Source organism: Schistocerca nitens, chromosome 2, assembly GCF_023898315.1.
Source record: "Schistocerca nitens isolate TAMUIC-IGC-003100 chromosome 2, iqSchNite1.1, whole genome shotgun sequence".
In the NCBI taxonomy this organism is placed as follows: Eukaryota; Metazoa; Arthropoda; class Insecta; order Orthoptera; family Acrididae; genus Schistocerca; species Schistocerca nitens.
In genome coordinates, this window is record NC_064615.1 from 868,014,558 (window position 1) to 868,086,646 (window position 72,089).

At 43.5% G+C, this 72,089-nt stretch overlaps 1 protein-coding gene across 1 annotated transcript; it reads left to right on the top strand.

The window, feature by feature from the left end:
- The first annotated feature begins 1,237 nt into the window (after positions 1 to 1,237).
- LOC126235399 (uncharacterized) lies at positions 1,238 to 31,555 on the top strand. Its single transcript, XM_049944121.1, has 2 exons — positions 1,238 to 1,524; positions 31,303 to 31,555. The coding sequence occupies exons 1-2, from the start codon at positions 1,238 to 1,240 to the stop codon at positions 31,553 to 31,555; spliced, it is 540 nt and encodes a 179-aa protein (XP_049800078.1).
- Positions 31,556 to 72,089: the final 40,534 nt, after the last annotated feature.

Below are 72,089 nucleotides of genomic sequence, written 5' to 3' on the forward strand. Positions count from 1 at the left end.
GTTCTCCTTTTTAACAATATTAATCTTAAATTATTTGTTACGTTAATGAATGTTAGACTCGCTGAATCTTAAAACATGAGCATATAAGTTGCACAATGTAATAAACTTTTCATATTAATTTCCTCGCCTAGTCAGTTCACCTTAAAGCAAGAAATCTTTAGTTATTAATTAAAATTGCGGCCTACACACACGCGAGAGTATTTTTCTTACCTCCATTAACCATTGTATTGTAGTCAGAGTCCTGGCTCTGGCTGTCGGCTACGGTACTGAAAATAAGAATCTTAAAGCTAAGTATTTTCTGCAGCGTCGGGCGGCTGTGGAGAAAAATTAATATTATGCTAATAGCGGGCGAGTTTTTCGCTTCCGATAATTTTTCATAAGTTAATATCGCCACGTAATGGCGTCGTTGGCTGCATCGGCCGCTGCGATTGTTGAACTGTAAATTACTTGAATGCAGGTTAATTCAAGGAAGGCGGACATGAAGTCGGGATCACCTCTTACAAATTAAAAGTGCACAATAATATTAAATCAGTATATTATATGCTTAACTCATACAAATATGCTTACATTTGCCAGCACTCGAAAGATGTCCGTCTATACACACTCATGACAAAAATGGAAGTCGACTAAAAAAATTAACAAAAGAGCGTACCTTGTCTCTTTAGATCATTTTGTCATAAATTATTTCTTTGCATTGCATTTCTTTGCATTTCTCGACAGAGAAATTATTGTTTTACGGCTACATGATGAAAATACATTATTCAATTTTTGAATGTCTCTTCTTTATAAATATTGTTTTTTAAGTCTTTTCGTAATATAGCACTGGGGACGCTATAAATTCTCGGCTGTTTTTGGTCCGCTGGTAACAACGAAAATATACTCAAAACACCCATTTTGTCGGGTTTTCTGGACAATCGTCCATGAACTAATGGTTCCGCCATATGTTCCATCAAGCCAACAGTAGAACCAGTGATAGAAGAAACAACCGATTTGCTCTACTTGCCTAAGCAGGAGGAAGTATGTAATATTCCTATTTTCACAATGTACTACAGGGCAGTGACACAAAGACGATTGATTCTTCTGTTGTGTATACAAATGATCCGTAGGTCAAGGGCTTTCAAGACACGTGACCCTACCTTTTTATCACCAAGGCGTGGCGGTTTTTAACAGCACTACTGTGATTGCAATTTACTGTACACACACCTAAGTGTGTCTAGTCTTAAGTTACAACAGGAATATGTTTCTGCCAGCACTGCTGAAGGGCTCGTTCCTCGGCTTCTGGTACCGAGATCTCAGCCTATCGCATCCCCGGGAGCTAGGAGAGCGAGAGAGAGAGAGCAAGAGAGTGAGAGGAGGGGGTGGGGGGAGGAAAACGAACACGACAAGCGCTAAGGGCGTCGCCAGGGACGGAGACGTCGCCCCCGCAGCCGCCGGATCGATGGCGCCGCCCCCGCCGCCCCCGCCGCCCCCGCCGCCCCCGCCGTGCCGCAGAGCTCCTACCGCCGCCGCCGCCGCCGCCACCCGGCTGGACGCGACGCGACGCCGCGCTGCAGCGCCGGGCTGCTCTTTTGTGCTGCAGCTGGCGTCTCGTTAGCGCGTCTCGCGCCAGCGGGCTGCGTCCCACTTGTCCTGGACACTTACTGGAAAGTCAAAACCTTCGAGAGCCTATGACATGGAAGCGTCGGCTGCGAGAATGTCCTGGAAATTGTATAATGTAAACTTTCACGGTCGGAAATGTCACAGTTAATAAAGTATTCCGGGCTGTTATGCCATGATCGAATGGATTTCACATTTAAACCCAATGTTTAGTCCTCATATGCGGAGGACATTTTCAAAGGGAATCGTAACTTCTTTGAGTGTCTGATTCAGACCCTGGCTCGCTACTGTCTGCAGCAAAATTCCGTTTGTAATTTGCATTCAGTATGGACAGGAAAGTAGACACGGTAGATGTGCCGAGAGTAATGGAAGATGCAGCTGGGAATGACAGGAGTGTACGCGGCCAGATAACAGATGGCGTTAGTGGTAGACAATTGGCGTACATACAATATCACGAACACGTTAACGAACAGATTGAAATGTCGAGATCGTCTCGAACACAGCAAGGAATAAAACAGGAAGTAGAGGATGACTTTGTAGACGATAGTGGGTACGTGAACGAATCCACTGACATGTTTGATTCTCCACAGATAAAGAAAAAGCTTTTGAAGTAGGATCGGAACACACCGATTTCGTAGAACAAGGCAGTGTGAAAATTTTAAGCATGAACGATTTATTTGAACAATTCATCAAACAAATTGCAGGACAGAATGATCAGCTTAAAACTCATGTTGATGAACTCAAAACGCAGAATGATCAGCTACAAAAACAAGTTAGTAGTCAGGTTAGTCAGCTTAAAACACACGTTGACGAGCAGCTTAAAACACAGAGCCATCAGCTCAAAACACAGAATGATCAGCTTAAAACACACGTTGGTCAGCTTAAAGCACAGGTCGAAGAACAAGGAATTAAAATCAGTAAACAAATAGAACAGGTAGAACAAAAAGTGGGTAATTTAAGTTCTGTGGTAAATACTATGAAGTTTGAAATTGAGACTAATAAAAATATGGATACTATGCAGGGGGAAATTGACAACATTAACAGTAGGTTTGTTGTTGAAATTCTCAGCATCCAAGAGGAAGTAGAGCCTCTGGTTGAAACAAAAGTAGACGAAAAAGTTTTCGGTCTTAAAACTGAGATCGTAAACGAATGTCAACACGGAATATCACAGTTGAAAAAGGCAGTTTCAGACACCGAAAGAGATTTAGGCGAAAAAGTTACCGGATGTGTACAAAAGTATGAACAAAATACTTCGAAAATTCAAGGCACAATTTTCGATCTCGAGAGTAAATTTAAAGATAGGCCTGGTGTTGTCTGTAATGGCACGCCACTTACGAAGCTGTTGGAAGGTGAGGAGCGCTTCGATCCCGCCAAGAAACAAAACGGATGGCATCCGTTAGATTTCATCAAAAATTGCGAGAGAATGTTTCCTGAACACTTGTCTGGTCAGGAAAACATAAACGTAGTAATTAGCGCCTTAGCAGGTGACGCTAAGCGCTGGGGAATTAACTTGAATACCGAACAAATGACGTTCGAAGAATTTAAACAAAAGTTTACGGAAGAATATTGGTCCGAACAAAACCAGGATCATTTGTGGCGCGAGTTTATCATGGCCAAACTTCATGATAACGGGGGCAGGAATTCTTTGAAAGATTTCTGCGAATATTGGTACCGGAAGTTGACCCATTTAAGAGGAAGAAGATCCGATTCAGAAATCATATGGGAGCTATTTAAAAAGCTTCCAGAAGATTCAAAGAGATACGTTGGAAGCAATCATCGCAGCTTCCAAGCATTTCTCGAAAGGGTCGAAGACGAAGACCATTGGCGCGAAAGTCGTGCCAATTATCAAAATTTTAGTAACAGGAATAATCGTAATAATGACGAGAGAAACGACGGCGATGGGTTTCGCGTCAACATGATACAGAGAGGAAGAGGCAGAGGAGGAGGGAGTTATCTAGGTCACGGTAGAGGGTACACCGCGCAAAATAATAACGACGCGGGAAACTGATTTCCGCGAACGTTGCGGGCAAAAGGGAAGCGGACAGTACATACTGGCCCCGATTTAAGAAAAAGTTACCGGACTGACAGTAAAATTATGAGACAGGTTAGAGACAGGCGTGGAACAACGCAACGTGTCGTTGCGGAACAAGCGTCAGGTGCGCACACAGATGACTCATCTTCGCTGCGCAGAGTGCTACATGTTAACAGGCGAGTGGAGCATCAGAGGTCAACGGCCGAGCCTAGCAGAACAGCTGTTCAGAGAGAAGCCGCTAGCAATGCGGCAGCGTTAGGTACGAACATTGCCCTAAGAGCTGGTGAATACATTACGAGTGGTAATTCCGTTTCGAAGGAAATACACTCCTGGAAATTGAAATAAGAACACCGTGAATTCATTGTCCCAGGAAGGGGAAACTTTATTGACACATTCCTGGGGTCAGATACATCACATGATCACACTGACAGAACCACAGGCACATAGACACAGGCAACAGAGCATGCACAATGTCGGCACTAGTACAGTGTATATCCACCTTTCGCAGCAATGCAGGCTGCTATTCTCCCATGGAGACGATCGTAGAGATGCTGGATGTAGTCCTGTGGAACGGCTTGCCATGCCATTTCCACCTGGCGCCTCAGTTGGACCAGCATTCGTGCTGGACGTGCAGACCGCGTGAGATGACGCTTCATGCAGTCCCAAACATGCTCAATGGGGGACTGATCCGGAGATCTTGCTGGCCAGGGTAGTTGACTTACACCTTCTAGAGCATGTTGGGTGGCACGGGATACATGCGGACGTGCATTGTCCTGTTGGAACAGCAAGTTCCCTTGCCGGTCTAGGAATGGTAGAACGATGGGTTCGATGACGGTTTGGATGTACCGTGCACTATTCAATGTCCCCTCGACGATCACCAGTGGTGTACGGCCAGTGTAGGAGATCGCTCCCCACACCATGATGCCGGGTGTTGGCCCTGTGTGCCTCGGTCGTATGCAGTCCTGATTGTGGCGCTCACCTGCACGGCGCCAAACACGCATACGACCATCATTGGCACCAAGGCAGAAGCGACTCTCATCGCTGAAGACGACACGTCTCCATTCGTCCCTCCATTCACGCCTGTCGCGACACCACTGGAGGCGGGCTGCACGATGTTGGGGCGTGAGCGGAAGACGGCCTAACGGTGTGCGGGACCGTAGCCCAGCTTCATGGAGACGGTTGCGAATGGTCCTCGCCGATACCCCAGGAGCAACAGTGTCCCTAATTTGCTGGGAAGTGGCGGTGCGGTCCCCTACGGCACTGCGTAGGATCCTACGGTCTTGGCGTGCATCCGTGCGTCGCTGCGGTCCGGTCCCAGGTCGACGGGCACGTGCACCTTCCGCCGACCACTGGCGACAACATCGATGTACTGTGGAGACCTCACGCCCCACGTGTTGAGCAATTCGGCGGTACGTCCACCCGGCCTCCCGCATGCCCACTATACGCCCTCGCTCAAAGTCCGTCAACTGCACATACGGTTCACGTCCACGCTGTCGCGGCATGCTACCAGTGTTAAAGACTGCGATGGAGCTCCGTATGCCACGGCAAACTGGCTGACACTGACGGCGGCGGTGCACAAATGCTGCGCAGCTAGCGCCATTCGACGGCCAACACCGCGGTTCCTGGTGTTTCCGCTGTGCCGTGCGTGTGATCATTGCTTGTACAGCCCTCTCGCAGTGTCCGGAGCAAGTATGGTGGGTCTGACACACCGGTGTCAATGTGTTCTTTTTTCCATTTCCAGGAGTGTAATAGATGAAACTGTGGATACACAGAGAGGTGCGTTTAGCAGTGTTAGCAATGAAGTAAATGGCGAGAATGAATTAGCGGAAGTAAGTAATTGGCGTGTGCAGATCAACGATCTGTACAAGGGCCTCAAGCAATGTGAGTGGGAGGATTTTAAGAAGGAGTATGAGGCAAGGAGGTTAATTAGTGGAAAAGGAAATAGTAGGGACGTCGATAAGGTGACGTGGCCCAAATTTGAAGAACAGAGAGTAAATAGCGCCGCGCAAAGTACGCGTGCTGCCGATAGGACAATGATTAAAGATAGGAAGGAATTGGAGGATGAAATCCTAAGCATTGACGAGGAAGTAACTTCTGTTAACGATCCGTCAACAGTACAAGCTGCTACCGAAAGGCACCGTGGGGAAGGGGCAGGTAATTACCTAAAAGTAAATGAAGTCCACGAGGATTACACTAAATATGAAGTAACAGTGGATGAGAGTAAAGCTGATAATGAGGCCGTTTTGTCAAAAGAAGATATTGAGTTAAAATCAAAGCCTGACGAAAATGCAGAGGAAGAACTTAGTGCCTGTCTCAGAAAAGCTTTTATGTTAGAACCTGAAAGCGATCCAGAATGGTCGGATTCTGACGATAGTTCAGATGACGAATATTTCGGTACTAGTGAAATTATTGGGGATACAGCTAATTGCGATATTGTACCTAATGATGACGAAGTTTCAAAACAAAATCCAGATGTTGAGACTGAACAAAGAAAGAAAGAACCACCTGACGACTCAGGGCATATTTTACAAAGCGTTCAAGTAACTAATGAATTTGAACTCCCGGAACCAAAGAAACCGCCAGATATAGGTGATGTGAATGTTAAAAGCATATCTTGGGACGATGTTATCGTCGATCCGGATTTGCTTAGGGAAGACCACAACAATGAAAAGCATTCGACGGTTAAACAAACTGTAATACCAGTTGAAATTTATAATGTGAAATTGCAAGTACTTCTTGATACTGGATCTCAGATAAGCTCAATCTCCCAGTCGTTTTTCGAACACATTTGTGATGAGCCTGGACTAGTAATTATGTCAGTGACGGGTGTAAAAATTGTTGGTGCTACGGGCAAGACTAGCAAGCCGGTAAAGAATCAGATTTTGGTTGAATTTAGTATAAAAGGACAAAAATTTGAACACGATTTTTTGGTTGTGCCAGACTTCAGTACTGAAATGATTCTGGGAATAGATTGGTTAGATAAAGAAAAGATTATTATTGATTGTAGCCAGGAAGTGATCAAAATTAATAATGCATCTAGGAATTTGGAATTAAAATTTGAGGAAAATGGGAAGGTGTTCGATTCAGAAATTGAATCTTTATTGTTGGAGATCGACCAAGGGAATGATGGTTTGACAAACATGTATGAGGTGTACCATGTCCAGAGGTTAATAGATAAGAGTGACAAGCAGGGGCATAATTTTAAAGAAATTGTGGAAAATTTGAAGGAGATATCTCCTGATCAGAAAACAGAATTGCTTGATATTTTAGAAAGTAATAGCACCGTATTTTCGGACAAACATGGCCTAGTTAAGAACTTCGAATACCAGATTGAGATAATAGAGCATAAACCTTTCTTTGTAAGACCGTTTTCAGTACCCATATCAAAGAGGCAGGCTGTGCAAGTGGAAATAGATAAAATGATAGAATGGGGTGTAATCGAACGGAGTAGCAGCGAATATAATAGTCCTCTTATCATCGTGAATAAAAGGGATGGGGGAGTAAGAGTAGTTATTGAAGCCAGGACTTTGAGCAAAATTGTAGAGAAGGAAATAGACAGACCTGAAAATCTGGACGAAATGCTCCAAAAATTTTATAATGTGAAGTATTTAACCAGTCTGGACATGACCGTCGGATACAGGCAAATCCCATTGAGCAAAAAATCCCGTAAATATACCGCTTTTCTGTTTGCCGGGAAATGCTATCAGTATAAAGTAGTGCCATTTGGGCTTAGCATTTCTGTGGCAGTATTTATTAGGGCACTGGACTTTGTATTAGGGAGAGAATTGAGATCCCGGCTAACTATTTATGTAGATGATTTACTGATTGCTACAGAAGAATAGCAAGAGCATTGTGAATTATTGCAGAAAGTTTCTGTTGCTCTACAAGCAGGGAGCATGACACTCAAGTGGAAGAAATGTGAATTTGTGAAGTCGGAAATAAAGTTTCTGGGGCACATTATTACTACGACCGGTATTGGGAAGGACCCAGAAAAGTTAAGTGCAATAGCAGGTTATCCAGCTCCTAGAAATAGAAAACAGTTGAAAGCCTTTTTAGGTTTATGTGGGTTCTATAGAAAATTCGTCAAGGGGCAAGTTTTTAATAGTCCTCATTTGAATAATCTACTTACGAAAAATAGTGCTTTTGTGTGGACTGAAGGGTGTATGAGAGATTTTGAAAATTTAAAAAGTGAACTTTTGAATGACAATATTTTGCATCACCCCATACTGTCAAAACCTTTCCACATCAGTACTGACAGCAGTGCTTATGGAATTGGTATAGAAGTTTTCCAAGAAATATGTGATGGCAAAGAAATCGAACACAGGACTATCGCGTTTGCAAGTAGAACTCTAACAAAATTCGAGAGAAACTACACTATATCGGAAAAGGAAGCTTTAGCCATTGTATGGGGGTTAAAGAAATTCAGAAATTATCTGTGGGGCCATAAGCTCATCATACATACTGACCACAAAGCTTTAACTTTTCTTAAAGATTGTCGTTTACTTAACGGCAGGCTAACTCGTTGGGCTTTGTACCTGCAACAATTTGATTACGAGATTTGCTATGTTAAGGGTACTGAGAATTATGTGGCAGTTGCTTTATCTCGATTGCCTAATGGTATGAGTGAAGTGCCCGATGAAAATGGTGAAGAGGGTACTTTTCAGATAAGGTATATGAAAGAGGTTTCAGGAAAAAGGAAAATTGAGCAAGTATGTAAAAATATGAGATACCATCAGAATGAGGATCCGACATGGAAATCTGTGAAGGTAAATTTTGACAGTGTGCAGTATCCTCAAATTAAGAAATATTATAAAATCTTTAAAGGCATTTTATATAGGAGGAAAGATTTAGTCACTGAGGAATGGAGAGTATGTTGGCCACACCTGTTTGATACTGATGTCATAGACTATTTTCATTTAGCATTGGGGCATAGTGAGCCAAAGAAATGTTTGGATAAATTGAATAGTGTAGTAGTGATTGCTGGTAGTGTCAGTAAGAAGGTAAAGGAACGAATTAAGTCGTGTGATGTCTGTCAAGGAGCCAAAGTACCGAACAGAAGTAGTAGAGGTCCAATGCAAAGTACATTACCTGAAGACACCCTAGAATTATTATCAGTAGATTTGTATGGTCCCCTCCCAAAAACTTCGGGAAATTGTGCATATATTTTAGTAATTTTGGAAGTATTCTCAAAGTTTGTGAAATTATACCCCTTGAAAAAGGAACAGCAAAAGCTGTATTTAGTAGGATGGTCGAATACTTCAGAACCAACGGGAAACCCAAGGCAGTACTATCTGACAATGGACCCCAGTTTATATCCAAAATTTGGAAAGAAGGAATGGAGCAAAATGGTGTGGAGGTTAAATATATCTCAGCCTACCACCCAGCTAGCAACCCGGTTGAAGGATACATGCGAGAAATCGGGAGATTGTGTAGAACGTATTGCAGTCATAACCATAGAGCCTGGGGTAGATTTATATCGGATTTTGAGAATGTCATGAACACCTTACATCATGAATCTACTGGGTTCCCACCAGAAGAAATTTTGTTAGGCAGCAGAAGTAAATGTTGTACAAGCTTGGGGTTGAATCAAAAGAAAGAATTAGTCAGAAAAAGGGCAAAGCAAAAAGCTGAATCTAGATCTAAAAGACATGATAAAAATCTGAAAGTTTCAAAATTTAAAATTGGGGATTATGTTCTTTTAAAAACCCACGAAAAATCTAGCGAACTGAACCATGAAATTTCCAAATTTAAATATATTTATAATGGACCGTATATAATACAGAACATTCCACACGATAATGCTTACTACCTGATCTACCCAAAATCCAAAAGACCTTTAGGTGTAAGAAATGTTGTGGACCTGAAACTGTATGTTCCTAGGAGTGAGTGACCTAAGTACACTCAGAGAGCAATTTACAGTAAATGTGCTGTATCCTATGCTAAAACTATTTTATTCCAAATGTAACAAATCTTTGTAAATACACTGCTGGAAATTGAAATAAGAACACCGTGAATTCATTGTCCCAGGAAGGGGAAACTTTATTGACACATTCCTGGGGTCAGATACATCACATGATCACACTGACAGAACCACAGGCACATAGACACAGGCAACAGAGCATGCACAATGTCGGCACTAGTACAGTGTATATCCACCATTCGCAGCAATGCAGGCTGCTATTCTCCCATGGAGACGATCGTAGAGATGCTGGATGTAGTCCTGTGGAACGGCTTGCCATGCCATTTCCACCTGGCGCCTCAGTTGGACCAGCGTTCGTGCTGGACGTGCAGACCGCGTGAGACGACGCTTCATCCAGTCCCAAACATGCTCAATGGGGGACAGATCCGGAGATCTTGCTGGCCAGGGTAGTTGACTTACACCTTCTAGAGCACGTTGGGTGGCACGGGATACATGCGGACGTGCATTGTCCTGTTGGAACAGCAAGTTCCCTTGCCGGTCTAGGAATGGTAGAACGATGGGTTCGATGACGGTTTGGATGTACCGTGCACTATTCAGTGTCCCCTCGACGATCACCAGTGGTGTACAGCCAGTGTAGGAGATCGCTCCCCACACCATGATGCCGGGTGTTGGCCCTGTGTGCCTCGGTCGTATGCAGTCCTGATTGTGGCGCTCACCTGCACGGCGCGAAACACGCATACGACCATCATTGGCACCAAGGCAGAAGCGACTCTCATCGCTGAAGACGACACGTCTCCATTCGTCCCTCCATTCACGCCTGTCGCGACACCACTGGAGGCGGGCTGCACGATGTTGGGGCGTGAGCGGAAGACGGCCTAACGGTGTGCGGGACCGTAGCCCAGCTTCATGGAGACGGTTGCGAATGGTCCTCGCCGATACCCCAGGAGCAACAGTGTCCCTAATTTGCTGGGAAGTGGCGGTGCGGTCCCCTACGGCACTGCGTAGGATCCTACGGTCTTGGCGTGCATCCGTGCGTCGCTGCGGTCCGGTCCCAGGTCGACGGGCACGTGCACCTTCCGCCGACCACTGGCGACAACATCGATGTACTGTGGAGACCTCACGCCCCACGTGTTGAGCAATTCGGCGGTACGTCCACCCGGCCTCCCGCATGCCAACTATATGCCCTCGCTCAAAGTCCGTCAACTGCACATACGGTTCACGTCCACGCTGTCGCGGCATGCTACCAGTGTTAAAGACTGCGATGGAGCTCCGTATGCCACGGCAAACTGGCTGACACTGACGGCGGCGGTGCACAAATGCTGCGCAGCTAGCGCCATTCGACGGCCAACACCGCGGTTCCTGGTGTGTCCGCTGTGCCGTGCGTGTGATCATTGCTTGTACAGCCCTCTCGCAGTGTCCGGAGCAAGTATGGTGGGTCTGACACACCGGTGTCAATGTGTTCTTTTTTCCATTTCCAGGAGTGTATATGTATACCAATATCAGTGTGCTAATGTACATATGTGAGTTTCAGATTACCAAATGTACTGTAAATGTAAAGATGTATGGAGAAAAGGGCTGAAAAGAAATAGCAAATGCTGTAAGCCAGATAAAAGATGGGACTGCCGAAAACCAAAGTGAGCAGTATATGAGTCATAATATAAAGGACTGCCAAAAATCAAAGAGGGCAGATAAATAGTTAAAGGAGAATTGTAAGTGTGATGCAGGAGATGTGATAAAAGGGTGCGAAATGGACTGCCATTCAATGCAAGCAGCAACAAATTGTCTTATAGTGTATATAAGTATTTGTATTTGCTTTTGTAGCTAAGTGTTTGTGTTCCAGATTTTGATTTTTTTTCTCTGAGAAATTTAATAATGATAAGTAATTTGCTATTTAAATAATGTTGTGATAGGAGGTTGGACTGTGCCAAAGGCACTTAAGCAAACGATAGGTAAATGTTTTTGATATGTTAAAAACTATAGACCTAAATAATGTGAGTGAAAGGAAGTTTGTGGTATAAAATTTTTGATGGGACATTCACACAAAGATTCAGAACCACTGTATAAATATAAAATTTAGTGTTCCCATCAAATTTGCACTTGGTGAAATTTACTGGAAACAGGGGCATGTGTAACAACAACAACGCTGTACTATTGTACATATAATTTTTTTTCTTCTGATTTTCGATAAATTAGTGTAATCGATATTCTGATTTCATTTCTTTTCTTTTCATGTCATTGTGTTAAGAAAACTGGAAACAAATTTCGATGTGAATATTAATGTTTATGTCAAATGTCAAACAATATTGTAACAGAATTGAAATGTAAGAAACGTTGAATCTGTTGGAAGATGTTAAAGTTGTAATGGTGCGTCTGGTACATACGTAGGCAAGGTATTGGGATATGTAGAATGCAAAACCTCTGGGGAATACCCTGTCTGTAGGGGAGCGGTAAAAGGTGGATGGCAGGCGAGCGTGGGAAAATGCACACGGGCACTGCACGGCATAACGGGCTCAGCAGTAGTAGTCGGAGTTGGGCATTGATCTGAGCCACACGTTCTGGATCGAGGAGGCTCTCCTGGAAGACGTAGTTTCATTGAGCCTCGGATGTGCCATCCCGACGCCAATACAGCATGGCAAAATTCCGTAGGCACTAAATGGAAAAGAATTGCGACGCTAAGAAGAAGCAAAGTGCCGATACATCAAGAGCCATTGCTGTGATTGTATGTGTGCCCTGTGCCTCGCCATCTCGCTGCCTGCCGATCGCCGCATCGATACGAACGGGTTGAAACTTTTAGTACTGTCTTCGTGTCTACCAGTGTTACTTTTGTTCCATACTGTTCAATAACAACTTAAATTTTACCAGAACTGTCTTATCATTTAATTATCCTCACAGCTAACCTAGACAGGGTCCTTTCCACATGTTGTGCAATCCGAGCGTCCCGAGATGAAGATTTAAAGTTTATGTTAATAATAGTTACTTGCAGACCTAGCTATGTTAGAATGATGTTTGAAGAACTGTTTTGTTAATGAATCTATAGGTAAATAACAAAGGTCTGACAAAGTGGGAAGATAATTTTGAAATTGGTTTAGTAATGAAGTTTAATTATTTTGAGGCAGATATAATGGTAATTAAATAAGCAGGAAATAAGCTAAAAAGAGTAGTAACTCATATAGTGGAAATTTTGAGTGCTTAATGATGTCAATAAACTAATTGTTTTAATACAGTGATCAGGCCCCCCCCCCTCTTTCTTATTCATTTAAATTCTGAAGTGTTCTAAACTGATTAGACCAGTAAAGTTAAAGCCAATACAAAAACCAAAATGTATCAGTGTTTTACATTTATCAAAATTGACATTGTCTGTGTGTTTCGAAAGTGCTATTTCTAGGGTAACCTATGCCCGATTTTAATCAGATCAATAGACAGTACGAAGTTTCGTAGTAAACATTATAGCGTAATGTTGTGTATTTATGGTTTATCCATATTGGTACAGAAAGTGAAATTATCAGTTCAGTAGATTTTCTGGTTATAAAATTTACCGTATTATGCAGTGTTACTACGTGTTCTTATGCTCGAACGTACATCAACTTGTACAGGGAAGAAACTCAGTTAATGCCTAATTAGGCTGGCGACCGTATTATTAACAAATTGGTAACATCTTCTGTGTTGTTTCTTGTCCGTCCTGACGTGTAGTTGCATTTCGGACTTGTTTGACGTATCATTGTTATGACTGAGTGGGTGTAAGTCTGATTTGCCTCCATTCAGGTACACGCGGTCAATGTCTATACAAAAATCCTTTTCTCTTAAGGTGAAGCCCGTCAACTTACTATAGTACAGACTTTAAGGAGTATCGTACGCCCGAGCGTAGCGTTTACAACCCATGTCCGAGGGAGGACTCGAACCTCCGCCGGGACCAGCCGCACAGTCCATGACTGCAGGGCCTCAGACAGCTCGGCTAATGCCGCGCGGCCCTGTGAGTTAAAAAGTAAAGTCGTATGGTATTGTCAGTTTGGAGAACCAGAATTCAAGTTTAGTCGTCTAATTCCAAATATTTTTATGGCGTTATCTCACTATGGAACCTTTCCTTCATGAAGTGTGTATGTTGTTGTTGTGAAGTTGTCTTCAGTCCTGAGACTGGTTTGATGCAGCTCTCCATGCCACTCTATCCTGTGCAAGCTTCTTCATCTCCCAGTACTTACTGCAACCTACATCCTTCTGAATCTGCTTAGTGGATTCATCTCTTGGTCTCCCTCTACGATTTTTACGCCTCCACTCTGCCCTCCAATTCTAAATTTGTGATCCCTTGATGCCTTGGAACACGTCCTACCAACCGGTCCCTTCTTCTTGTCAAGTTCTACCACAAATTCCTCTTCTCCCCAATTCTATTCAATACCTCCTCATTAGTTATGTGATGTACCCATCAAATCTTCAGAATTCTTCTGTAGCGCAACATTTCGAAAGCTTCTATTCTCTTCTTGTCCAAACTATTTATCGGCCATGTTTCACTTCCATACATGGCTACACTCCATACAAATACTTTCAGAAACGACTTCCTGACACGTAAATCTATATTCGATGTTAACAAATTTCTCTTCTTCAGAAACGCTTTCCTTACCATTGCCAGTCTACATTTTATATGCTCTCTACTTCGACCATCATCAGTTATTTTGCTCCCTAAATAGCAAAACTCCTTTACTACTTTAAGTGTCTCATTTCCTAATCTAATTCCTTCAGAATCACTCGACTTAATTCGACTACATTCCATTATCCTAGTTTTGCTTTTGTTGATGTTCATCTTATATCCTCCTTTCAAGATACTGTCCATTCCGTTCAACTGCTCTTCCAAGTCCTTTGCTGTCTCTGACAGAATTACAATGTCATCGGCGAACCTCAAAGTTTTTATTTCTTCTCCATGGACTTTAATACCTCCTACGAATTTTTCTTTTGTTTCCTTTACTGCTTGCTCAATATACAGATTGAATAACATCGGGGATAGGCTACAACCCTGCCTCACTCCCTTCCCAACCACTGCTTCCCTTTCATGCCCCTCGACTCTTATAACTGCCATCCTGTATCTGTACAAATTGTAAATAGCCTTTCGCTCCCTGTATTTTACCCCTGCCACCTTTAGAATTTGAAAGAGAGTATTCCAGTCAACATTGTCAAAAGCTTTCTCTGAGTCTACAAATGTTAGAAATGTAGATTTGCCTTTCCTTAATCTATTTTCTAAGATAAGTCGTAGGGTCAGGATTGCCTCGCGTGTTCCAATATTTCTGCGGAATCCAAACTGATCTTCGCCGAGGTCGGCTTCTACCAGTTTTTCCATTCGTCGGTAAAGAATTCGCGTTAGTATTTTGCAGCCGTGACTTATTAAACTGATAGTTCGGTAATTTTCACATCTGTTAACACCTGCTTTCTTTGGGATTGGAATTATTATATTCTTCTTGAAGTCTGAGGGTATTTCGCCTGTCTCATACATCTTGCTCACCAGATGGTAGAGTTTTGTCAGGACTGGTTCTCCCAAGGCCGTCAGTAGTTCCAATGGAATGTTGTCTACTCCCGGAGCCTTGTTTCGACTCAGGTCTTTCAGTGCTCTGTCAAACTCTTCACGCGGTATCGTATCTCCCATTTCATCTTCATCTACATCCTCTTCGCTTTCCATAATATTATCCTCAAGTATATCGCCCTTGTATAGACCCCCTATATACTCCTTCCACCTTTCTGCTTTCCCTTCTTTGCTTAGAACTGGATTTCCATCAACGCTCTTGATATTCATACAAGTGGCTCTCTTTTCTCCAAAGGTCTAATTTTCCTGTAGGCAGTATCTATCTTACCCCTAGTGAGATAAGCCTCTACATCCTTACATTTGTCCTCTAGCCATCCCTGCTTAGCCATTTTGCACTTCCTGTCGATCTCATTTTTGATACGTTTGTATTCCTTATTGCCTGCTTCATTTACTGCATTTTTATATTTTCTCCTTTTATCAATTAAATTCAATATTTCTTCTGTTACCCAAGGATTTCCACCAGCCCTCGTCTTGTTATCTACTTGATCCTCTGCTGCCTTCACTACTTCATCCCTCAGAGCTACCCATTCCTCTTCTACTGTATTTCTTTCCCCCATTCCTGTCAATTGTTGCCTTATGCTCTCCCTGAAACTCTGTACGACTCTGGTTTGTCAGTTTATCCAGGTCCCATCTCTTTAAATTCCCACCTTTTTGCAGTTTCTTCAGTTTTTATCTACAGTTCATAACCAATATATTGTGGTCAGAGTCCACATCTGCCCCTGAAAATGTCTTACAATTTAAAATCTGGTTCCTAAATCTCTGTCTTAACATAATCTATCTGATACCTTCTAGTATCTCCAGGATTCTTCCATGTATACAACCTTCTTTTATGATTCTTGAACCAAGTGTTAGCTATGACTAAGTTACGCTCTGTGCAAAATTCTACCAGACGGCTTCCTCTTTCATATCTCTCCCCCAATCCATATTCACCCACTATGTTTCCTTCTCTCCCTTTTCCTACTCTCGAATTCCAGTCACCCATGACTATTAAATTTTCGTCTCCCTTCACTACCTGAATAATTTCTTTTATCTCATCATACATTTCATCAATTTCTTCATCATCTGCAGAGCTAGTTGGCATATACACTTGTACTACAGTAGTAAGCATGGGCTTCGTGTCTATCTTGGCCACAATAATGCGTTCACTATGCTGTTGGTAGTAGCTTACCCGCACTCCTATTTTTTTATTCATTATGAAACCTACTCCTGCATTACCCCTAATTGATTTTGTATTTATAACCCTGTATTCACCTGACCAAAAGTCTTGTTCCTCCTGCCACCGAACTTCACTAATTCCCACAATATCTAACTTCAACCTATCCTTTTCGCTTTTTAAATTTTCTACGCTCCGTAGAACGCCAGTTTTATTTCTCCTGATAACGACGTCCTCTTGAGTAGTCCCCGCCCGGAGATCCGAATGGGGTACTATTTTACCTCCGGAATATTTTACCCAAGAGGACTCTATCATCATTAAACCAAACAGTAAAGCTGCATGCCCTCGGGAAAAAATACGGCTGTAGTTTCCCCTTGCTTTCAGCCGTTCGCAGTACCAGCACAGCAAGGCCGTTTTGGTTAGTGTTACAAGGCAATATCAGTCAATCATCCAGACTGTTGCCGCTGCAACTATTGAAAAGGCTGCTGCCCCTCTTCAGGAACCACGCGTTTGTCTGGCCTCTCAACAGATACCCCTCCGTTGTGGTTGCACCTACGATACGGCCATCTGTATCGCTGAGGCACGCAAGCCTCCCCACCAACGGAAAGGTCCATGGTTCATGGGGGCAATGTAAGTGTATCTACAGGGTGTTTCAAAAATGACCGGTATATTTGAAATGGCAATAGAAACTAAACGAGCAGCGATAAAAATACACCGTTTGTTGCAATATGCTTGGGACAACAGTACATTTTCAGGCGGACAAACTTTCGAAATTACAGTAGTTACAATTTTCAACAACAGATGGCGCTGCAAGTGATGTGAAAGATATAGAAGACAACGCAGTCTGTGGGTGCACCATTCTGTACGTCGTCTTTCTGCTGTAAGCGTGTGCTGTTCATAACGTGCAAGTGTGCTGTAGACAACATGGTTTATTCCTTAGAACAGAGGATTTTTCTGGTGTTGGAATTCCACCGCCTAGAACACAGTGTTGTTGCAACAAGACGACGTTTTCAACGGAGGTTTAATGTAACCAAAGGACCGAAAAGCGATACAATAAAGGATCTGTTTGAAAAATTTCAACAGACTGGGAACGTGACGGATGAACGTGCTGGAAAGGTAGGGCGACCGCGTACGGCAACCACAGAGGGCAACGCGCAGCTAGTGCAGCAGGTGATCCAACAGCGGCCTCGGGTTTCCGTTCGCCGTGTTGCAGCTGCGGTCCAAATGACGCCAACTTCCACGTATCGTCTCATGCGCCAGAGTTTACACCTCTATCCATACAAAATTCAAACGCGGCAACCCCTCAGCGCCGCTACCATTGCTGCACGAGAGACATTCGCTAACGATATAGTGCACAGGATTGATGACGGCGATATGCATATGGGCAGCATTTGGTTTACTGACGAATCTTATTTTTACCTGGACGGCTTCGTCAATAAACAGAACTGGCGCATATGGGGAACCGAAAAGCCCCATGTTGCAGTCCCATCGTCCCTGCATCCTCAAAAAGTACTGGTCTGGGCCGCCATTTCTTCCAAAGGATTCATTGGCCCATTTTTCAGATCCTAAACGATTACTGCATCACGCTATCTGGACATTCTTCGTGAATTTGTGGCGGTACAAACTGCCTTAGATGACACTGCGAACACCTCGTGGTTTATGCAAGATGGTGCCCGGCCACATCGCACGGCCGACGTCTTTAATTTCCTGAATGAATATTTCGATGATCGTGTGATTGCTTTGGGCTATCCGAAACATACAGGAGGCGGCGTGGATTGGCCTCCCTATTCGCCAGACATGAACCCCTGTGACTTCTTTCTGTGGGGACACTTGAAAGACCAGGTGTACCGCCAGAATCCAGAAACAATTGAACAGCTGAAGCAGTACATCTCATCTGCATGTGAAGCCATTCCGCCAGACACGTTGTCAAAGGTTTCGGGTAATTTCATTCAGAGACTACGCCATATTATTGCTACGCATGGTGGATATGTGGAAAATATCGTACTATAGAGTTTCCCAGACCGCAGCGCCATCTGTTGTTGAAAATTGTACCTACTGTAATTTCGAAAGTTTGTCTGCCTGAAAATGTACTGTTGTCCCAAGCATATTGCAACAAACGGTGTATTTCTATCGCTGCTCGTTTAGTTTTTATTGCCGTTTCAAATATACCGGTCATTTTTGAAACACCCTGTAATAACTGTAAGTGACTGTAATGGGTGTGTGTAGCGATGTGTCACACATTATTTGTTCAAAAATACCCGGTCTCCCCCTGAATAAATCGGAGCTGATCGGCAGACCAGTCAGTACAGGGTGACCCAAAAGTCCCAACACATAGTCCTGAACACCAATACGTCAGTGACGCCGCATGAGAATTCAGCGTCATCATGTACTGTTAGCCATTTTGTGATGCAGAGAGCATCTGCGATGTGGGAACTTCAAAAAGTTGGGGGAGATGGTGATTAGTTATCTAGCGCGTTGTTGGTCGACGAAGCCCATTTCACACAGCTGCAGAACCTGGGGTATCGAAAATCCTAGAACTATCATGGAAACCCCACTGCATAACGATAAAGTCACTGTGCGGTGTGGATTTACCACATCAGTTGCGATCACATCCTTTTTTCTTGGAGGAAATGCGGGGTGTAGTTTTCAGACTGTCAGCTTGATGGATGCGAAGTATTTCGATATGTTACAGAATCGCATCATCCCCAGTCTGGCTGATAGACATCTGCTGGAAGGTACGACTGTTATGCAAGATAGCGCTCCATCCCATATTGCTACACATGTATAAGATCTCTTGCACACATCGTTTGACGAGGATCGCGTGCTGGGTCTTCACTTCTGTCGTCCTCGGCATCTGAGGTGGACACCTCAGTTCGTGTGATTATTAGCCTTGGGTTTACCGGAAGTCACAAATCTATGGCGATAGTCTGACCTCCTGAGGATAAAAAAATGGTTCAAATGGCTCTGAGCACTATGTGACTTAACGTCTGAGGTCATCAGTCCCCTAGAACGTAGAACTACTTAAACCTAACTAACCTAAGGACATCACACACACCCATGCCCGAGGCAGGATTCGAGCCTGCGACCGTAGCGGTCGCGCGGTTCCAGATTGAAGCACCTAGAACCGCTTGGCCGCCCCGGCCGGCTCCTGGCGATACTAAAAGATAATATCAGACGGCAGTTTATCGCCAGACCCCCTAATATGCTATACAGTACTGTTCACAACATTGTCGCTCGACAGCAGGTACTGTTGACGAATGACGGCCGACATTTTGGGAATTTGTTATAAAGTACATCGACTCTGGTAAAAAAAATCAGTTGTTATGCTAATTATTTCTTTTGTATCGTATGAAGCACCATCTGTTGGTCAATTTGTGCATTTTTTTGTTTCGGTTAAACCTCAAGTCGTTCCAGGCATGTGTGTCAGTTTTTACCTCTCTATCTACATTATTTCGTGAAGTATTGAATTTTCAAGTGTTAACGGGCTTTTGGTTCACCCCATATAAAAGGAAACGGCGAGCACTGAGTCGTGAGCAGAGAAGCAGTAACAGCGGACAGGAGCACACAGTGCCTTCGAACACGTCTACTAGTCACTGGATGTGACCTGAGCAACAGATCCATCAGACGTTTCAACCCTTCCGAAGCTGAGTAAATCGACTGTTGGCGATGCGACTGTGAAGTCGAAACGCAAAGAAATAACCACAGCCAAACCAAGACGAGACAGATCTCTCACACATTGACGGACAGGGACCGTCCAGCATTGCGGAAGTTGGAAACGAATCGCATGAATTCAGCGGAAGGAATCAATCGCGAGTTCCACGCTGCTTTCAGCAGTCCAGGTAGCACAATGACTGTGCGTGGGGAGTTAGGGGAAAAATCCACTCACTTCTGTAGTAAATGGTAAGCGACACCCTACAACAAAGGGAAGAAGTGCTAGAGGTGATAGCCTATGCAGATGACCTCCTCCTGTTGGTCGGCGGCCGTAGCCGCGAAAACATTGAACCTAAAATAGAGAGTGCCCTAAACAAGTTACAACTATCGTGCCAAAACACCAAAATGACGGTGTCACCGAGCAAGTCCACCTACTTACTACTGAAGGGACAATTAATCCGTAACCCGACTGTACGAATCGAGCGCACGCCGGTTCTTCGGAGACGTGACGCACAATGCTTGGGCATCATCATTGATGAGAAGTGGAATTTTGGGAAACACATCGAAACCGTAACCCAGAAAGCCCTCCAAACACTGAACAACCTCATACCCATAGGACATAAAAGATTTCATCTTCCACCTCATCTCATAAGACTCTATCATAATAGTATATTAACATCGATAGTGGGTTACGGCTCGGGAGTCTGGGCACACAGGCTCACGAGGGATGTGCCCGCCATGACAGTGAGAAGGGTTCAAAGGAACATGATACTTAGATCGGTAGGGGCTTACAGAACATCACCAGGGGGAGCACTACTAGTCATAATGGGGCTTTGCCCCCTGGACATCAAAATCAGGGAGCAGGCTGCAAAGCTCTGGATTAAGAAGGGAAATGTAACAAAAATAGAGATCTTAGGCATTGGGGCAGGGGACAAGGGTGAGATTCGGCAAAGGGGAGTACAACTATGGCAAGAAGTGTGGGACACGGATGAAACAGGGCGCAGGACATACGAATTGATTCCAAGCATTAGGGAACGGCTAAAAAAGAAATACTTTGAACCCACCAGAGGACTAATCCATTTTCTCACTGGACATGGGCCTTACCCGGCATACTTATGTCGGTTCGGGAAAAGGGCCACACCCGCGTGTGAATGTGGTGAACCGGAGGGCACTCCCGATCACGTGATTTACGAGTGCCCCCTCTTCAATGATGTTGCTTCCACACTACGTGACCTACTACCCGACCATGACACATACCACCTGATAAGACAACAAGACACCTTCCAAACACTGAATAGACTTGCCAACGAGCTATCACAAAAAGTGCTAAGAGAATACATGAGGGAACAAAACTAAATAGCACAGATTACGACAAATACGCGCCCTACTCCCATACCGCCTGCGGGTGAATAGGCCGACCCTATAGTCTGGAATCCGCCACGTACGGAATTAGGGGGAGTGGGGAATAAAAACAACCAGGATTTGACAATGCACTGGAGTTGACTTAGGTTAGAACTAGTTAGTAGAAATTAGACTAGAAATCTAGATTTAGGAACCTGCAGCGATTAACATCCTGGCCTGCCCAGTGTCAGGGGCACGCTCATCGGGATTAGCTCGATGGGCAAGGCAATAAAGTAGGTTTGTACATTTCTGACACATCTGTGACGCTGCAGGAAGTAGAACGTAGGGTTAGTTAAAATCTTAGAATTTAAAAACAAATAGGTGTATATAGCTGCCCATTGTAATTAGATTATAGCTGTAGCTCACGACTTACTATATTGTAATTAGCTGCTAATTGTAATTAACAGTAGCAAGTAAGACCCACTAATCAAATAAGGTAGTGAGTTATGATGTATAAATATTATTATTGATGGTAAATAAAGATTTTTTTTTTTACGAAACAAAAAAAAAAAAAAATGGTAAGCGACACTTGAGTTGGTGCGAAGAGCGACGCTTGCCTTTAAGTGTAGCATCCCCAATGATGTGCGGAGAAGGTGGTGTTACTGTCTGGCATTATTTTTCGTGCCTATTGCATTTGCGAAAACGCAACCTGTGGAGGGAAATGAATACATTTTGCAACACTGTGTTCTGTGTACAGCAGAAGAACAGTTAGGAGAATGTGACTGTTTGTGTAAGTATGACAATGCACCCCGTCATGAAGCAGCTTCTGCGAGGCAACGGTTTGTGGACAAAAAGATTCCTGAAATGGACTGGCCTGCGCAGAGTTCCGATCTGAGCCCAACGGAAAACCTTCGGGAAGAGTTAGGAAGTAGAGTTCGGTCCAGAGCGTTCAATGTCACTACCTTCTCTGGCTTCAGCTCTTGAGGAAGAACGGGCTGTTATTTCTTCACAGAGACTTACACCTCATTGAAAGTGTTCGTAGCACAGTTCAAGATGTCATAAAGGCGAACAGTGGACACACCCCATATTAACGTCCACTAATAACCGTCCGGATACTTTTGATCAGACATTGTGTTTGTGTTGGATGATGATGAGAGAAGGGAGAGGGGGAAGCCCAGAGGCAGCACACAGCCTACTTCTGTCGAATAGCACCAAGAGGGCCGCCGAGCCTAACGCTCCCATCCAATGGACGGATCACAATGAACAGTGCCATATGAGATTGTTGGATGTGAGGTCCTACAGTTATGCAAAACACCGTTTTTCTCAGTACCCAAACATGTTTCGGCACCACTGTGCCATCATCAGTGGCTTTTCTTTCTTATTTATTCTGTAATCTGAACATTTTTGTTAAATGATTATAGAATTATGTGCATTTTTAGTTCAAACAACAGATCGTTTCTTTTTGTAAATACCTTTATATATGGTGTGCATGAATTTTCTGGATCATTTGTGTGTTAATTACTACAGGTAGCTTGTCATCTGCATCAAAACGATGTTGATGACAATTTTATTTTATTTATTTATTTTATTTTATTTTATTTTATTTTTTGCTGGGAGTTAATGGGAGTTAACCTATCTTCTAGAATGTATTTCAGTTTTTCGCGATGTTTTCGCGCCGTAAAAACGAATATAAGCGCGAAAACATCGCGAAAAACTGAATTACATTCCAGAAGATAGGTTAACTCCCAGCATGGCGTCCAAGCGACATCAACGCAGTAACTGCGGCGACAGCTTGAAATAACAGCTGCAAATAACAGATGTGCATTCGGCCGGTCAGTGAGCAGGCGGTGTTAACTGGTGAACGCGCGGACATACTCGTAGTGTGTCAACGTTGTTAAGCCACAAATCGCAATGGAGCAACATCGTTAAATCAAGTGTTTGAGACAATTTCCATAACTTTTTGAAGAAGATAAAAGTGTGTACAAAGTTTGTCACACACGCCCCGACTCCCACACAGAAACCAGGATGTGTGAACGCCTTCTATTACTTGACTGAAAGGTAAAACGGGGACAACTGTTTCCTGGAAAAAAAAATTATCCCACGTCTCTACTCTTGGTGGTATCAATACGAACCTAAAGTATCCTCGTACTGAGGAGTGATCGAAGACCCTTTTAAAAGAATAATTTTATTGACAAAACGAAACTTAGTTATAATGAACTGCAGTAATGTTTGTCCCTATGACGTTGTCTGCTGGGGCCTACACGACGAACCCTAGAGTGGTCGGCGGAAGTGTGGAGAGGAGGCTGTTACTAAGCCGGTGCTGCCGGCGTATGACGGCTGACGTGCTGTTGATGCTCACCAGAACGAACTGGGCCGCCGCGCTGAGACTAAACTCCTGGCACCGCCAATTGTAGCGCTGGGACTGAACTGCCGACACGGCCGGATGGAACTGCTGGTACTGCCGAGTTGAGGTGTAGGGCGAAACTCACTGCGCACGGTCCGACGGTGGCCGAAAAAGTCGGCACAGATGGACATTCGTGTGGCGCTAAGAGAGCACGTGACCGGACGCACCAAAATAGTGCCCTTCCCAAGGCGCTCTCAGCTGCGACAGGCACGCTGCCTGTAGGCGAGGTTGGCGCCCCCAGAGGCTGTGGAGGCGACGCGTAACTCGGAGGTTAACAGCCCGGATCCTTCAAGGAAATATCTCGGTGTTTATGAAAGCCGTCTGCGCATGTCTTCTTGCCGGAGCGACTGTCCACACAGCCTGCCTAGTGTGTGGAGGAAACGACTACCTGACGGATACAACAGGACATATTACGAAACGACAAAGTGCAGAAATACACATGGTGTGTCTACGCTTTGACGACACAGCCGACATGCAAGCCAATGTATGGACGTTTTCTGTATTGTACTCAATTGGGGGGCAGAACTGAAGTATTAAAAACCCATCTTAACTTCTCACTGTTTTTTAATGCATTCTTGAAGCTTTTTGGAAATTCTGGAAATTTGTGGTAATGACTATGGGATTAAACTGCTGAGGAGATCGGTCTCTAGGCTTAAGCACTACTCGGTCTAACTTAAACTAACTTACTCTAAGGACAACACACACACGCACATGCCCGAGGAAGGACTCGAACCTCCGACGGTGGGAGCCACGCGAACCATGACAAGACACCTCAGACCGCACGGCTACCCCGCGCGGCCTTTTTTGACTGTCGGGATATAATGCGCAGAAAATAAAGTCTCATGTTTTGGACACAAGTGCCATTCAACGGACCACATGACTTTAAATCACCACACAATTACAAAAAGGCAAATACATAATCCTATATTCATGCCCATAATAGTATTTGGTGGGTGAAAAGCCAATGGCATTGGCCACTTGTAGACCAGGATGAATGAGTAGAAAATAAATATTGATTGACACGTGTTTCAAAAGAGCTATGAAACCGTTCAAAGAAACTAACGTGAAGTGAGCTGCAAAGTATGTCGCATGAATAAATTTGAAAAACCAAACAGGGCAACCCATCTCTCCATAATGTCGGAGGACGTGGCTTTCAGCATAACCATTCACTATCACAAGCGTCTGCGCTAATGGTTTCGGCACGACCAAGCAGGAAAGCAGTGTCTCTTTACGGCAGCAGGCGAAAGCGAAGAGTGCCCCTTTGTCCACAAGCCATACGGGACCTTGCTAACCGATTCTCCGCCTCAAACAATACTACTGCCTGGTTAATCCCAGAGTATAACTGACTTGATTAACTCATACCTCTACTGTTCTCAGACGAAGATAAAGCTACTGTAGGATACGAAAGACCACGTATTGTTTGACACCTGCTATCGCTCAGCGATGGTTGCATGGATACATAGTCATGGAATACCTCCTAATGTCGTGTCGGATCTCCTTTTCCCCGGCGTAGTACAGCAGTTAGGCGTGGCACGGACTCAACAAATCGTTGGAAGTCCCTTGCAGAAAAAATGAGCCATAGTGCCTCTATAGCCGTCCATAATTGTGGAAATGTTGCCGGTGCAGGACTTCGTGCACGAACTGACCTCTCGATTAAGTCCCATGAATATTCGATGGTATTCACCTCTGGCGATCTGCGCGCCCAAATCATACATTTCAATTGTCCAGAACGTTCTTCAAACCAGTCTCACACAAATGTTGCCCGGTGACATAGCACATTGCCATCCGTCAAAATTCCATCGTTTTCTCGGTACATAAAGTCAGTGAACGGCTGAAAATGGTCTCCAAGTAGCCAAACATGACCATTTCCACTCAAAGACTGGTTCAGTGGCACCAGATGACCCAATTCCTTCCATATAAATACAGCCCACACAGTCATAAAGCCACCAGCAACTTGCACAGTGCATTGTTGACAGTGCCACATTCGAACCACACAATCAGCTCCCGACTGAAATCAGGACATACCTGACCGGGCCATGGTTCTCCAGTCGTCTAGGGTCCAACCAATATGGGGACGATCCCAGGAGAGACACTATAGACGACGACTCGTTGCTAGCAAAGGCACTCGCGACGTCGTCTGCTGCTTTAGCCCATTAGTGCCACATTTCGCCGTACTAACCTAATGGACACGTTCGTCGTATGTCCCATATTGACTTCTGTGATGAAAATGTAAATATCGTATGACTATGGCCTCCCGTCGGGTAGATCGTTCGCCGGGTGCAAGTCTTCCGAATTGACGCCACTTCGGCGACTTGCGCGTCGATGGGGATGAAATGATGATGATTAGGACAACACAACACCCAGTCCCTTAGCGGAGAAAATCTCCGACCCAGCTGGGTATAAAACCCGGGCCCTTAGGATTGATTTTCTGACGCCGCTTACCATTGTTTTTTCCGCGCTGACCACTTTATTTATTTGTTTATTTTTGTAGCAATAACCAACATAAACTGCTTCTATCAGTTTTTTAATACAAATATAAGACGATGACCTTTAAAAAATAAAATATTTCTGGGAAACGTAAATAAGTGGTCTTTGTTTTTTACATAATAGTGAAAAAAATCCTGCTTCTGTCAGCACAAAACAATAACGGATCACGTTCCTCTTTTTGGGCGCGTACCTCGCTGATCCCGTTATACCTCGAGTTGGTGTCGGGTACGCCTTCACGTGTGGTGGTGGATCCTTTCCACTGTCCTGGTCCTTTCTTGTTCTGATACTTATAGGCAATAATTACATTTTCCTACCCGGGACACCCCAACTGGGTGGGGGATCAAGAAAGGCACTCCCTAAAAAATTAGCGTAATATGTTCGATATCTCGGATGTCTCATAAGCTGTGAGTGATGTTCTTGTAGTAAGGCCCAAAAGTCGAGCACATTCTTACTGCCGTCTCAGAAAAGATAAAGCACAGTCAAACCTCGAATCCAAGTCACTGCGTTTGTCTTTGTTCGGGGATAATAGGTTATATCTGGGAGAAGTAGTATCAGTGGTTCTATTGCTTGCGGCACCACCAGAAGGAGGAAGGCGATCATTTTTTGGGACCAAACACCATACGTCCGCCGAAGGCCCGCATATCAGGCGATGTTCTTCTGTGTCTGTAACACTGCACTGCGGACACAGTGGCTCGCCCGCCATATGAATTGTATGCAACCCGGAACGAGTCACGTATTTCCCATTTACCACCCGATACCACAGCACGCGAGTTCCCGTATCAAAGTGTGGGTGGTGCACTGTACGTCATACCACTGACCATGTAACTGTTGGTTGGCCGCGCTCTACGGCATTATTCGGCCGTCGTCAAGATGCGATACATATCACGTGCCGTTGCCGTCCTGGTAGTCGGTAGTTCTATATGTGCATAACTGTGTTCCACAAAAAAGGTTCGCATATGGGCAAGCGATGGTGAGATGTGAGACACCGCTACCGGTGCCTAACGAGAAGGTGGAGCCAGTTCGTCGATCAAGGTGCCCGTCAGACTTGTCCGGTGGCGTGTCCACATCTTTATCATCGTGCATACGTAAATAGCCACTGCTCGGTCGCGTACGTGGACTAGTCCAAGACCTCCACGACTACGAGGAAGGGTGAGGGTTTCGTATCCTACCTTAAAAAGCAGACCTGTGCTCACAAAATATCCTAGTGCCGCCAGGATTCGGCGGGCCAACACCACCGGCATAGGAAGAACTTGTACCAGGTGGGGGATACGAGAAGCTAGATAAGTGTTGGCAAAGGTGACCCGTTGTATCATATCCAGTGCCCTTAACCTGTGACTTCGGAAACTCGCACGAATTGTTTGCAGAAGATATCTGTAACTCAGTGCCGCCGTGCGTCGAACGTCTGTAGTGAAGATAATTCCTAGGCATTTCATCTTGTTGATCGGCTGTAATGGTGCTACACTTCGTACCACTCAGCTACCTGGGGCGGACATTTCTGTGGTTATTTCACTTAGCGGTGTTTGTCCATTATTATTAACAAGTCTACGTAAACGCCGTTGCTCGAAGTTTAAAGTGAAGGAGGTGAGCCACTGCTTTGTTCGCGGTGCTGAAATCTGGTGTTTTCGGCACAGTTTTCACACTGTGAATCTCAGAATTCCCTTCTGATATTCGAAGTGGATTGTCCCATGCGTCTTGCTCCAGATACCATTCTGCGTTCAAAGTCTGTTAATTCCCCGCCTGTGGTCCGTCAGCTCCGCCAGTGCACTGCTCTTTTACATCTAGTGTAAGCGATAATGCCGCCATCTATATATGTAGATATCGCTGTCCCATGACTTTTGTCACCTCAGTGTAAATCAAACGAGTGTAAACCTCTCTCCTACTTTTCAAGTTTCTCAGAAGCTCCCCCGACCACGTAGCGAGACTAGTAGTCCTGGAAGAATCTGTGTTGCGGAAAAATGGCTTAACTACAGCCTAGGAGACTGTTTCTAGCTCAGTCTTTCGCTCTGCAGCAAAGTGTGCGCTGAAGCTTGAATCAGGGGGTAAAGATTCATTCTTTAAGCAGATCTCCCATATATCTGATGACTGAAACAGATGTCGATGATAGACACTCATACTGTGTTTGTGCGTTTGCATACTGGCTTATGTTATGCTTGTCGAAGGTCAACTGCCAGTCTTTTCACCAAGTTCTGGTCATGTTCAAATATCCCTGCAATTCATAACGATTCTCTAACGACGTGAGCTGCTTTCGCATCGTGTGTCGTCTCTGAATGGTCTCAGAGAGCTAAATCTTTTGTCTGCTACCTCCTTTCTACACTGATCAGCCAGAACATTATGACTACCGATCGTCCAGGCGACAGTAGCGTCATCTGGTGAGGAATGACTGGTAGTCAGACGCAAGCACGGTGTTTGTAATATCAGTCAACGTGCTGTCCGTGTGTAGAATGGGAAGGCGCGCGATCTGCGTTTGACCCAGGGCAGATTGTAGTGGCTGAGAGGCTGCAGGAGCGTGTCGGAGACTGCACGAGTTGTCGGGTATTCGTGGAGTGCTGTGGTGAATGTCTTCAACACGTGGCGAAACCAAGGTAAAACCATGTCCAGACGCCGTGTGGTTGGGTGGCCACGCCTCACTACAAATGTAGGACGTCGTAGCCTGGGCAGACAAAACAGGACAGGCGGCGAACTGTGGTTTAACTGATATCTATCTGGGATTAATGCTGGACAGAGTGTGAACGCACACTGCATCCAGCCGTCCTAACAAAGGGTCTCCGCAGCCGACAACCCATGGATATGCCAATGTTAATACCACGACATCGGCAACTACTACTGAAATGAGCACATGACCATCGGCCTGGACGTTGGTGCAGCGACAGAACAATGCATAGTCTGATGAATCAAAAAAATGGCTGTGAGCACTATGGGACTCAACATCTATGGTCACTACAACTTAGAACTACTTAAACCTAACTAACCTAAGGACATCACAAAACACCCAGTCATCAAGAGGCAGAGAAAATCCCTGACCCCGGTGGGAATCGAACCCGGGAACCCGGGCGCGGGAAGCGAGAACGCTACCGCACGACCACGAGCTGCGGACTCTGATGAATCCGGAGAGCTTCTTCAACATGCTGATGGGAGGGTGCGAATCTGTAGAATACTAGGGAAACAGTTCTTTTGATGCCTTGTAAGTGTGTGGGTTTTATTTTGTTAAGTTGCGCAATGGATTGATCGAACAAGTACCCTTTGGCTCCTGCAAGAAACAGTTTCCACCTCACTCTACTACAGAAGTCAGACAGACGCTCCTAATGTACCAACAAGAACCGCTTGAAAAAAATTCAGCAACAAATATCTTCTGGAGTCGTCCACTGTAAGGAGAAGACACAAAAATATTCTATATTCTTACATAACTAGTGGGATACTTGGGTACAGGAGTATTGCTAGTTAGTTTAAGAAAAACATTAAACGAACGAAAAATATTATTTATTGAAAAAAAAATTGTGAGAAATCAAGTGAAACTTGTTCTTATAAAAATTAATAAATTTCCGGGTTCTTTTCGGAACAGTAGAGTGCCTCTTATGGATATTAATGCTATTATTTTACAAAGTATTGAAAGGTTCTTTTCTCCTTTTCTTTAAGAATGTTATTTACTCGGCAGAATGGCTGGGAGCCGCTCCTACACAACTTGAATAACTTTTCTAGGTATGGTCAAGGATGTTGCGTGAGAAATGTAGTGGAGTGTACTGTTAGGGAGGACAGATGTTGCTTGCATATGCTGTAGCGCACAATACCGTGAGCTGCGACGACTGCTGCCTGCGTCGCTCGCTGCTGACAAGTAATACAACTATCTCTTTCTATCTGGATTGACCTTCGCCAATCAAACTCTGCCTACACCTTGATGAAGTCAAGTCTCCTATCTGCCCGTAATCTAATAACTATTGGCGTGGCACAGCAGTCAGATAACCAGTCGACCATGATTCCACTCAATACTTGCTCACAGGCCTGTAACTAGTACTCTGTCCGTGTTCACAACGCAAAATAAGTGTGTCGGCCAACACAGTGAACAATGCTTAATCGCGAGCGACTGAATATAGAGTGTCACTCCGATTCGCTAACGACAGAGGTGCTCTCCCAGTGAAGTACTGAGGAGAGACTTTGTTCCTCGCTCTTTGCGTAAACGTACGAGCGCATTTGCTCTCGTTACGTGTTCCCGCTCCAAGAGCGACAGCGGAACGGCCCCTTTTTCTGGAAAAGTTGCAAGGGTATATCATTCGTTGCCTTCCCCCACTCCTCTGACTGTTTGCGTCAGAAATATCCCGCCAATCAACGTTGCTCTTTTAAATGGCAGAATGTCGTTTCGTTTAAGTCGACCAATGCGGAAATCTGTAACATCTCCATTAGGCGTATACTGTTGTCCTGGTATAACTCTGTAACTACGCAGTTGGTCCGTGGAAAAATGCGTCATCTGGGCGCTCCCACACAATGTAGCGGAATTTGCTTTTAAGACGAACATGGGAATCGCTGTTCCTTCGTTCCGGCAAAAGCTGTCTTCTCTCTGGGCGGTCGCTTCGGCCGAAGTAGGTATGTTGTTGATGGTTCAAATGGCTCTGGGCACTATGGGACTTAACTTCTGAGGTATGTTGTTGACCCAGCCCTCTGAAGGGACAGTCTCCCAGCGGGTTGGTTTCTTCTGTAGAACGAAAATTCCTGTGGCCGTCATGTTGTGTACGCCAGCCTCGATTTTTCCAACCTCAGTGCGCACTTGCGATTTACTTATTAGATATGCATATCACTTACATTAATTCATACAAAATTGACTCTACCTTATCGAGTTTGGGATGAATGAAGCGTCTTGATGTGCAGAATACGATTGTGAGGACGGAATATGTAAGAAATGAAGGTCAGGAGACCACGTCACCTTACAACCTATACTGCAGGATGGAGACAAGCTGGCTCCATGGGCCTAGCGGAGCTCGTGCAAGGCACTGTGATGGCCAAGCAGTATCGTACACGATTTTCAGACCAGTGGTTGAGGATGACACGGTGGTCGATTGTACGTGTGTGGCCGGAACGGCGGAGCTCTGCTTGCTACCTTCCCTACACCTTGTTAGAATCGTGAGAAATATGAGCAGCCTGCTGGGAGTATGCTTCCCCTCGTTAGCGTCGCCGGCAGCAGTGTCAGGGGTGGCCACCCTGTCGGACAGCAGACAGCAGACAGAGCGGCCTCGGAGGCGGCGGTCCGCCGGCCCGCTGGCTGTGGTCGGGCGCTTGGCGGGCCGCCCGACCGCAGCGGGCTGTTGCGTTATTTACGCCAAACTGCGGCCGGCCGCGCCTGGCCGCGTGCATTACGGAGCGCCGCGCGAGCTGAGTCGGCAGCTAATCGTCTCCGGCACGCCGCCAGCCGGCCTGAATAATACAGCAGCCCGCCGACGATGATCTCGGCGCCCGCCGCTCGTCAGCCGGACGTTCCCCTACGCGGCCGGTGGCGGCCCTCTGCCAAATACCGCCTGCCCCGTCTCGCCTCCATTCCGTTTTAATAGCCCACACCCTCCGCCGCCGGCGAGGCGAGAAAAGTCCGCCGTATGAATCTTTAAATCCTCCTTTACCGGAAATTCTCTTTGCCGTCGGATCTCTGATGAACTGTTGAATAGCGGCAGTCCGAATAGTAATTGCAGGTCTACTTCTGAATGCGTGAACATCTGGCAATGAAAAGACGAAAGACGAGATCGTAATACTGTGTATCGTCTACCTGTATTGTTACGAAATGATTTGTTTTAGGTTATGAGTCTTGTGACTGGCATATCACCACTGGCCATTAAAATTGCTACACCAAGAAGAAATGCAGATGATAAACGGGTATTCATTGGACAAATATATTATACTAGAACTGACATGTGATTACATTTTCATGCAATTTGGGTGCATAGATCCTGAGAAATCAGTACCGGGAACAACCACCTCTGGCCGTAATAACGGCCTTGATACGCCTGGGCATTGAGTCAAACAGAGCTTGGATGGCGTGTACAGGTACAGCTGCCCATGCAGCTTCAACACGATACCACAGTTCATCAAGAGTAGTGACTGGCGTATTGTGACGAGGCAGTTGCTCGGCGAACGTTGACCAGACGTTTTCAGTTGGTGAGAGATCTGGAGAATGTGCTGGCCAGGGCAGCAGTCGAACATTTTCTGTATCCAGAAAAGCCCGTACAGGACCAGCAACATGCGGTCGTGCATTATCCTGCTGAAATGTAGGGTTTCGCAGGGATCGAATGAAGGGTAGAGCCACGGGTCGTAACACATCTGAAACGTTACGTCCGCTGTTCAAAGTGCCGTCAATGCGAACAAGGACGAATACATGCTTCCAATGTGCGTTCACGGCGATGTCGCCAAACACGGATGCGACCATCGTGATGCTGTAAACAGAACCTGGATTCGTCCGAAGAAATGACGTTTTGCCATTTGCGCGCCCAGGTTCGTCGTTGAGTACACCATCGCAGGCGCTCCTGTCTGTGATGTAGCGTCAAGGGTAACCGCAGCCACGGTCTCCGAGCTGATGGTCCCTGCTGCTGCAAACGTCATCGAACTGTTCGTGCAGATGGTTGTTGTCTTGCAAACGTCCCCATATGTTGACTCAGGGATCGAGACGTGGCTGCACGATCCGTTACAGCCATGCCGATGAGATGCCTGTCATCTCGACTGCTAGTGATACCAGGCCGTTGGGATCCAGCACCGCTTTCCGTATTACCCTCCTGAACCTACCGATTCCATATTCTGCTAACAGTCATTGGATCTCGACCAACGTGAGCAGTAATGTCGCGATAGGATAAACCGTAATCGCGATAGGCTACAATCCGATCTTTATCAAAGTCGGAAACGTGATGGTACGCATTTCTCCTCCTCACACGAGGCATCACAACAACGTTTCATCAGGCAACGCCTGTCAACTGCTGTTTGTGTATGAGAAATCGGTTGGAAACTTTCCTCATCTCAGCATGTGGTAGGTGTCGTCACCGGCGCCAACGTTGTGTGAATGCTCTGAAAAGCTAATCATTTGCATATCACAGCACCTTCTTCCTGTTGGTTAAATTTCGCGTCTATAGGACGTCATCTTCGTGGTGTAGCAATTTTAATGGTCAATACCGTTATCTGCACTGAGCAAGCTGTAAGCAGAGAAAAAAAAATCACTTGCTTTAGCCTACAAACGCACTTTTTATTTTGCATCCTGGCTATCGGTTTCGGTACCAAGTGCCATCATAAGGGCTTCGTATTGCGGTCTGTCGTCATGTCCACTTCCCGAGCACCTGTGTCAGTTACACTTGTGACACGCTTACACTGCCGTAAAAATATACCAACATCAAGGAATAATTAATGTAGAGTAATGAAATTTCAAAAATATGTTTGTCTAGATAACGTACGTAAGTGATTAGTGCTGCAAAGTCACGGGTTAATGTACGTTCGAGATACGTGAAATGGTGGTATATTAATCACTGGTGTAACCGGCAGAATGGTGAATACAAGCATGCAAACTTGTAGTACAGGAGCCGTATGACAGTTTCAAGGTGGAGTGCCATGCATGTTGCACTTCGTCGATGCACTGATTATAGATGACGCTGCGATTGTCGTCAGATAACGTCCCATACGAGCTCGACTGGAGACAGATATGGTGATAGAGCAGGCCAAGGCAACAACTCCGTTCAGTGTGATGGGTTACAACAAGGGTATGTGGTCGAGAGTTATCCTGTTGGAAAACACCCCCTAAAATGCTGTTCATGAATGACAGCACAGCAGATCGAATCACCAGACTGGGGTACAGATTTTCAGTCAGAGTGGTTGTGATAACCCCGGGAGTGCTCCTGCTGACTTATGAAATTGCACCCGAGACGTCACTCCAGATGTATATCTAATGTTTCTAGGCTGCAGACGGACTACTTGAGGAACTCATCTGGCCTCCTTCTAAGCAACACACGGCCAACAGTGACACCGAGGCGGAACCGGCGTTCATCAGGAAACACAACAGACGTCCACCCAACCCTCAAAACTGCTTTTGCTTCACTACACTGAAGACGCAAACGGCGGTGGTTTGTGGTCAGTGGAATGCACGCTACAGGGCGATTGGCTCTGAGATATCCTTGAAGTAACCGATTTTCAAAATTTCGTTGTGTCACTGTGATATCAACTACTGCCCGAATTTCTTGCTGCTGCAGACGCAAAACGATGCGCCACAGCCATACGCCGAACGCAACGGTCTTCCCTCTGGGTAGTCCCTTAACCGTTGCTGCCAACCATCATGTACAGTGGGTACATTCCGCCAAGTCTTCTTGCAATATCGCAGAAGGAGCATCCACCGTCTCGTGCCCATTTACACGACCTCGTTCAAACTCAGTGAGATGTTGGTAACGGTGTCTTTGCCGCCTTAAGGAAATTTTCGACTAACATCAACTCTCCACCTCCATTCTCAAGGGTATGTAATGCTCATGTCCGTTACAGCGTGTATTTGAAGCAAACCTGATTTCCATCCTCGTAGTGTAGAAACACGACTACCAACTTTCGTTTACCTCTCACTGCTCATTCTTGGCGTTGGGATTTTTTTCCGTCAGAGTATTTTGTCAGCGTTAGATAAAATAAAAACTGTGATTATAAACTGAAGCAAATAATTTTTTATAATTGATCTGGTTACTATTAGAACCAAATATATGCCCATAATATGCAGTAAAGAGAAATTCAAATAATTGGTTCAGTAACCAGACTTGTCCACTTTTGGCCGAAAATGAGATTTTGTAACCATGGCATAGTTTAAAAATTGTTCGAGAATATGACACAAGAATGAGACTTGTCGGTGGGTCAATTCAGAATAACACAGGGAATGGACTTGTCGACTTCGGCTTTTTGAGGCAAGAACCATGTCCGGGATTTGCCTTGTAATTGCGAAACCAGTAGTCATGTTCTGCCGTGTGGAAGGGGTTGAGCATAATGCAGGTACTTATGCAGTGATATCTCTGTGAACAAAAGGTCGTGCTTAAATAAAAAGACATTTACTTGTTTCATTGAACTTAAATAATGCAGTAACTTATAAACAGTGTCTCACTTCCGTTCATGGGGTTTGAATAAGTTCTAATGGAACGTTTACTGTTTGCTGTATATATTTGTTACAATTCAGTTTTGATATATTTTCATAATATCTGTCATTTCCCATTGTAATATTTTAAAAGCACAAGGTGTTTGAATACTCCATTGAACACAAGAGCCGGCCGTAGTGGCCGAGCGGTTCTAGGCGCTACAGTCTGGAACCGCGCGACCACAACGGTCGCAGGTCCGAATCCTGCTTCGGGCATGGATGTGTGTGATGTCCATAGGTTGGTTAGGTTTAATTAGTTCTAAGTTCTAGGGGACTGATGACCTTAGAAGTTAAGTCCCATAGTGCTCAGAGCCATTTGAACCATTTTTTGATCTGCGACACAAGTGTTGCGGAAGCTACTACACCCAGATCATCAGAAGGAGAAGAGTAACAATCTTGTTGTTAACCTTTCTCACTTAAGGCCTTTATTAGGCTATCCATTTTTTTAATTCTTAAATGCCTCATAACCTGTAAAGAGCTAATAGTGGTTGTTTTTTAATTACTTGTTAACTCATTTCACATCATATTCAAAAACGAAGTTGTTTAACGCAAGAAAGAGACAAGTATAATCTTTTAAAATTCAGTAAATATCACTATAAATTTTTGTTTATGTAGGAAGCTATTACGGGGTGCTGGTGGCCTAGATAAAGGTTGGGAAAACAGAAGACTGATTATTATTCTTTTTTTCAAATTTGTGGACAGATTTTTGTGTTTTACTCGAAATTAAGTAAATGTGACTTACCCGGATATTGCACCAATCCCTTCAATTCGGGAAGGGCATAATGTTTAGGGGAAAAAAATTAAAACTACGCAGCTTTTTGATGACGTAAAAATGGAAAGGCCGTGCGGCTATGGCCTCCCGTCGGGTAGATCGTTCGCCTGGTGCAAGTCTTTCCAGTTGAAGCCATTTCGGCGACTTTCATGTCGATGGGGATGAAATGATGATATGGACAACACAACACCCAGTCCCTGAGCGGGGAAAAATCTCCGACCCACCCGGGAATCGAACCCGGGCCGCTAGGTATGAGATTCCGTTGGGCTGACCATTTAGCTACCAGGGGCAGACTTTTGATGTAATTCTATCACAGTTGGCAAAGGTGTTGGAACATTAGTTGAACGGAATAGATAATATCTCGAAAAAGAATTATAAGACGACCGTAAATAAAAATAATATGAACTGTTGTCCGAATTAAATCAGATGATGCTTAGGGAATTAGATTATGAGGCACTGAAGTAGTAGCTGGAAGTAAATTGGCTGACTAACGGCGTCACACTGCTTCATTTTGTGTATGTCTAGTTTCAACGAAGAAGAACAGATCGATGAGTGGCACTGCAGTAACCAAACCAAAAACTGATTTCCATATTATTCAGAATTTGTTCAACGAGAGCTTACACGTATTCCGAGCGCCCCATAGAGATAGGAAGTGATGTTTCTGAAGCACCGTTAGGCTTCAGTCGTTGGAAAATTACAAGTTCGTAACCATGTAACTGTTGTGTTTTAAGTTCTGTGCCGCAGAAAGTTGTTTTTCGCAAATTAGCATACATTAATGCTTTACATATGAACCTGTACTTTTTCCGGCGACAACGCGTATCACATCAGATAGATCAACGCCGTAAACTCATAGATAATTTCCTTACACTGAAATGGCTAATTCTGGTCGCATAAAGGGAAGGTAACGCACTTGCTGCAGTGATTTCCTATTTTATTTCAAAGAACTGCAGTGCTTTCAGACATTAAGCAGCTTATTCTTCAAACCCGTAAACACGATTTATTATGTACGAACAAGATTCATTCTTTTGTCGTAATTACATTACCGAAATTGAATTTTGATGTGAAAGTTTCTAATAAATATACTGTATGATTTGAAACCTTTTTGTATTTTACATGGAAAATAATACTAGTTATGTAAGTGCTAACGTGTTTGGTACCTTATAACGGGAATTACATCCACGGAAACACGAAAAGGCGCATGAACCATATCGCTCTTCTTTCTATTTTGTTCGAGAGAGAAGGGGTTGGGTAGGGGGTGAGCGAATGGCGATAGATATCAGTTATCCGCCGAGTTTGTGCGACGCACAGCAATTTTCTCTTTTGTGCAAATCTCTTCATCTCATAGAGGCACTGTACTCAATTGATTTTTAGATATTTTCGAATCTCTGTCTTGCACTACAGAATTTGGCCAGTACTGCTCTGTCTAGTCCCGTGGAAGTTATTCCGTAGCTGATATCATCCTGTGCACTCTTTAATCAGTCTTTTCGACATATTCTTTTCTTCGTCGATTCTGCGAGGACTTTCTCATTTATTATCCTCTCAGTCCATTTAATTTTTGGCGTCCTTTTGTAATATTACGTATCAAACGTTTCAGTTATCTTCTTTTCCATGTCTTGAGACAAATTCATTTTAGCCAGGAGATCTATTATTCTGCTTCTCGGTTTTAAATATTTGATTCGAGGCGACAGTTTTTTATCTCCAGTTGGTGATAAAATGCATCCAAAATACGTAGAGATTTTTAAGAAACACTTGGCGTGAACATCTATTAAGCTGAAAAGCATAAATAACATTCTTAATAAGCTCTGTGGCACCATATGCGGATCATCAGCAGGCAATCTTCAAGTATCAACTCCACGGGTTGGCATACTCAACAGGAAATTGCTGTGAGTGTGTCTGGCCTAATAATCCATACGTGCAAAAAGGTAGTTGTACAACATAACGAAGCCATGCGCATTGTTAGTGGACCAATACGATCTACTCCCACAGATCTGTAATCTACATTTCGTCACATTCCACCTCCTTATATCAGAGGGAAGAGTGAGCTACTCGGTGATTACAAAAGATTGTGGGTAACCTGACCTTCCCATACTGAAAGATGTATTTCTTGTGGAGCGCAAAGGATTCTTACTAAAAATGAATTCAAAACCATCGGTGAATGGAAACGCTGTTGGCAACAAAATTGTGCTGCACAATGTCTGAAAAGCCATGCATCCAAGAGAGATCGTCTGGATTTGAGCAGTCTCGGGCAATTCAGACTATCTTGAATCGAATTCAAACGGAGGATAGAAGATTTTCAGACACCTTCCATAAGCGGAGCTAATCTTCATAACCATCTTGTGACAGTTGTAGGGCACGACAGACAGCTGTTCATGTTGTATCAAGTTGTCCGGTGCTTGCCTATAAGAATCCTTTCGGAGATTTCCTGACAGTGACGGGTGTGATAAACTACATAAAAGACCTTGATATTCGCCTGTACGTATTATCGATCGTGTTGCGTTATGCAGGAGAAATGCTGGTATGTAGTAGTTTAGTTGTCTTTGTATATGCCTAAATATTCATGTGATTCAAAAGCTCTTAATGTATGCTGCATAATAAATCCATACATGGTATAAAAATGGATGTGTGTGTGTTCCACGTCTCCTCCTAAACCACTGGAGAGACTTCAACCAAACTTTGTACAGATATACATTACTGTAAGGCAACAATCGTTATCGGCATACGAAACATTTATCTAACCCAGTTCAGAAGATATGACGTCATAAACATTGAGATGCTTGAAAAACTACTGTATTCTGCATGAAGTTTGAATTTATTTATTATTTTCTACTAACTCTATTCCCAACACATCTTCCAGCCAGTATCCACATATGCCACTGAATGTGCTTACAAAATTATAATACTTTATGACACATAGATCTGGAGATACGACGTCATAAACACAGAGATGCATGAAAAATTGCCGCATCATGCGTGAAACTTTAATGTACAGCAGTAGTAAGACACTCGTATATTCGAGTCAAATTAAGGGTATCCCTGACACATTGTAGCATTCTGGACAGCTTTCAACTGCGAAGCGCAAACGGCAGTAGGCGGAAACAGTAGCCGTCTACAGAGATAAGAAGCGGCATTGCCATAGAGCCGTTCACAAAATCACGTTGTTCATACGCGTAACAGCTGGGCCCAGCATATACAAACATTCTGGGATCATGTTTCTTAATTTGAATAGTGTACTTATACGTTTGTACATAATACATGTTCCATTGTAGGTCTGTTCCATAATTTTATAGATATTTTTACAAACACATGGAAATAAAATTTTTACCAACTTCGCTAGAAACACAGTTCATTTTTTGTTTTCGTTTCTAATAGAAAACTGTCAAAATGAATACCCGTTCAGCAGCTACTAAATAAATAAATCTTCTTTTCCGGTTTTCTCACATTCATGATTCATTTTCATACAGTATTGTGTTACAGAAGTACATTCTCAGAAATCTGTTTCTCCATTTAATGTCTATTTTTCCCGCTAATCGATGTTTTTCAGAGAGGAATCCTGTGCTGGTCTGCTTCTTCTATTCTCCTCGCTTCGTCCGTCTTGCGCTATTTTACTTCCAGGATAGCAGAAGCCCTTCACACCGTCCATTATGTGGTCATCAATTTTGACGTTATGTTCACTGTTAATCTAATTTATGCTATTCCTCATTACTTTCTTCTTTTAATAACTTATTATGAATTTCATTAACTGTTGGTTCCATGCAACAGATCCTGGGAGTCTTACAAACTTTCACGTACCGGTGTCAATAGCGAATCTTTTGACTGATATCCATTCAGAAGAACTTTAATTACGCTTTTGAAACCATCCTTTGTTTTCATTACTGCTTCTTTGATGCACAGAACAGTAGGGAAGAAAGACTACACCTCTGTCTAATCTTATTTTTAAGTTCAGCACTTCTGTCTTGGTCTTCCATTGAAATTGTTCCCATTTGTTCTTGCACATAATGTCGATTACTCTTCTTTCACTATACGTTGTACCTATTTTTCAGCGCCGGCCGGAGTGGCCGAGCGGTTCTAGGCGCTTCAGTCTGGAACCGCGCGACCCCTACGGTCGCAGGTCCGAATCCTGCCTCGGGCATGGATGTGTGTGATGTCCTTAGGTTAGTTAGGTTTAAGTAGTTCTAAGTTCTAGGGGACTGATGACCTCAGATGTTAAGTTCCCATAGTGATCAGAGCCATTTGAACCATTTTTATTTTTCGGCGAATTTCAAACATCTTTCTCAATTTTACATTGGTGATAGCTTCATCTAGATCGACAAATCATATGGGAGAGCCTTGATTTTCCGTAAGTCTTGCTACTATTACCAAGTGCAACGTGAGAACTACCTCTGTGATGCATTTACCCTTTCCTCAAGAAAAAATGATCGTCAACTGACAGATCCCAGATATTCTTTTTTTCCTCTGCTTACAGGGCGATTATTACTAATGTTAAAGAACGCGGAAGCGAAGTAGGTGACGCTGGGACAAGTAATTTAATAGAAGACCCACGGGGCCGCGAATGACCGCAAATACGCAAAAAGTGAATGACAGATGCTGAACATGTGACATCTCCAGAGGACATGTGCAGAGGTTGAGTCTATGGGTCTGACGTATCTGATCATCCCAAAACGAGTCAAGTATTCACGACAGTGTGGCTCCGTGCCTATGTGCGTGGGTCTTGCGTCTGGCAGGCAGTATTTTTTCATTGCTTTAGACATTTAAGTGTTTACACCGAGGTAAGATTTACTATTTTATTTACCGATTTTGCAGTGTCCGCTGGTTAAAGTGCAAAGTCCAGTACAACAAAAACCTACCGTATTGCGACACAAGTAAATGAATATACGGGCCCGCATCTCGTGGTCGTGCGGTAGCGTTCTCGCTTCCCACGCCCGGGTTCGATTCCCGGCGGGGTCATGGATTTTCTCTGCCTCGTGATGGCTGGGTGTTGTGTGCTGTCCTTAGGTTAGTTAGGTTTAAGTAGTTCTAAGTTCTAGGGGACTTATGACCACAGCAGTTGAGTCCCATAGTGCTCAGAGCCATTTGAACCATTTTTTTTTAATATACGGTTCTGAATGACCTACATTTTCTTTACTAAATAATGTCTGTAAAGAAAAAAACGACAAAAGGAAAGAACAAAATAAGGACTGCATTTGATAAATAACAACGAGGACAGTAATTTTGTAGCTTCTACAGTTACAACAGAACACATTTACGAAAGGTGGTCCAAATGTGTACCGCTGTGCGGCAATGTGTAACACTGCCCTCTACTGGCGAGTGCAGGAACGACAAACCCAACCGCTGCACATGTGGCGAGGTATGTTATTTGATGACGTCACATATTCAACATTTGTCATCCACTTTTGGGATATTTACCGACATTTGCGGCAGCACGCCTCTTATATTAAGCTGCTTGTCACAGAGGCTTCTACGTCGCTTCGGGTGTTTCTAAATGTAAATAAGAATCACCCTGTATAAGTCTTGTCAGCAACTTCGATGCATGCGCTGTTAAGCTGATTGTGTGATAGACCATATCGCTTACAATGTTAAAATATTCCTGCGGAAGCACATGAATAACCACTGGAGGGATGGAAATGGTGTCGAGATACTTATCATGTAACCGGTTCTACAGTATGGCAGTATCCAATCCATCCCTCGTATCAAAGTCAGAGTTGCTGCAAAAAGTCACAAACTGATGTGAGCCATTTGCGAAAGGTTTGTCAGCTGACGCGTGTGTAGATAAGCGTGTGGGGGAGAGAGGCTGCGGGTGATTCGCGGACTGTGCGCAATGCGCCGTCCGCGCAGCGCGGATCGTTGTGCGGGTTGCCCACAGCGCAGGTGCAGCTGAATGGCAGACGGCGTCGCACACAGAGCCGGGAGGCCGGCCTAATGGGATCCGCCGCGCCGGTCTCAATGCGAGCTGATTGCCTTCACAAACAACGCCCGGTCGTCTTCCGCCCTCCGCTCTCCAACTACCCACTGTTTGCAGCTGTGCGCTTTTCGTTCTACTCACCTTCTCTCCTTGCAGCCTTCCAACTTTGTTGAATGTACGAGGTGAACCCTTATTCCAACGACAAAATTTCGAACGGGATATTTTCTGAATATTTTGGCATAAGGGACACGTGGTTTCTGGTGACTCGTTTCGGAGAAATTATATTTCATTAAGTCTCTTACCGTCATTTATTTTCTCAGGTGTACTGCAGTGAAAATATCTGCACAACATCGCAAATGTCGTCGTTATGCACTGCTTGTTTGTTTGGGAACAAACTTGTTTCTGTCACACGCGGTACTTGCTGCTTAGAACAGTAACCTACAGTTCACTCTTCACCCTTAACCTTTCATTCGCTCGATATTGGCCCAGGTGTGTTTTTCTGGCAGTGCTGGTTGTTAAGAGTGATAAACAGCAGCAAGAAGGATTTACGGATGAAAAGTTGCCCAGAATGATCATCGCGTATGAGTTCATTGAATACAGCGGAAGAGCGGCACACCACCATTACTGTCGTGATGACAGTCACAAAACAGTACATTTGCAGACGAGGGTTGTTGAATTATTTCCGATTTGTGGTTTAAATTATGGTTCTTAACTGTTATGAAGGTATTTTTTACGGAACTGATAATTACGTTACCTCACTGGAGGCCACGGGTGTCTTATAACAGAATATTCGGGATTATCCTTGAACAATCGTAGAAATTTTGTCTGTGGGCTTGGCGTTCACACTATATACGAGTATTAACGTTAGTGAAAAACGTTTTGAAAGACATCATTGTGACTTGACTGTTAAAATTAAATGTTCATGAAACACACTACTGTAGATTCGGTCGTTTACCCATTTTCATGTTGAGTGCAGCCCAACGTCTGCGCTTCAGAACAGGTTAGAGTTTCGATAACAAATTATAACATGTGGAGCTGTTTAATGTTACGCAGAAGGTGTAGAGAGTAAAAACTGTAGAGGAAGACAGAGGCTGGAATACATCCAACAAATAACTGAGGAAGCAACTTGCAAGTGTTGCACAGAGATGAAAATTTTAGCACAGGAGAGGGATTCGTGGCTGGATGCATCATACCAGATAAAAGACTGATGACTAATAAAGAAAAAGACCCGAGGATGTCCATGATTAATGTCTTCTTTGCTACGTACATTGCTTCATTCCCATGATGTCGACGCATTCTTTCCGTTAAATACTCAGCCTATGGCTGTGATGATTTCTGTCCAACCACAGCACGTACTAGCTGTACTATCACCGCTCATTTATGTGCTACAAAGAGCCGAAGGCCCACATTCGTCCCCTCCGGTGTGAGTGCTTCAGTCTGCTGACGACACCACTTCGCTTGCAGCCTCCTATCCTCCATTCACCTTGTGAACCTCACCTCTTTGTGTAACCAGTGATACCTTTAAAATAAACCCTGCAACAACACTTACAAGACTTATACGAAGCCGCTCTGGGTAGCTGCGCGGTCTAGGGCGCCTTGTCACGGTCCGCGCTGCTGCCCCCGTCCGAGGTTCAAATCCTTCTCCGGGCATGGGTGTATGTTTTGTCCTTAGCGTAAGTTAGATTAAGTAGTGCGTAAGCTTAGGGACCGATGACCTCAGCAGTTTGGTCCCATACGACCGTACTACAGATTTGCAAAATTTACTTCTACGAAAGACCACCCGATCATTCCTTTCCACAGACCTTTACCTGACAATCCACAACATCCGATCCACGTAACTGAAATATCAAAGTAACTTGGACTAATATTCGATCAAAAACTAACTTGAACCCTCACCTACGAACAATCCATAAGAAAGCCCAAAATCGACCAAAACTCCTGAAACTAGTGAGTGACTGAACATGAAGATCAACCCCTACGTCCAACATCCATACATGTACAATCATCATACTTATCTTTGCCAATGTAGTTTCTCCCAAGTTTTATCGCTGCCTTAAATCCTGGAGCAATATGCATTCTGTATGCGACAATCGTTTCCCACTCATATTCTGTAGCAGCTCATAAAGTTTCCACACTTCCTTCAACACCTACTATAGCTTCGCCTCTCCTACATCTCCTGTAAGACTGAGTTCCAGCGCCCTATGGTATCCTCAATCCTTCAGACTTCTGCTATATCTCTAACAATATATTCCACCTTCCTTTCATCTTCAAATTCATCAGGTCCTTTCCAAGATTAATTTCAATCACCTTCTCGAGCTCTGAAATCTACGCTTACTTCTAACCACAGCCTACCACATCACTCCCATCACAAGGGAAAGCTCCAGTCGTCCATTTCCTTACCCATCTGGCATCCCACTCATCTCCTAACACATACATGCTACCTTTCAGCTCGTTCCCACAAGGAACCCCAAATTCTTTTCCGCATAACATCCTCCTAAATACTTCCACAGACCAAGCCTTACTCACATTATCCAAGAGTCCCTGTTCCCTTCATAATAAATAGAATATACATCACATAACCATCTTTTAATAAAGATCGCCCTCTTTCTTTTACACTCTTAAGTTTTTATATTAAAATTGTAAGCTTTATAATTGACTGAATGCTCGCAGTTTGGACACTGCTGTTCGCTTCTATGGGGGAGGGGATGGGAGTGGATGGTATACGTTAATTACAGTTAAATAGAAAAAAATTAAAAAAGATGTTTTGATGAGTTAGATACAGGCCATATACCTCTAAAAATTCGGACATTTGATGAGGTACAAAATATAAATAATTTGTCATTTTATAATATAATTACCAAATGTTCAATAATGTATGTTCGCTATCTGACGGTGTTTCAGATTCTCTCCCTAGCCCGAGTATGGACAAAAAGAACACGCGAGAGTTGTTTGGGCTCCACGCGACAGCAGCCGCGGCGAGCACGTGAGGTGTCGCTGCCCTCTGACGAGTTTTTACTGCTAAATACCGCAGCCCGACCGGCCGGAGTGGCCTAGCGGTTCTAGGCGCTTCAGTCCGGAACCGTGCGACCTCTATGGTCGCAGGTTCGAATCCTGCCTCGGGCATGGACGTGTGTGATGTCCTTAGGTTAGTTAGGTTTAAGTAGTTCTAAGTTCTAGGGGACTGATGACCTCAGCTGTTAAGTCCCATAGTGCTCAGAGCTATTTGAACCATTTGAACCGCAACCCGGCTGTTGCTGACCAGTCTCTTTCAAGTCACTTCTGTGCCATTGAATAGCAGAGTTTTGACTTTGCCTGATTTACGTTTGTGGACTGGATTGTTCTCTGTATTGTCGTATACGCTGAAAACGATTTTGCTGCTCTCTGGAATTGCTTTGGTTATTTGTCTACTTCGTGATCTCCGCTGTCATTTCCGAAACAGCTTGTTCCTTTTCACCGGTCTGTAATCTACTCCCGGTTGGAGTTATCATAAATTTTGTTAAATTGTGTTCTATCTATGCATAGTAGGATGGGAGAATATATACGATCTGTTTTTGCAGGTTTGCTTAACTGGGAAGTGGCTAAACGGACGAATTTTCTGTAGCGGATTTTATGAGTAATTAGTCTCAACGGTCACAGGCGATGATGCTGTTTTTCAAAAAGTTTTATATGCCTTTGAACGCCAGCTAATACAAACTGTTTTATTTATGAAAAAGGCAGTACTAAGATGGATACTTGAGATTGAAATGGGCTTAAAGGCAGAGATTACGAACACAAGAAAACGCTATGGAAACGGAGTTAAAAACTTTATATGATCTCTGACTTTGAAAATTCTGTATTCTGCGACCCGCACGTTGTGGAGCCAGAACTAAAGCTGCTCCAGTTAGTGAAACGTGACCTGGGGATATTCGTGGAAAATCCCACTCAAGAGTGGTTTTTCTGTGAGTCCTGTTGTTATTGGTGAATGGTATAGAAACAGTTGCCAGCGACACGCCAAGAATACAGTGGTTCAAAAAAATGGTTCAAATGGCTTTGAGCACTATGGGACTTAACTGCCAAGGTCATCAGTCTCCTAGAACTTAGAACTACTTAAACCTAACTAACCTAAGAACATCACAGACATCCAAGCCCGAGGCAGGATTCGAACCTGCGACCGTAGCGGTCGCGCGGTTCCAGACTGTAGCGCCTAGAACCGCTCGGCCACCCCAGCCGGCAGAATACAGTGGTGCCGTGGTTCTTCGAAGAAAGATTTCATATCCTCACCACATGTTGAATAGAGGAACCTGAAGCTCTGAAACTTCCATGATGTAGTAGTTGCTTTTCAGAATCGGTGAGAACACATTTTGTGCCAAAGGGAAATAAGATCTCGTTCAGAGTTGTACATGCAGTCCCATACTACGCATGAACTGAAAATGAAAAAAAAAAAAACACTTAATGTTAATTCTTAAAGCAAGAGAAGATTGGATAGTTTCGGACATGTAAGCTTTTTCGACACTGTATTTTTTCGGAAGGTTTTATGGGAATATTCTTCACACTAAACAATTCTATGACATGATAGTTAATAAAATCATGAAACTGAGATTCATAAGAATAATGTTTGTTGACTTTTCCTTTATTTTTTTTTCAACCTTCCTATTTTGCTCATTTACATTTTGGGAGGGCATTATCGGTTATGAAACTGTAACATGTAATACATTTATTTTTGTTGCAGAAAAGTTTTAATATGATCGTAAACGGCTACAAACATTAAACTAATTGCGTTATACATCTTGGCACCAAGTTTCTACGTCGAGAGAATTTGTCTCAAATGAACATAAATTTGTAATAAAGTTATTAAGTCAAAGTTTGAACAGAATTGTAGTAGTGTCAGGGATGCAGGCAGCATTAATCGCCACGATAATCGGTCCTAATAAATTGAAAGAACCAGAGGTTGTTGAAAATTTGCGAGCTAACATCCCAAAGATGTTCGGGATCAGATGCGGTTCCTCTTCGTCGTCATGTCTTGGCTCAAACTCGACTAGGTGTCATTACACGCCCTAAATTAGACACTTGTGACCCTTTGGTTAAATTGTTTGGCTGATGGCAAGTTTGCGAAATACAAAGTTAATATAATGTGTAATAACAGTAATAATAATATCGCGAACAAAATTAACGACCCATAAATGATGTAGGCCACACAGTTGCTATTTTGGTAGAATAATTTTTATTCAGAAAACAAACTAATAGCGAAAGTGGTCGTATTTAGAGTTATTGCTACACTCGAGAATGTTCGAATGGTTGGAACAGTTCGATTATTCGCAATCTCATCGCAAATTACAGATCTCGTTAAGTACGCGAAATGTTAGAGTTCACACCAGGCGCGCGGCTGCTCACCGCTCAGAGGCTAAGTCCCACCATACCGCACAACACGAAATTTTCTAAGTCGTTTCACTTCCTAACTAACTAAAGATCGACCATCCGCTTTCGTGTCTCAATCCGAAATGAATCCTTTGGTGTCTCCAGCCGAACTGTTCGTTTTCGCGTCTCCATCCGAACTGTCTCCTTTGGTGTCTCGACCAGATCTGCCCCTCTCTGCCAGTCTCCGGCCGCGTTTTCCTACGCGCCGAACATCGTCACTCAATCGACTAGGGCAGTTCCCATTCCTAAATCCGTGCATCTGATTGGCTACAGCTTATTCTACAATATTTTACATTTTAACATATTTAAATAATCAAAGCTTCACCACTTTCACGTTCGTTATAGAGTAACAATAATATCCATCACATAATAAACGTTAAATTCTTTTACATAAAACCAATACAATTTCCTTCTTAGTTTTGAATGCCTCGGCCAGTAGCCTTGCACCAATGTGCTTTCTGATAAATAAATAAAGGCAAAAGTAACTATTATCCATTAAACATTACAACAAATATTCTGTTACCTAATGATTCAATAAGGTGTCATGCTGTCATCGTTCGATGTGTGTTGTGTGGAGGAAATGATGATCTGATACTTAACTGTAAATACTGATAATTTAAATTTACTATATTTTTAAAAAAAATGAAGTTATAGAGTTGATATTTACAACATTTGTTATTTGAATGGTGCGCTTCTATAAGAAATGTCGATCGTTAAAATGATCCAAAGCGATCAGATTTTAGCATTCAGGTCTTTGTTACAAAACTTGTTAATTTCACTTTAACAGTAAATCCTAAACTATTATAGATATCATCAATATTACAGTTTTATTGGGATAACCATGAAAATTTACGGAGGACGGCAGATTAAAATTACTATGGCTTGATTCCCTGCATTTTCATAAATATTTCCCTTTATGGCCGATCTTAGGTCCGCAATATTTAACATTGCTACGTCTCCTAGGCCGCAAAAGCCTTCTTCTTGGTTTCCCAATGATGTAGGTTCTCGCCTGTCTCACTCGCACACTAAAGCGCTTAGGCCTCAATAGGCAATAGACGCCTATGGGTTTCCCCATCTCGTGGTGAATCTGCGCCCTTCGTGGCACGCGGACCTGGACGACAGGGTTCGTTTCACAATTCCTATAGGCTGACTCTTTCGGCCATATATTTAAGTGAGAGCGAAATGCTCATTAACTCACAGGTTTCAGAGGGAGCGTTAGGCAATAGTTGATAAGAACAGGGGAAAGGAGTCGTAAGAACAGGCGAAAGGAGTAGAAAACGAATGGATAGCTTTATCAGATGAAATAGTGAATGCAGCAGTGGGTCAAATAGGTAAAAAGACAAGGCCTAGTAGAAATCCGAGGATAACACAGAATATACTGAATTTAACTGATGAGAGACGAAAATGCAAAAATGCAGAAAATGAAGGAAGTGAAAGGGAATACAAACGTCTAAAAAATGAGATTGACATGAAGTGCAAAATGGCTAAACAGGAGTGGCTAGAGGACAAATGTAAGGACTTCTAAGCGTATTTCAGTAGGCGAAAGACAGACAACGCCTGCAGGCAAATTAAAGAGGACTTTGGAGAAAAGAGAAGCAGCTGTATGAATACCAATATCTCAGATGGAAAACCAGTTCCAAGCAAAGCTGAAAGGCGGAAGGAGTCTTTAGTGGGTCTATACAAGGGAGATGAACTTGAAGGGAGTATTATATAAATGAAAGAGGAATGGATGAAAATGAGATGGGATATATAATATTATGAAAAGAATTCGACTCAGTGTTGAAAGACCTAAGTCGAAACAAGGCCCCGAGAGTTGACGACATTCTGTCAGAAATACTGAGAATCCTTTGAGAGCGAGCCAAGACAAAACTCTTCTATCTGTTGTGGAAGATATATGAGACAGGCGAAATACCCTGAAACTTCAAGAAGAATGCAATATTTTTCATTCCAAAGAAAGTAGTTGCTGAAGGATGTCGAAATTACCCACCTACCAATTTAATAAGTCGTGGCTGCAAAATACTAAGACGAATTCTTTGCAGGAGAATGGAAGAACTGGTAGAAGCCAACCTCAGGGAAGATCAGTTTGGAATTCGGATGAATTTAGGAACATGCGAGGCAATACTGACTCTGCATCTTAACTTAGAAATTAGGTTAAGAAAAGGCAAACTTGCGTTTGTAGCACTTGCAGACTTAGGGGAAGCTTTTGACAATGATGACTGGAATACTCTACTAGAAATTCTCAAGGTAGCAGGGGTAAAATACAGGGAGTGAAACGCTATTCACAACTTGTACAAAAACCAGATCGTAGTTATAAGAACTAGGGGCATGAAAGAGGAGTAGTGGTTCAGAAGGGAGTGAGACAGGGTTCTAGCCTGTCTACGATGTTATTTAATCTGTAGCCAGCAGAAAAGGAAACCAAAGAAAAATTTGGAGTAGGAATTAAAGTTCAGGGAGAAGAAGTGAAATCTTTGACGTTGGCCGATGCCGTTGTTTTCTGTCACAGACAGCAAAGTACATGCAGGAGCAGCTGAACGGAATGGAGTGTCTTGAAAGGAGGGTATAAGATGAACATCAACAAAATCAAAACAGGGGTAATTGAACACAGTCGAATTAAATCAGCTGCTGCTGAGGAATTAGATCAGGAAAGGTTCAAATGGCTCTGAGCACTATGGGACTTAACATCTGAGGTCATCAGTCCCCTAGAACTTAGAACTACTTAAACCTAACTAACCTAAGGATATCACACACATCCATGCCCGAGACAGGATTCGAACCTGCGACCGTAGCGGTCGCACGGTTTCGGACTGAGGTGCCTAGAACCACTCGGCCACATCGGCCGGCTAGGAAAGGAGTCACTAAAATTGGTGGATTAGTTTTGCCATATAGACAGTAAAAAACTGATAACGGTAGAAGTAGAGAGGATATAAAATTAGACTGACAATCGCCAGAAAAGCGTTTCTAAAGAAAAGAAATTTGCTAACATCAGATATAAAGTGTTCGGAAGTCTTTTCTGAATATTTGTCTGGAGTTTAGCCATATACGAAGTGAAATATGAACGATAAAAAGAGGACAGAAGCTTTTGAAATGTGGCACTATAGAAGAATGCTGGAGATTAGATGGGTAGATCACGTAACTAATGAGGAGGCACTGAAGAAAACTGAGTAGAAGAGAAATATGTGCACAACTTAAGTAGAAGAAGGATTCGGCTAACAGGACACATTCTGAGATATCAAGGGATCACCAATTAAGTACTGGATGGATGTGCGCTGGGTAAAAATCGTAGCGGGAGATTAAGATACGAATACAGTAAGCAGATTCAGAAGAGTGTAGGTGGCAGTAGCTTTTCGGAGTTGAAGAGGCTTACACAGGATAAAGTAACTTGGAGAGCTGCATCAAACAAGTCTTCGGACGGAAGACCAGAACGGTAACAATCGTGTGCAGGACGATGTGTTGCTTGGTGCCAGTACCAAGGCGCTTGTGGATTCGGAAGCGCCAATTAACAAACACAATCTTTACTTACAGGGGAACCTCCCCATCGCACCCCCATCAGATTTAGTTATAAGTTGGCACAGTGGATAGGCCTTGAAAAACTGAACACAGATCAATCGAGAAAACAGGAAGAAGTTGTGTGGAACTATGAAAAAAATAAGCAAAATATACAAACTGAGTAGTCCATTCGCAAGGTAGGCAACATCAAGGAGAGTGTTGGCTTACGAGCGCCGTGGTCCCGTGGTTAGCGTGAGCAGCTGTGGAACGACAAGTCCTTGGTTCAAATCTTCTCTCGGGTGAAAATTTTAATTTTTTATTTTCAGATAATTATCAAAGTTCAGGCACTCACACATAATCAACTTCGCTCTCCAAAATTCCAGGACATGTTCAGATTTGCTTGGACATATACAGAATTTGACGGTCTACGCACGGAAACATTTGTAAACGTAAGAATCATACGTTTTGACAGAGCACAGGGAAAACTGTGCGACTCTGAAACTGTTGCATTCATTTGATGCAGTTTATGTGACAAACTCTTATGTTTTCATCACTTTTTTTGGAGTGATTATCACATCCACAAGAAAACCTAAATCGGGCAAGGTAGAAGGATCTTTTTACCCATTCGCCAAGTGTGCACGTTAGGTGGGTCGACAACATATTCCTGTCATGTGACGCACATGCCGTCACCAGTGTCGTAAAGAATATATCAGTCGTGTTTTCCTGTGGAGGAATCGGTTGACCTATGACCTTGCGATCAAATGTTTTCGGTTCCTATTGGAGAGGAACGTCCTTTCGTCTACTAATCGCACGGTTTTGCGGTACGGTGGCAAAACACAGACACTAAACTTATTACAGTGAACAGAGACGTCAACGAATGAACGGACAGATCGTAACTTTGCGAAAATAAAGAAAGTAAAATTTTCACTCGAGGGAGGACTCGAACCAAGAACCTTTCGTTCCGCAGTTGCTCACTCTAACCACGAGACCATGGCGCTCATCAGCTAATATTCTCCTTTATGTCGCGTATCTTGCACATGGACTACTCAGTTTGTATATTTTGCTTATTTTTTCATAGTTCCACACAACTTCTTCCTGTTTTCACTCGAGGGAGGACTCGAACCAAGAACCTTTCGTTCCGCAGTTGCTCACTCTAACCACGAGACCATGGCGCTCATCAGCTAATATTCTCCTTTATGTCGCGTATCTTGCACATGGACTACTCAGTTTGTATATTTTGCTTATTTTTTTCATAGTTCCACACAACTTCTTCCTGTTTTCTCGATTGATCTGTGTTCAGTTTTTCAAGGCCTATCCACTGTGTCAATTTATAACTAAATCAGAGGGGGGTGCGATGGGGAGGTTCCCTTGTTAGTAAGACACTTGAACAGTTGTTGATGGCGCCGACTCGATGGCGTGTGTTGCCACTAGGCAGCACCGGCTACCAGAACATAACTGAGGTTGGCGTGGTTGGCCGGGCAGAAGCACGAGTTCAGCAAAATGGCAGCTGCTGCAGGGGGCCGCTCAGACGTGAGCATGTCGTGGGCAGGCAGCAGGCGCGCGTGTGCTGGACGGTCTGCTGCTTTGGTGATTTGTTAGCGCGTGGCGCGCTGGCTGCTGGCCACGAACGCACCACCACTTGGATACGCCCAGAGACCGAATGAAGCCACACCGGAGGTGACCCCCCTCTTGGTGGCTGCGCCTTGTGGCTCGGAGTCACCATGTTTCAACTCGTGGACCAGCAGCTAGATGTAGGCGAGGCTGACTGTCCGAGTCCGATACGGGACCGTCAAGTGGCTTCGAGTGTCTCGATGTCGGTAGTACTGGGAGCCAGGGCACTGATAAGTTCCGAGTGGCGAGCATTTACAGTGATTCTGCCAAACTTTGTTGTGACATGGCCTGCCTTCAGTCACGTAGAGGACCAATGCAGCGCAGATGAGGCAATTTAGTTCCTCTCCAAGGCGGACATCGGCCTTGCACCGTGCTTCCAGCCCAGGAAGAAGAATTTCATAGGCAGCTAGCTTATCCACCTCCCCATGATTTGTGATGTCTGCACAGGGGGTTTTGTCCCAGCAGCAAAGACCTAAATCAAAATATTACTTTAACCTTTAGTGAAACATTTATCACACATATAGTAAAGACAATTCCATTCTACACGGGCACAGTTCTCATGGTCTCAATCCTCACAAGTGTCGCACTGACTCAAGTCTTCCGCAAAGGTTTCATTGATCGTACAATATTGATTCCTGTTCATCACCTGGTGTTCTCGGAAAACAAAATTATTGTTTGCTAAAATAGGATACGCAGCTACTATTTTGTTGTCGCATGAAGTTTATGTTGATGGGCACATCTTCTTTTCGGAACAGAACATTTCTCACTCGCTTTTCCGATTGTCACTTCAAGAAGTCTGATTTCGTCTACGTCTTCCTTAGTATTATTTTCCACGTCTACATCTACATCTACATGGATACTCCGAAAATCATACTTAAATGCCTGGCAGAGGGTTCATCGATCCACTTTCACAATAATTCTTCATTATGTTGTTTTGTAGGGCGGGCAACCACAGCCAAACGTCGACATTTTTCCAAAGAAGCTGTGTGAGCGCTTTCCGGGTTTCGTCTAGTCAGTCAGGCCGTGTCCGCTGGCGCGCGGCTCCTCTCAGTTTGCACGGTCATCGACGCACCCATCATTAAAAAAAAAAAATGTTTAGAATTTCTTTAAATAGTAACTACCACTTTCACCAGATGACGGTATATTGGACGTGAGTGGCGGGGAGTGGCTACAGGGCAATGTTCAACGTTACCATGTTATAAATAGCGTATATTGCCTGAGGCCGCACCGATAAGTGGTGCGAAACCGGTCGCAGATTTAATAAAAATCATTCATACAACCAGTGCGGAATTTTCTCTGGAAAAATTCTCTATTGTTCCAATCTCGAACAGCGCCGGGAGAAACGAACACCAGTATCTTTCTGTTCGAACTCTGATTTCCCTTATTTTATTAAGATGATGTTTTCTCCCTGTGTAGGTCGGCGTCAACAAAATATTTTCGCATTCGAAGGAGAAAGTTGGTGATAGAAATTTCTAAGAATATTCCGCTGCAACGAAAGACAATTATGTTTTAGTGATGTCCATCCCAAATCCTGTATCATGTCAGTGACACTCTCTTCTCTATTTCTCGTTAATAGAAAACGTGCTACTCTTCTTTGAACTTTCTCGATGTACTTCATTAGAACTCTCTGGTAAGTATCTCATACCGCGCAACAGTATTGCTCCAAAAGAGGACGGAAAAGTATAGTATGGGCAGTCTCTTTAGTAAATATGTTGTATGTTCTAAGTGATCTGCCAGTAAATCGCAGTCTTTGGTTCGCTTTCCCCACAACATTTTCTACGTGTTCTTTCCAATTTAACTTAATGGTAATTGTAACTCCAAGGTACTTAGTTGAATTTACGGCCTTCAGATTTGACTGATTCATCGTATGACTGAAGTATGACGACTCCTGTTAGCACTCATGTGGATGACCTCACCCCATTTGTGTTGCGTCCTCTCCACACGCACTTGTTAAAGAAAAAATCGTAAAAACTTGAATTTTTGTGTTATGTGTTTTGTCCAATACAAACAGGAACTGCTGTGTCCGACACAACGCGACAGTACTGCTGTGGCAGTTTAATATTTTTATCGTATTACTATGGCTATACATTTCCACAACCTACAATATAAACAATATCAGTCGTATCTATAGATCCAATAAAAATGTAATATTACTTACTAGTAGATGAAACAAAACACTTCAAAGTTGAGCTTGAGCATCGATAGACTCTGTAGAAACACAAAACTTTTTGCCACTTTCAAACACAAGGTTGAATTTTGATTCAAAATCAGCAATCTGATTCTCCCGTATGTCACAATGGAGTTGAGCGACAGGTGCTGTCACTAACGCTAGTGTTGAGAAACGGCTTGTGTCCGATGCAGTTATCTGCCCGGTACTAACAGACCTTCCGCTATTTATGTAAATGCATCGAGCATTTACCAGAACCCTTAAATAATATCTTGCTCGAATAAAGATTTCTTCCTGGCTTCGTGTCCGTTCGTCCATTTTACAGAGGACAGTACTTGAATTAAACTTAAATAATTAGTTTTGTTTCGTAACATTAAGGTTGATACTTAAAGCTAGCAGTACCATTAAGAGTCCTCACGTTTAATACTAAGCATAAAGACACAATAACTTCCCTAATGAAAATGGTTCGCCGGCCGGTGTGGCCGTGCGGTTAAAGGCGCTTCAGTCTGGAACCGCGTGACCGCTACGGTCGCAGGTTCGAATCCTGCTTCGGGCATGGATGTGTGTGATGTCCTTAGGTTAGTTAGGTTTAAGTAGTTCTAAGTTCTAGGGGACTGATGACCACAGAAGTTAAGTCCCATAGTGCTCAGAGCCATTCGAACCATTTTGAAAATGGTTCAAAAGGCTCTGAGCACTATGGAACTTAACATCTGAGGTCATCAGTCCCCTAGGACGTAGAACTACTTGAACAAAACTACCCTAAGGACATCACACACATCCATGCCCGAGGCAGGATTCGAATCTGCGACCGTAACAGCAGCGCTGTTCCGGAGTGAAGCGCCTAGAAGCGCTCGGCCACCGCAGCCGGCCCCTAATGAAAGCTGTTCGGAATAATTCTCTGAAAATCACGACATTATCACAAAGGCGTTGACCGATTACTTTCTGGGATGCTGTTTTACGTTGGTTATGGTCGTTAATGATAGCAGCACTTGACTATTCTCAATCTGTGGTCTGTGGAATGAAGGTTATTTCAAAAAGGTTCATCCGATGTCACAAGACTATACGTTCTACATGAATGAAGACACACACACACACACACACTTGGTGAAGATTTCAGCTTGCACAACACAGTCAAAGGTTTACCTTGGCGCCGTTTGTAATGTGCTGGTACCTATGGCTGCCGGTACGGAGCTCCTACATCTCGCTTGCTCGCTCGTTCATTACCAAATATGAGTTACTCTAGATGGCGACAACGCAGATGATTTTCGTTCTCCAGTTCAACTGATGCAATTCGATAATAACTGTGCGGCGTGATTTTAGTCAAGAGTAAAGCGCTGCAGCTCCTATAACTTAAAAGAGTTGTACCGAACTCGCAATCCACCTTCGATTTCCAAGGTCGCGTGATCTCATGGCATGTGTTGCTTTTTTGGGCAGGTTTGTAAAAGACTACAACTTTATTCCTCCGGTTGCAACAACTCTGGGTGAAATAATACGCCGCTTAGCAACAGCTGTGAATGCACTGCCCACGGACATGCTCGCAATCATATGGTACGAGTCTGTCTATCGTCTGAATGCCTCTTGTGCATCCGGTAGTCGGCGCCTTGAACATTTGTCAAACGTTAATGAAAATTTTAATCCTAAACGTAATTTTAAGTAGGACTCCAAGGTCTTATCTGGAAGCATGTAAGAGATATAGCCTCGTACAGTTGTCTGGTTCTTTAGAAACTACGCTGCGCAATACAGTTAAGCGGTCACTTCTTCGATACCCTGTGTTTCCCATTGCGACCCATAAGTTTGAAATTTAGCTGAAACGTGCCTCAAACCTTACTCTGAAATGGTACGAAAGCATGGCGCCTTGGTGACATCACCCCTGGGCTCGGCGACGCCTCAAACAGCAAGGCGTCGACACCTGCGAAAAAAAGGCCACTGCTCGTAAATTCATGTAAGCTATGAAGTGGGTAACAGATGTCACTTTCGCACCAAATTTCATCAAAATTCTGTTCAACTTCTACTGTTTCTCCTGGGTGGACTTGGGTTTAAAAAAAATGTAAACTAAAAATTACGATAAATTTTGTAAAGAATCGACAAGTACGCCAAAGAAGAAGAGATAGAACTACAATGGACATGTTATTCCATGGACTCTTGCGCTTATATGCATGAACTATCTTTCCTTTGCCTTTCACTTATCTTATCTGCTTGGATTCGTACCTAAGAGGACGTTCTTGCGTGAAGCTCATCTCGCTGTACCAGCTGATAATGTAAGTTGTACTTCAAACCCGAAAAATATAATGGTTATTTTGCCAAAAGAATTTGTGTATGTGGTTAATCAGTTGGTTTTCTGACACTTGGATTGTCTTAAGTAGATATGGTCCTTAACAAAGAATTTTCATTGTTAGGGGCCATCTTAGAAAAATCTTTAACACTTTTCTTTTAGCTCATCTACGAGACGTGCCGTCGGTTAGGACAATTAACCTTATTTCAGATCCCGCCAGACCGGAGGCAGCTACTAATAATTTAACAATTTTACTTACAGATTTTTTTTATATAACGAGATAACATCCCAGGCAGAAAAGGTCTGGTCACAGGATTCCAGTTCCATTACAGGATTTCATTTGTAGATGCTACTCTTGTTATCTTGTATCGGGGAATCGAGACGAAACCACGACGTTAAGTTACGCATTGCAATAGTGTACATCGAACAGACTTGGCAAATATTCTCTGGTGCAATAAGCACACGACTCCTCACGAGCCTGGAATAATATCTGTAGTCTTGGGTACATAAGAAAAGGATAATTAAATATCGACGATTACGAAACTAACCTGAGAACTAAGCTAGTTTACTGAGTGCTTATACACGTCGGGCTAAATTAAACAACATATTACACTGTTAATAATATTCCTACATTAGTTATTTCTCTTTTATGCTGATCCATTGCATTAATGTTTGTTTCTTTTTTATATAAGTCACGGCTCACATTCATTATATTACAATACACTGATAGCAAAGAAAAAGAGTCACAAATAAGTTTTATTTTATTACTTTACAAACTCCACCCAGATTACCCCTCACCCAGACTTCACCCCTTCCTTTGAGGTCAGAAGCTCGAAACCCAACGACGAAATAACGCATTTTTCTTACGGGTGGCCGAGGAAAATATTTCAGACTCACCGTCGCTCAGAATTGATAAGTAAAGGGCTCACGGATTGGCATAATGGGCATCAAGGAAACCACCCCTTTCCCTAGAATTTTTTTTTGTGCGATTCGTCGTTTTCGAGATATTCAGTTGTCTCAAATTAAAACAAACACTCTGTACAAACAGTCATTCGGAAATGGTGTTCGCTATACCGCCAACAGGATTATCACATAAAAGAGCGTCATGGAAAAGGGAGACCGGTATGAAACTCTTGTTCATAGAGTCAGTTCCGCAAGAAAGTATATGCCATAATTGTAAATGTTACGTCCGCAGCGACGTCTCTAGTAGTGATCTCGTATCTTTACTCAGTGCGCTTTTGCACAGTGTATAGATAAACAGTGTGAGAGGTGAATGTTTTGTTTTGTCGGTTGCAGTTTTGGCTATTTGCACTTATTTACAGACAATGCAAACGCTGAAAAAAATGCCTTCTGAGGTCCGTTAAGAAGCTATTTGGTTCTAACGAGGTAAACTGTGTGCTTCAAAAGGAAAATGATCCGTAAAATCGCAGCCATCTCTGTACAGCGTGGAAACAAGACAGTTGAGTGTCCACGATGGATTGGTCTGCAATGTCTCCGGATGCAAATCCGATCGCAGTGCTTGGTTGTATATTAAGATGTAGCTTAAAGGAAAGCCTGTACATAGTTCGAAGCAGCTGCCATATAAGTCCGGACGATACGGAGATTGTTATCGAGAGAATATGCAGAAAATCTCGTGAAAGGCATGCCAAAAAGGTGCCAAGCTACAATCGATAATGGCGGGGATTGGATTAACTATTATGTAGTTGTGAAATTAGTGATAACAGGTATTTTCATGTAAACATGTATTTATAATAGTCTTTTATTTAATACAAATAATAGCGTACACTTTCTTAGGGTACTGACCGTATGTAATCGATCCCGGTATCGGTTTTCAATAGGTTCATACATTTTAACGCCTCGGCGACATAATAGCCGCCAAAATCTCTGCTCTTCCACTATCTTAAATATTTAATGAGAAATTACCGAACTCAGCGTTTACGTGATGGGCTGAAATTATCAATACATAATGAGCCGGCGTGATCATAGGCTAGCAGTGAGTGATGTATTAGCCGCTAAGCGCACCAAAAAATGAGTCCTTTGTGTGTCAAATTAACTCGACGGCTGCGATAGGGCTAAATTAAAGAGGATACTTTTGTTGTAATACGGTAAAACTTCTTAGCTGTGTTTGCTGTAAGACGTTTAACTGCAGCAGTAATGAGGAGTGAGTGTATCAGTCGGTTCGGTTTCTAAATACTTTTGTCTGTCTGTACTTCATATCTCACCGACAGATTCCGATGTCAATGAACTGTATTGACTAATAGACCAAAAGTAATAAACTGCTAAGCTTCGGTCAAAAAAACTGGGACATGAGGTCATCTAGGCTTACCATACGTTCACTTATGACTGTAGTAACCGTACAGAAACGCAGGAAAAGTAACAAAATAGATAAATTTTGTAATGAGGTTCCAATACAGCGCACGCATTGTTGGGCCAGGTTTGGACTTCTCACAAGGGAACCTCCCCATCGCACCCCCCTCAGATTTAGTTATAAGTTGGCACAGTGGATAGTCCTTGAAAAACTGAACACAGATCAATTGAGAAAACAGGAAGAAGTTGTGTGGAACTGTGAAAAAATAAGCAAAATATACAAACTGAGTAGTTCATGGGAAGATAGGTAACGTCAAGGACACGGAGAAGGCAGGAGCGCCGTGGTCTCGTGGAAACGTGAGCAGCTGCGGAACAAAAGGTCCTTCGTTCAAATATTCCATCGAGTGAAAATTTTAATTTTTTATTTTCAGTTTATGTGACAAACTCTTATGTTATCATCACTTTTTTGGGAGTGATTATCACATCCACAAGAAAACCTAAATCGGGCAAGGTAGAAGAATCTTTTTACCCATTCGCCAAGTGTACAAGTTAGGTGGGTTGACAACATATTCCTGTCATGTGACGCACATGCCGTCACCAGTGTCGTATAGAATATATCAGATGTGTTTTCCTGTGGAGGAATCGGTTGACCTATGACCTTGCGATCAAATGTTTTCGGTTCCCATTGGAGAGGCACGTCCTTTCGTCTACTAATCGCACGGTTTTGCGATGCGGTCGCAAAACACAGACACTAAACTTATTACAGTGAACAGAGACGTCAATGAACGAACGGACAGATAATAACTATGCAAAAATAAAGAAAGTAAAATTTTCACTCGAGGGAAGACTTGAACCAAGGACCTCTCATTCTGCAGCTGCTCACACTACCACGGGACCACAGCTCTCCTGAACTGAAATTGTCCATGATGTTGCCTATGTGGCCCATGGACTACTCAGTTTGTATATTTTGCTTATTTTTCACAGTTCCACACAACTTCTTCCTGTTTTCTCAGTTGATCTGTGTTCAGTTTATCAAGGCCTATCCACTGTGCCAACTTATAACTAAATCTGAGGGGGATGCGATGGGGAGGTTCCCTTGTCAGTTAAGAACAGCTAGAAGTCGACAGAGCATGAGCCGCTAGCGTTTAGTTTGCCATTGATAGAGTATTGTGCTCGCTTCATAGGCGGCACCCAACTCTGCACGCTGTGTCTCATTTTTCTGTGTAGAATTCAACTACTTTCTGAGAAATTAGTGTTGAAGATTCCAGCGCATCGCAAGCGCTACATGCGCCATTACTCACTATTCACGGTATGCCCTGCAAGCTCAGGCGCTTGGGGCAAAGCACAAAGGTACAGTGCCTGTATATAGTGGTTGTGAATTTTCTTAGTGTTGGGAAAAATGTGTAGGTTTTATTGATGTACGTTTTTCTTTTTTACTTGTGGAGTCATTTCGGTAATGATGCGAACTGATAAATCAGAAGTGTCTAATTTATTTCTATTTGTTATCACTAGAGACCGTATTATATTTATTTATTGAACCTGGCCATCAGGGCCTCTCTTACATCGGACCAGTGTTTCACACATGCAGCATTTCACACATCAGAGTTACATCATGACAATAGTTTAGATAAGGAAATTAGATAACTTTAGTGACAATATGATTAAAGAGTTGCATGTTGCATATGCATTCGCATGTCTGGCTCCTTTTCACCGGTTATTTTAACTAAAAACTAGCGACGATGCATATTTTCGCTCTATGTTTACAACATTTTAAAAATTTAGACGAGCGGTCCGTAGCTCGATCTAGTTTTGATGTCTCGCGGATTGACCTCGACCTTGAACTGCGTGCAATCGCTAACCGCGAGGCTACTGCCTAGCAAAATCATTGCAGAAGAGGAAGAGGAAGTGCCTGCAGACAGAGTCAATGCTCCTGCGCCCGCACCCCCTGTTAATTCCTTCCCCAATCATACAATACGCGTCGGCAACAATTAAATTAAACTACGCAAGCTTTTAGTCGCACGTCCATTGTTTCAGTTTAGCTTTCTATTTACTTGTACGCAGCTGAACGTGTTTACGACGTGTAGTATGTAACGTGTTGTGCGCAATGCCTCCCGAAAATGGAGACGTCGGTTCGTGGATAGCTGACCATCCTGGAACATTTACATGTAACGGAATTGTTTTATATTGTCGAGCTTGTGAGAAAAACGTTTCGTGCAAAAAAAAAAAAAAATTTCAAATAGACCAGCATGTCAAAAAAAGTCTTCATATTGCAGGAATGCAGAAGAAATAACGACAACAACTTCTGACAACAGCAATTGCAGTAGCAAGCATTTGTCCAAAGGTAACCAAAAAAGAATATTGCAAGCAATATTCCTCTTTAAAAACTTCCAAACCCTATCCTCAAAGGCTTCCTGCGCAAATATTGCTTAAATCAAAATGTACCAGATGAATCGACATTGTGTAAAATTACATACCGACAAATTACGTAAAAGTTCTAGAAGAAATAAGCGATGAATTCAAGGACAGCATTATCTGGATTTCAGTTGTGGCCGTTACATTGCAAATTTAATTGTTGGTGCTTTAAAAGAAGAGCCTTCTTCCTTCTATTAGCGGCCTGCATAGGACTTGAAAAAGTAAATCATTCTACGATCGATTTGTGAATGAGGGTATTAGAAAAATATTTCCAGAATCTTCTGCAACTGAAAGGGTGTTTGTGTTTCTTTCAGGTACTGTTCCCTATATGATCAAAGTAGGAAAATCGCTCTGAGTATTTGATCCCAATTTGATTCATGTGACGTGATTTGCTCATGGAGTACTTCACCTTGCTGAAGACGTACGTTCCACGTTTGTGAATGTAAATAAACTGATTCATCCACAAAGGAAGTGTTTCTAAAGACTTCTGCTCGCATGAAGACCTACAAAGAAGCCTTACCTCCCGAACCAGTGATAAGTCGTTGGGGTACGTGGGTCGAAGCTGTGTTGTTTTACAATGAACATTTCGAGGCCATTAGAGTATTAGTAAACGACTTCGATTGTGCAGAAGCTTTGGCTGTTTGTCAGTGTATACTCCCCAACTGCTAAAACTGCCACCCGCCATCAGTGGTTATTTAGGCTTTGGTCACATTAACGTGGCTCGACCGTGTATTTATTTTCTTCCAATTGCAAGCTACAAAATTTCTTTCGCACAGGAGATTTCCACTGGAGGCGTTAGATAATTACTTCTTTTTACACGATTACATTTACCTTAAAGCGTAAACAATTATCCAACGTTGGAATCAATTACTGAAACATATCTGGCATCATCCTCGTTCATCGAGAAAGGATCGAATTTCTCTCTACAGCAGTCCACCTAATTCTTTGAAAAGTTCCTCCCGTTCAAATCATCTGGTCACTTACTTCCAGATAATGGCTCCATGAAAGTATTACGAGTCATTTATTGACGTCTAAGTCGATTTCCTAAAACTAGTGGACAATAACAAATGTGGATACTGTCAGACGATAAGGTCGGACAAGCTGCTGTTGAGAATTATAATACCTGATGAAAGTTTTGACGAGAAGTTTGTGTGTGGTCAGCTGTAGACCGAATAATATTAATAATTTTCAGTCTGAAATTTCAGTGCCATTTCATATCACATGGACTGTTTCGTCCGATAGCTGCAACGATGCCTCAAATATTTTATGAGGCCAGAGCAGACAACACTTTTTGTCTCTGATTGTATCATCATGATGTCGGTAGTACTAATTTAGTAATACTAACCTCGTACGACCTGTGCTGTAACCAAATTATGTGAATCTGAGGGCCAATGGAACTGTTCAGCAGCCTTTTTTATCCATCACAGCCAGCAGAATCCGACGCCTTCTTGCACAATTTAACTGCTCCGCGTTTAACTACAAATGCTTGGAATTTTTCGGCGAAAATGAATTTAATAAAACACCATCATTGTTTGTCTACAAGCTGAAGAATAAATTAGAGTAATAAAATATGCCTTCATTAATCAAGAGCTAAATTGCTTTATCCACATAAGAGGTGATAGAAAATATACGCATTTCCATCAAAATCTACAATGTTACATCATGACAGATAATGGACGTCAGTTTCCATTGGAAGAGACTTCTGTCATCGGTTTTCTGACTGGTTTGACGAGGCCCTCCAAAACTTTCTCTCCTGTTCAAACCTCTTCGTCTCAACTTGGCATCTACAAACGTCCTGATTTATTCCAATCTCTGCCGCCCACTACTGATTTTTCCCGCTACCGCTCCATCTAGTATCATGTAAGTTATTGTCTTACGTCCTACCAAAGTCTTACCGTAAATCTTATCATCCGGTCTCTTTTCAAAGTCAGTGTATCAGTGTATTCCGTGCATTTCTTTCCTCGCCGATTTTTCGTAGAATTTTCAACATGTCAGTTCATTTAATTTTTAATATTCTTCGGCAAGATCATGTGTCAAAAGTTTGGATTCTCGCTTTTACCCGCTTCTTCCACAGTCCATGGCTCACTTCTTTACAGTACTGTGCTCCAGAAATTCTCAGAAATTTCTTCCTTTTTTTAAGACATGTATTCCATACTATAATTCTTTTATCGTGGAATGGTCTCGTAGCCTATGCTAGTCTGCCTCTTAAATCCTCCTTACTTCGCGCGCCAAGCGTAATTCCTTCACATGGTCTGCTGCTAAGTTATTAATTTTGATGTAACTTTACTCTTTCTGTAAGTCTTTACTCTTTCTGGCATATCGTACTCATTAGACAGTCCATTCTATTCAGTGGATCCTGTAAGTCTCTCTCACAATCACTGGGTCATAAGTGAATTTTATGACTGTATTTTGATCCCATTCATATTGTTAATTTGTTGATAACTGAAACGTCACTTCCATGTAATAACTTTCAATTTACATAGTTCCATGTGATGTATCCCATTAATGCGCTTAAATGTCATTGGCATATCAGAAATCTTTAGGTCAACAGATGTTTTTTGTTTCTTCAGCAAGAGCGGAAGAATTCAGTAGGACATTGCTACTGCAATGGATATCTATTACAAACTTATAAATAATGGGTTGCATTCCGCATTGAGCTTAACCACTTAACCACTAACCAGCTTTCTATGTACAAAATTATTGTTTTTCCTTAGGCTATTACTTTTTTGTTTTAAAGAAATTACAGCCCTCGGTCACAAAATTTAAGTCTTTTGACCAGGTTTCAACAATTGTTTGAGTACCTCCATCAGAAATTAAATATTCAAATTGGCCTATAACATAATTACAAAATTATGGGAAAATTTTTGATGTAAAAGTGAAAGTACTGAATAACAGTACAGGAAAAAAAACCAGTCCTTACATGTCACGTATAAGATAAATATCAAGCTAGAAAGGCTTTAGTCACAAAAATTTTGCAAAAGAATACATGGAAGGCGAGCGACTATGGGCTACTCATACATATAATACCACAGGTAGCAAAAGACTGAGGCGTCCGCGTTAGAAACTGCGGGCAGGTGAACATTACACCAAGAGTGCCGTCTAGTAGCCGTAAATATAAGTAGCCTACTTAACATTTAAAATGTAGACAGCTGAATATTAAGATGAACTGTATTTAGTACGTGAAATAACAGACGAAGTTTTATTTGACGGCAGCAGACAAGGTAACGTGGCGTGATTTTATAAGCAATGGCCTTTGCCGAAGTACCCGAACCCAAATTTACACTGCATGCAGGTCTTTCTACAATGTTCAATCGGAAACTAGTTTTGACGGCCTTGCATTTATAGACAGTGCGCTCTGTGGCGCTATTGATATTGGCCTCATACTTCCACCGTTTGACAGCGCACTGAAGTAGTAGTGGTAAAGTGGTGATATTTTAGAAAGATTAATCTTGATTCTTCCACTGATTCTGGAGAAAGACAAGAAGGCACAAACCGAAACAAGTTGTTATCTTCATGATAAACATAACCAGACGGATATTGGTCCATAGAATATAGGAACACGGAGCAACAGAAGGGGAATTCATTTTTATTTACATGTGAGGAAGGGGGAGCAAAGTTTTAGGAATACTTCAGATGCTCCGTATTGTCGTTGAATGACATTTCTCGACATGGCTTGCTGTCCTCAGTTTGTTCCTCAAGAAACCCTCTGAAATCCCTCGAAGTCCGTAACACCCTGCATATGACTAGGCTATAAGCCGCTGGATACACTGAAGAATACATCTGGCCTAAGAAGACACTATTACAAATCTGTCACAGTTGCAGTACATATATTTTGTGCGAATAGTTTCGAATCGAGTGGTTCATTATAAAGCGAGACCTACTGAGGCTACAATACAAAAACAGTTGTAAGGTAACAGTAAATTACAAATATGGATTTACAAATATGAACAGTAGTTAACTATTTGATTAAGACATAAATGCACTGAAAGTGCCTGATCTTAATAACAGTCACGTAAAATTCGCAATACATGGATCACACAGTGATGGTAGATAAATGTGACAATATATATAAGCTCACCATGCAAGTCAGAATCAAACTGAAGGCAAATTTTGTCAACAGTTGTAGCAGAAAATGTGCGTCACGCCTCGTATTCAAGTAGTAATAAAAACAGCGCCTTACAGCACTGAATTATTACAAACTTTTTGCCACGTGTGATCAATCTAAGATCGTCTTATAATCCTAATAGTTGTGCATCCATTTAGTGCGAACAAGTTATGGTCTCTTAGAACGGATAAAACACAAGAATACATGTACTTGGGGATTTGCATAATTACAGCTATTAGGCGGTACTGGTCAACAGGTTATAATTATGCGAATTACGTATTACTGTGTTTTATCCTTTGTAATAAACCATAATTTCTTCGTACTGAATGGATGCACAACTATGAGGATTGTAAGACGTGACGATCTTAATTTGGTAGCACATGAGAAGAAGTTTGTAGTAATTCACTGCTGTAACTTGGAGAAAAGCCGATCTCTTTGGCCGAGCAGCTCTAGGCGCTTCAGTCTGGAACCGCGCTGCTGCTACGGTCGCAGGTTCGAATCCTGCCTCAGGCATGGATGTGTGTGGTGTCCTTAGGTTAGTTAGGTTTAAGTAGTTCTAAGTCTAGGGGACTGATGAGCTCAGATGTTAAGTCCCATAGTGTTTAGAGCCATTTTAACCATCTGAACTTGGAGAAATGCACGGTGCACACTGTGTTGCCTTGCAATAGTTTTATTTACAACCGGTATTGATCATCTTTGAACCGTGGATTTACTTTCAAAATCTTTTCTTAAAGAATTTACTTTATTTACTAGCGATTCATCAAGAACATTAACACATTTAATCACACTATTTGAGCGTGGATATAGTTGCCAGTGGGTAATAGATGAAAACAAATTTCTTTCAACAAATGGAAATTTTATTCCTAAAAACACTTTCTTTTTTATTTAAAAAAAACAGATTTAAAAATTATAATCAGAAAGCACCCTCTAAATATCAAGTTACAATTTATTCAGAGGCAGAAATAACAATTTTTTTTGACAGTATGAGCTTTCGGGCTGAGAACCTTGCCGCTCCCTTTTAACACGGCCGTAGTCACGACCGCTCACAACAACCTCTGAAAGACTAGACTAGTGCAAATCTGCAACACACCAGATTACTTTAAACTAAAAATTTTAACAACTCAAACAAATACATAAACTATGCACCCCGTAGGAGGATTGGAAATGGTACAAAACACTCACATTAAAAAAAAATTACTTTCCACCGAAAGTGCAACTTGTTTTTAAAAGAAAACTCTTACAGTAGAAGGGTGGCAACTTTATATACTAAAATGACCATTTAAATAAAAACCCATGAAACGTGGTCTTACATAAAATGTACAAACATGCTCTACATTACACATATACCGCCTCTCAAGATGGTCGGCAAGATAAAAACATTTTTCAGGAATTCGGCCTTTACATCTTAAGCAATAAATTCGTTAACACCGAATCCGACAAACATGACAAGAGGCAGCTATTAACGTACGACAGACAGACCGACAGACAGACAGACACTAACTGCCTAACAAATGCGGACGGGAGACAGACGAGCAAACTGGGGACGAGAGACTGACCAAGAAAACAAGTAGAATTTAACAAGTAGATGAAACAGCATCTCACGAATCACGTAACTTCTAACAAACTGCAATGTCTGTCGAATAACTGGCGCAGCACCCCCAAAACGCTCTCCCGAACCGTCCGCTGCCAGCCGCTTCAACGGACGTAGGAAGGCGCGCCGATCTCCCGTCTCACGGGGTCGCAGCTCGCACCGGCCAGACCGATGTCGTAGGTTGGCTCCTATTGCTCTCGTGTCGGCCGCGAAGCCACTACCCCTCGCTATACGGCGCGGGCCACTGGACTCACGTGGCGACCTCACATGCGCCGACGCTCAAGACGGACAAGTCATCTTGTGTCCCAGTGCACGACCGACCAACCGACCGATCCGACCGCCAATGACCATTGCCTGAACAAACTCGAGCAAACTGGCGGCCTAACACCTACTATAGTTCAATTCTTTTATCTTGGCGGCACGCGCATGCCCGCCCAGACGCGGGAGATTGCTGCGTTGCCAGTTGTACGCGCCAAGAGAAGCAGCGCCACAGTATAGTTCGCAAACTTACGTTTAGGGGGGAGCGCGCAGTTTATGAAGTAAAGCCACCACGGCCGCATTAACCCTTTCGCTGCTACAGAGACGTGCTCCCCGCGATTTTGTCATCATTGCACTGCTCGCCTGTGCAGACACATGGTGTTTCGACTGCTTTGACACATTTTATCATTCGATTTCACAAAAACTATTTGGCCAAAAAATTTGATTTTTACACATCTTCTTGACTGATACCTTGCCCTCATAAATGACTTAATTTTGTTTCGATGTTCAACGCAGTTACTGTGCAGCATTAGATGTAGTAAACCATTGCACGAAATTTTGAAGAGTTTGCAGACGTAAAAGTCCACAGTGTATACTTTCCGTATGGTCGATTTTAGTTGCCACTAGAAATTTCAAAAACTTATATTCAAACGAATAAAATTCATGAAGTAAGACACTTCGATATTGTTTTTAAATAAAGAAAATATTGATCACCGCTCAAGGTTTGAACTGAGAACCCTATGCTTAGCAATCATACACTTTTTATTTATTTATTTAATTGTTTTTCCTAACAAAAGAAATAAAACGAAATCATAGCCATCCCTACGGGGCACCGCCACTTGTGTCCCTGCCAAACAAAAATGAACTCTTACCTCTTCAGGCGTTGCCTTCGTAACTATATGTAACCACCCCTCATCGAAAAAGTGCATCAACCCACAAAAACACGATGAAAGGAATGGGGGAAGGGTATTTCTAGTAGGGTGCGGAAGATATTTTTTTAATTATTTTTTGTTGTTTTTTATTTTTATTTTATTTTTATTTTTTTTATTTTTTTATTTATAAAGATATCAATGTGCGAACAGTCATAGTTAATCAAGCCTGGAAAACTAAAACAGAATGAAGACACCATCGAAGATAGTAAACATAAATAACATGAAAATAAAGCCACCACTTCGTAGTTAGGCTTCCCAGCGACTGCGCCCACTGATAAGGATTGTTCAATACATGATCGTTTGCAGTTCGTTCTGACCTCATCTACCACTGCCTGGAACATTCCAGCTACACGGCGGGCTGTGAAAGGCACTCCAGAGGTAGTTTGCGAAGCATTGTCGATATCTGGTATGCCCGGAATAGCCAGAAGTAAGTTCTTGTGTCCGTCACGACAGAGGAAATGGACCGCATGTCCACGTATCCAGGTGACAGAGTTGGTTCAAGTCGTAGGGTAAAATGTCTCATCCGGAAACAATAACGTGCGTGCAGATATATGCTCCGGCCTAACTCGCAAGAGATAAGCCAGCATCTGCCGCACGAGGTGCCAAACCGGTTCCGCCTCTCCACAGCTGAGGCGGTGCTCGTCAGAATCTACTGTATTACAACCCACACAATTGGGAGATTCTGCCATGTGAATATTGTAGAGACGTTCTTGCGTCACCAGCTTCCCATTAACGACTACGTACCATTGAGAAACAACATCGGAATCAAGCATGGCATCGTGTACAGTCTTCCACACCACGCGCCACCGTACGTCAGGATATTTTAGTTCGACCACATTTAGGGGGCGGCGTTGCAGCATGTCGTGATATAGGCGTCGAGTTGTGGCCATTCGCGGTGTCGTAAGCGCTACACTGCAATAGCTTTGTTCTAAATAGAAACGTCCTATATAAAAGAGGGGCGCTGGGATGTCCTGTAATGGCACCGGCGCTCTTAGTGAAGCAGGTCGTAGCGCCGTCAGAAGCAGACTCGTGAGGCTCGTAGCACAACGGCGCAGCAGACATAAATGTGAGCTAACATAGAGGGCAGTGGCCCTATCATGGACGTTAACTAGGCCGAGACCACCTTTTTCCTTGTGGAGGGTAAGAGATACGTATCTGATCTTCAGTAACATACCAGCGGTGACGAAGTATCCCAGCGCTGTCATAATGCTACGAGCCAAGGGTTTCGGAATGGGTAGCGTTTGGGTAACAAGCGGTATGCGGGACGCAAGGTATACATTGGCATAATACGCCCGCTGTACGATGTTGAGGGATCGCAAGCGCTGATTTGCAATTCCGGCCCTAATTTGGTTAAGAAGGCGTCGATAATTGAGCGTCATCGCGCGTCGCATGTCGTTCATGAAATCTAAGCCCAAGCAGCGTACAGTATCCCTGAATCGTATGGGGACAATGTGTTCCTGCGGTAGCCCAATCCCGATGCTCAAGGCGACGGACTTGTCAACGTTGATTTGGCTGCCAGAAGCTGTACCGTAGGTTGCAATCCAGTCCAAAGCCGCGGCCATGTCGTCAGCTCCACGAATGACGATCGTAAAATCATCCGCATATGCGGTGCAACGATAGATGGAGCCGCCGAACTGTATCCCAGTGAGCCTGTCTCGGAGACCACACAACAAAGGTTCTAAGGCCAATGCAAATAACAATGTTGATAATGGACATCCCTGTCGTACTGATCGGCGGATCGGCATGGGTGCCGTCAGTCTTCCATTAACAAGAACTCGAGAAGTAGCACCATGTAGAAGGCGTGTCAACACTGTGATAAAGGGGTCGGGGTATTCCATGCGCCGTAGAACGGCCGTGAGGAAAGTGTGGCCCACACGGTCAAAAGCCTGGCTAAAGTCGATAGACGCCAGGGCTGCCGGCAAACGTCTCACCCGTGCAAGGGAGATGATATATCTGTAACGACATAACGCAGTACTGATGTTGTTGGGTCCCCCCAAGGACGTCTGATCGCCGGACAGGACGTGCCATAGCGTGCCGCGAATACGTTCTGATAGCAGCCTCGAAAAGATCTTGAAGTCGCTGTTCAATAACGTTAAGGGACGATAGTCGCGGACATGATTCCGTCCCTTCGGCTTATGGATGGGGACAATCAGACCTTCCAAGAATGGTGCAGGCAATGTTATACCCGGGGACATCAATTCCTGGCAAATTTCAATCAAACACGGTAGCAACAGTCGTTTAAAGGCTCGATAGAACTCTAATGGTAACCCATCGATTCCTGGTGATTTATGGAGAGCACCTTTACCAATGGCGTCGAGCACTTCCTCTTCTGTCACTTCTCCCAATAAAGTCGGTACCATGTCTGGTGGAACTGTACCGTGGACATGTGCTGAAACGGTGTCTACCGTCGCCATATCAGGGAGCACTGCTGAATAAAGTTGGGCGTAATGCCCATAGAAGGCTTCTGCTATATCTGCTTGTTCTACCACGTGTCGACCGTCGTCCGTTATCATGTCGGTTACCAGTGCCATACGGCGCCTCCTGCGTTCTATGAGCACGTGGTGCATAGATGGCCTTTCTGATTGTATCATGTCTGGAGCACGCGACCGTATAACAGCGCCTTGTAAATGACGGCGTGCTAAGGAGATGAGCTTCGCTTTCGCGCGATTGACTATGATCTGCCTGTCTGGTGAGGGCTCCATAGCAAGACATTCCCGTAGGACGGTGTAATAAAAGTTTTCCGTGCTCCTCCTCCACGCCGCCGCTTCCCGGCCGGAAGCCATGAAGGTGCGCCTAAGAGCAGGCTTCGCACATTCAATCCACCAACTGAGGGTCGATCGGTAACGACCACGACGCTGTAAGGACGCGTTCCACGACTTTTTGATAGCACCTTTACATGCCGGCTCGTCCAGATGGGCGACGTTCAGTTTCCAGGGGGGCCTACTGCGCCACACACGTGCAGGTTGGAGGGCAATGGTGCAAATGTAGGCTGTGTGGTCGGTGAATGCAGTGGGCCAGAGCTCTGCTCTCTCGTCGCCGTCGAAAGGGAGCTTGTGACGTAAATCCTGTCCAACCGACTTGATGACTGGCTTGTATAATGGGTGTAACCAGGAGCTGGGCCATGGATGTGGCGCCACGTGTCAATCAGGTGGAGGTCACGCACTAGCATTTCCAATTCCGCACACGGGACGTGATGTGGCTGCTGATCAGACGGAGATAATGTACAGTTAAAATCTCCTCCCATCACCATATCGTCTATGCGGCCCATAAATAGAGGCGTAATATCTTACGAAAAAAAAAAGCGGGCTCGATCTCTCCGTCTCCCTGATCCTGAAGGGGCATATACATTGATGAGTCGTACACCATTGACATTTACTGCCATGGCTCTTGCACTCGGTAAGTACAGTACGTCCGTAGCCGCCAAACCGTCCCGTAGCAGAACAGCCACACCACAATCGGTAGAAGAGGCGTGGGAGATGTGGGCGGTATATCCGTAGAAGTCAGGGAAACTAGCGACACATACTTCCTGTAAGAGGGCCACGTCGATGTCCGCCGCATCAAGCATGTGTTGTAGCATTGTCAGTTTGTGTGGTGCCCTTATCGCGTTGATATTGATTGTGGCAAGGC

What these genes read in the sequence shown, in the direction of transcription:
- LOC126235399 (XM_049944121.1), top strand. Translation starts at nt 1,238, where the DNA reads ATGTTTCTGCCAGCACTGCTGAAGGGCTCGTTCCTCGGCTTCTGGTAC. An exon ending in GCCGCCGCCGCCGCCACCCG is followed by an intron (nt 1,525 to 31,302) that starts GCTGGACGCGAC and finishes TCCCCTCGTTAG; the next exon opens with CGTCGCCGGCAGCAGTGTCA.